This window comes from Anoplolepis gracilipes, chromosome 8 (genome assembly GCF_047496725.1).
Source record: "Anoplolepis gracilipes chromosome 8, ASM4749672v1, whole genome shotgun sequence".
Classification (NCBI taxonomy): Eukaryota; Metazoa; Arthropoda; class Insecta; order Hymenoptera; family Formicidae; genus Anoplolepis; species Anoplolepis gracilipes.
Genome location: NC_132977.1, coordinates 12,508,002 through 12,580,090, shown reverse-complemented (window position 1 = coordinate 12,580,090; position 72,089 = coordinate 12,508,002). Strand labels below are relative to the sequence as shown.

The 72,089-nt window shown below is 34.0% G+C and overlaps 2 protein-coding genes and 3 pseudogenes across 2 annotated transcripts in view; 4 read left to right on the top strand and 1 right to left on the bottom strand.

Annotated features, from left to right (window-relative positions):
- LOC140668850 (uncharacterized) overlaps window positions 1–177 on the top strand; it is a 498-nt gene extending 321 nt beyond the window's left edge. Inside the window, exon 1 of the mRNA XM_072898177.1 lies at window positions 1–177. This exon is cut by the window's left edge and continues 321 nt beyond it. Coding sequence (XP_072754278.1) covers window positions 1–177 — 177 coding nt within the window.
- A 19,653-nt stretch (window positions 178–19,830) lies between these two features.
- On the top strand, window positions 19,831–20,849 carry LOC140668849 (histone-lysine N-methyltransferase SETMAR-like; annotated as a pseudogene).
- Window positions 20,850–21,456: 607 nt separating this feature from the next.
- Window positions 21,457–33,303, bottom strand: LOC140668848 (uncharacterized). The gene is made up of 3 exons (XM_072898176.1): window positions 33,175–33,303; window positions 23,634–23,766; window positions 21,457–21,743 (listed from the first exon to the last, which is right to left on the bottom strand). Exons 1-3 carry the CDS (start codon window positions 33,301–33,303, stop codon window positions 21,457–21,459), a joined length of 549 nt encoding a protein of 182 aa, XP_072754277.1.
- A 5,063-nt stretch (window positions 33,304–38,366) lies between these two features.
- Window positions 38,367–39,048, top strand: LOC140668317 (uncharacterized; annotated as a pseudogene).
- Window positions 39,049–39,117: 69 nt separating this feature from the next.
- Window positions 39,118–56,839, top strand: LOC140668847 (uncharacterized; annotated as a pseudogene).
- Window positions 56,840–72,089: the final 15,250 nt, after the last annotated feature.

The window sequence follows — 72,089 nt, the reverse complement described above, 5'->3', positions numbered from 1 at the left end:
TCACACTTACAGGCACTAACACCAGGCCACTTTATTATTGGTGAAGCTCTTACTACCATTTCGGACAACGACATTGTTAATGTACTTGAAAACCGTCTAACACGTTATCAGCTATTAATGCAGATAAGGCAACACTTTTGGAACATATGGTTACAGAAGTATATGTCTCAATTATAGCAACGTTTCAAATGGCAATTTTGGAATGATTTAAATTTAAAAGAAAGTACCATGGTTCTTATTAAGAGTAGAAATACTCTGCCGATGACGTGGTCACTAGGTTAAGTTATAAACATTCACTTATTACCATATGTTTTGTTTATTTCTTTAATTGAAAGACTTACATCTTCCAAGGGGGTGAGAATGTTTAATGTTCATATTTTGCGTCATATGCACCAATCGCATACATATGATAGTGATAGCGTTATGCAAGAAACACAAAAAACTTAAATCAGAAGACTTAAAGCATAAGCGAATGGACCAATCACGATCGAGACCTTAAGCAGCCATTTTAAAACATCAGCAGCGCTGAAAATTTTGTATGGTTGAAATTGTTACGTCTTAAGTCTTACGGCCTAAATTTTTGCGTGTGTTTCCGGCCTTGTTATCACTGTTCGTCGCGGCCTCTTCTTATGGAAGTTAGGTTTTTAATGTTATTGTATGTAGACACATTGGAAGCTAAAAAGTAAATAAAGGATTTAATATTATAAACACAGATACACGCTAATTTCCTCATCCGTCCAATCGGTAAATACAGTCCACATTACCAGAATTGGTAAAAACTCTAACAGTCGAATGGTTACAATTGTATTATGACCTTCTATCATTAAATTATTAAGGTATTCTTGACATTCTGACCCAACAAAAATTTCATTTATATCCTTCTGAATTTCTTTTTGCGAAAAATCAATACTTGTTGCTATATCTTTTAGATATTTATTTTTAACGAAGTTTTGGCAGACTTGGAAGAGAAGATTAGCTGATTTTAACGGTTATAAATGAATTTTCTGTTGATATAAAAAATGCATTGAATACATTAAAGAAATTAAAAATATATTGAAGAAAAAGAAAATAAGCTTTTATTTCTAAATTATTCATCATAGACAAAAAATATTCTCCAGCTTTTGTTTTATCGCTCACAACCATTTCTTGCAAGAAACTTTTAATTGTATTCCATGATTCCAAAAGTCTTTCGACACATGTGTGATGAGACAGCCAACGCGTTTCACTTAATTTTAAAATTTTGTGATAACTTTCTTGAAAGCAATCGCAAAATTTGTGAAAAATTGCCGAACTTTTTGGATTGCTATTAATATAATGTGCTATTTTTTATAAACTCATCACAAAATGACGGTATTTTTGTACATGCGGCGTGCGCAGCTAACGCGGTGAATAGCACGGGTATGGAAATGTTAATGAATGTTTGCACATCTCTTCTAATTTAATTTTAAACGATAAATGTTTCCCTGTCATTACTGATGCATTGTCGCATGACAGGGTAACTATATTTCCAAAAGGAATCTCTAATTTCCACGTTTCAATTTTAAATGAATGGAATAACTTTTCAGCACTACTGTCCTTGCATCAATATTTATTAATTTGATTAATTATGAACGAATATCTAATGTCTTAGGATCAATGTATCTAATGAAAAATGTCATCCATTTTTCATTTTAGATATCTGACGTTTCGTCAATAAAAATAGAAAATTTTGTTGTAAATACTTAGTAACAACATTTTCTCTTTTAACGGGACACAAAATATAGGAAATTATATTTTTACATTTAGTTTGACCTATAGTAATTTTTTAAAATACATTAGTCTTGTTCTATATATTGAAAAAGGTTTAAAATTTCTTGTGTAGTTTTATAAGGTATATTTGTTTCTGCAATTAAAGCGGTATATTCTATTTCCATTGATTTCTTACGTTTATCAAATGGCAAAAGTGAGTCATCTATTATATTTAAATCTTTGTCTGTATTTTTTGTTTCTGTTTCAATTTTTTTAGACATTATTATATGTGATTCGGATTCTGCGTGACGATAAATGTGTGATAAATCACCAACCATAGATTTATTACAAAATGAGCAGAAAAGTGAACTTATGTAATATGACACTTCACGTAACCATGGTTTAAATAATTCAATTTCAGGCCATTGTGGTTGAAATTTATATTTGTTAGATATATTTTACGTGAACTTTTATTATCATTATTTAATAAAGGTGAACTGTTTTCTTTAATATTATTTTTGTGACACGCAGAATCCGCATGTCTTAAAACATGTGTGTTGCAGGAAATATTTTTGTTACATATAGCGGAATAATAAAAGCTATCATTAGAAGATATTTTACGTATCCAAGATTTAATTCTACCGTCATTAAAGGGATCCTAAACAGACGGTCAAACTCCGACGGGATAGCGCCATCATTTCATCGGAATTAAAAAAGTCAATAATTACCGACAATTTTAATTCCGCCATTACCGACATAGGCATGATTTTTATAGATGTCATACAGAACAACTTCTTATTGTGTTCAAAATGTTGAAATCAGACAACATCGCATATTTTTACTGATTTATCATTTCATACGCATATGTAAGCGTATGTAAGCATTGATAACAGTAAAATATAAATATGAGTCTGACTTTTTTACATAATTTGAACTGTTCACATTGACATATATATTTTTACACGTTTAGACACAAATAATATTTAGGGAGCTTTTCAGTAAGACACAGTGTAACACAGTGTGAGAGAGAACATTTCAGCGTGTCTTACTGGAAAGCTCCCTTAGTTATTTATGTATGTACATATGACTAAATTTATTTATGTATATATAAATATTATGTTATACACACGTGCATATATACATACATATATATTTTTGTCTCTCACTGTAACTATATTGTTATATATATACAATATATGTATATAGGATGTCTCATTTTAAAATGATGACCTGAAATATCTCTTGAAAAATACATTTTACAGAAAAATAATTTTAAACAAAAGTTATTTAGTTCGAAGGAGACCGTAGAATGCCATTGGTTTGACCTAGTCGTTTGAAGATCACTATCATAAATGGAACTCTCTAATATTCTATTGCAGCTTACTTCGAGAGCTTTTCAAAACTATGATAAAATAGTTTGTCAATAACTTTTTGAGTTATAAAGCTTGAGAGTTCTAGCATTTTAAAAATACAAAATATCTTTTAAAATATTCATTTTTCGATTATCTTGCCTTACTTTTATACACAGAATAATGAGACAAAATAATTGGTGTAACGAAAACACATAGTTGTCTTTAAAAAAATGTGTGAATTTGCAACAAGCAGTTACATATTTTTTTTAAAGACAACTATGTTTGCGTTTTACACTAATTGATGATTTGTCTCATTATTTTGTGCATAAAAATAAGATAATAAAAAATTGAATATATTTTACAAGATATTTTGCATTTTATGTCAAAATGTTAGAACTCTCAAGTCTTATAACTCAAAAAGTTTTAAACAAAATACTGTTTTGAAAAAGTGTCGATGTAAGCTGCAAGGATATATATTAAAATATATAGGGTTCCAAATGGTGGTGACCTACGACTATTCAAGGTCAAACCAATGACACCATTTTATAACTTTTTTGAACTAAATAACTTTTGTTTAACATTTTTCTGTAAAATGTATCTTTCAAGATATATTTGAGATCGTCATTTCAAATGAAACATCCTGTATATACAGTGATATGTGTGTGTGTGTTTATATATTTAAAAGATAGGAGCAGAATTTTTTTCAAAGGGGGAAGGAGGACATAAAATGACATAAAATGTTACATTCACATTTATTTAAAACTGCTTTCATAATTTTACACCTTTTAGTATAAAGCTTTCTCACCACGACAAGGTAGATGTAAATCGAGAAAGTTTTTTGGGTTTTCTTGTTACCCAGGGAGGAGGCAAGTGATTCCATTGTTTCTCCTCTCTACAAACCCTCAATATTTGCGATATTCATGGAACTATACAATATTTGTATATTGAAAATATCGACCAAAGACCTCTTTATCGCGCCCATTCCCGTGACAACGCAATTACAATATATTGTCACGTCCCTGTTTGGCGTTCCCGCGCCGCGCTGTATGGCCGCTCGTTATGGCAAAAGAAGATCGTCTCCGGGATATCGGGAAATTCGGTTGTCAAACGGTAGACATTTTGAGAGAGATCTTTGACAGCTGTCAAGCTGGACGGTCGCGTTTTACATTAATATTTGTGATATTGTTATTGGTGTTTCTGAAGTTTGTGTTCACTATTAAAGTTATACCTTTTAATTTAAAAGTGTATATTTATTTACGAGTGTGGTCCGTGAGTGTCAGTTGTGTCGCGTTCGATATATATATCGATCCCGCGGACGTAACAATATGTATTCTTTTCGTCTCCGACTAATTGTAAATGAGTCATTTGCATTGCGTATTTTTCCAAACATATTCATTGAAATTTTTACCATTTTGGAAAAAGAGACAGATCATTTTCTATTATAATGTTTAGAAAATGTTGCCTCATATATTCAACCCGATTAGAATATTTCTCATTACAAGGATTTCCTCCTAAAGGACAAAGGCCTCTATTTCCCTTTGTTATAGCCCCAGAAAAGGCTACAGATTTAATGAATATATATATACATATATATAATTATATTGATGCAGGAATGCATCGCGAGCGAAGCGATAATCGCGCGAACCGCTGACGCAGCGAGCCACGCGCGCCCGAGACCGAGCGCGAACACGAAACCGGAAAGGTGTCGCCGAATTGCTAAAAGTACAAGCGAGGAAATTCGACTTTGAACTTCCTCGCCTGCACTAAAACGCGAATTCAGCAACATAACCATATTTGGTCATGTTGCTAAGGGACCCCCTCCGAAAAACCATGCAGTTCGGAGGGAAGCTCAGCACCCGCCGCGATGAAGCGACGGACAGTCGTTGATCAGATCTTAAAGAGGAATAACCGTCACGGACAGTTATTAAATAGAACGAGATACACGAATAACTAAGAGATATACGCGCGCCTGAGATAAGCCGACGCGTATCAGACTACCTGTATGACAGAGTATATGAGAGATACCGCTCTCTCCCTTTAACCGACAATACACATGAGTGTAGATACGTACGCTGGGAGCAGAGATAAAATACCAAACCTGTGATTTCTTTTAAACCGCTATTTATTATAATAAAATGAAGAAAGTAATTAAAGGAAACAATTAAAAATAATATTAAAATAAAAGGTAACCCCTGCCCGTCGTATCCCCGGCCTTCCCTGAACGGATCCCGAAAAATCCTGTGCCCCCCTCCCGGAGGCACAACAATTTTGGTGGCAGCGGTGGGATCCAGGGAACACCCCCGGTGGATGTCACGGAGTTGGCACCTCGACTGTCGTGCAAGACCTGCAATAAAATAAAAAGTGCGTAAACAGGCAGGCACGTCAGAAAGTTAGCAAACACTGACGGACATCAAGAAGCCAAGAAAAAACTACATGCAGAGCAGACGACTACGGGCTACGAGATAAACAGAGTATCGCAGGATTGGAGCAAGGACGCGAGCCGCCAAGCCGCCCGACCTACGACAACTCCATCGACGACGCATCGCCGCCGGAACGCGACCGCCAGCCTTATCAGCCGCCGAGCGAAGGACGCAACGTCAGCGAGAACCGAGACAGCGAGCGAATATGCGAGCGATACTACTACTGTAAGTCCGAACCAAATTAATTTTAATTAAATTTGCGTGAATGTCGAAAGGAAGAAACGTACCGAAACTGATAGCAAATAAGTCGTGGTTGCTTAGCGAACGAGCAAATCGAGCTATAAAATATTGCGAATTAAGTCCCGCGAGTGTAGCCGTAGAAGCGCTCCGAGACATACGCGACAGTGTCCGACGGAACCTCGAAACTCGATACCCGAGTGATAGCGACACAGAGCTACCGAGCAATGTTATAACAGAACGCGAATTTCCATTTACGAGTTTCGACGCGAGTCTTGTTGAAAATAATCCGACTGACCCCACTGACGATTTACACGACTCAACCAGACGAACGAGACCGTATCTTAGTCGAACTCCAAGCCAGGTATCACTCCGGCGAGAATTTTCATTGACATCTTACGAGAGCGAGATTTTTGATCCCAAAGAAATCTACGCACGAACGCGCGAGATGGCAGAAGCTCAAAATCCCCGCGCGTCTACGTCCGCAAACGTGTCTAATGACGCGGTAGACGACGAGATCGCACGATTGCGACGAACAATTAATCAACCGATACAACCGCGAGAAGAATCGACAAACGACTCTACGTCCGCAATGTTAAGAGAAATGCGCTACGCAATACAATTCTTAACAGAGCAAGTAGCTCAACTACAGCAACGCGATCAAAATACAAACCGTCGAGAAGAACTTCCCGAAAGCATATATTACGGACGGACCGATCGCGACGTTAGAAACCGACGTAGTATGGCACCCAATTTCCTGACGTTAAAGGAAGCGAGACAAATGATTCCGAAATTTGACGGAATGTCGCGACACAAGTTGCAAGATTTCTCGAATTCATGCACATACGCAATACAAAATACAAATCTGGCAGACGAAGAATCTCTTATGCAGGCGATATTATATACAAAGTTACGCGGAAGAGCGCGACAAGATTTTGAAACGCGCGATATACGCACTTTCGATGAATTTCGGACGCAACTCGAAGCTTGTTATCAAACGAAACAAAGCACGACACACTTGCAAGTCGAATTTAATTCATTAAAGCAAAAAACAAGCGAAACCGCCTACGCGTTTGGACAGCGAGTCGATCTAGTAGCTATGAAATTATATGACTCTATGACCGAAGGAAAAGAGCATACTCTAAAACAAAAACGCACGATTCAGCAAACTATCAGAGACCAAGCGTTAATTAATTATCAAATCGGACTACGCGACAACTTGAAAGTACTCGTACGGTCACAACGCTTCTCGACATTGCAAGAGGCGATAAATAGCGCGAGCTCGGAAGAAAAACTTATCAAGCCGATGGGAGCGAGAACAGTTATCAAAATAAAAATAAACTCGACTCGAATTACTCGCGACCGCCTCAAGATATTAATGCAACATGTTTTAAATGCGGCAAGATAGGACATTATGGACGAGATTGTCGAATGAGCAGATACGCTCTGCCGAAACCCGAAAGACCACGCGTCAATGTGATAGAAAAATTTTGCAACTATTGTAGAAAGCGCGGACATAATCGCGACGAGTGTTGGTCTTTAAACGGCCGACCGCAAGGAAAACCACAGGATCGAAAAAACCCGAATAACGCGAATAAATCAAGCGATATTCAAAATAATTCAAAAGGAACGCGTTATAAGACGCGAGGAAAGAGTTCCGACTCCGAGCGTAGTAACGACGAAAAAGAAAGAAGCGATAGCAAGGCAAAGCGCGCGCTGGAATATCAGGTGACACACGTACGACAGACGCGAGATAAACAAGGACTCGACGTCGTAACGATGCCCATACGCGAAACGAAGACAGGGCGCATAAACATGCTATACGATTCCGGTGCGACCATATCACTAATAAAAGTAAAGCATTTAAAAGGCAAAACATTGATATACAATAAAAAATTAGCGTTAATAGGAATAACCGGACACAAAGTATATACAATAGGGAAGATGCATGCAACAATTAATCTAACCGGACAAGACATTAAACATGCAATTTACGTAGTAAAAGACGACTTCCCCATGGAATACGACGGGATACTAGGAATCGATTTCCTAAGGAAGCAAAAGGTATCCTGCGATTACAAAAACAAAGAGTTAAAAATCGGTACGGATGTACTCAAGATGCAACCATATAATAAAATTATCTTTGTTATCAAACGAAACAAAGCACGACACACTTGCAAGTCGAATTTAATTCATTAAAGCAAAAAACAAGCGAAACTCGTTTTGACAGCGAGTCGATCTAGTAGCTATGAAATTATATGACTCTATGACCGAAGGAAAAGAGCATACTCTAGAACAAAAACCACGCAGTGAAACCATTGTGCAAGCCGCGACTAATCGAAACGAAACGGGAATAGTACGCGCGAAAGAAACAGCCCCTGGAATATATATAGGAAGATGTCTGGTAGAACCGAAAAACTTTCTCTGCCCAATCAGCGTTATCAACACAACAGACGAGACTATTGAGACGTACACCTGTTATAACTATAGACGACATCGATAAAGATAACCCGCACGGTATCTATACAATAGCCGTGGGGACGGACGATAAAAATACCCCACGTAACGAGCGCATCTGACAATTGTTGCGAACACAGCATTTCAACTCTGAAGAACGACAGGCACTCTCAAAGATATGTGATGAATATAGCGACATATTTCACCTGAATGGAGAACCACTGTCGTGCACTACGACGGTAGCACACGAGATAAATACGCGCATAGACGCCTCAACGGTAAATGTAAGACCGTATCGCCTTCCGGAGAAACATAAGACGGAAGTAAATAAACAAGTGCAACAAATGTTGGAAGACGGAATAATTCGTACCTGCGCGAGTCAATGGAATGCTCCGCTATTAGTAGTACCAAAAAAGACCGACGTATCAGGTAAACCGAAACTTCGAATAGCTATAGACTTTCGAAAGCTCAACGACTTGACGATCGGCGATTCCTTCCCTCTGCCTATATTACAGATATACTGGACCAGCTGGGAAACGCAAAATACTTCACAACATTAGATCTAGCATCTGGATATCATCAAATACCAATGGTCGAAAAGGACAAGCCTAAAACCGCCTTTTCAACTCCGTATGGACATTACGAGTTCAACCGGATGCCCTTTGGATTGAAAAACGCACCGGCGACATTTCAGAGATTAATGAACTCTGTATTGACAGGAATACAAGGACTCAAATGCCTGGTCTATCTAGACGACATCGTCATTTACGGAGCAAGCCTCGAAGATCATAACAAGCGACTCAAGGAAGTGCTGCAACGACTTCGAACTAATAATTTAAAATTACAGCCGGATAAATGTGAATTCCTACGCAAAGAAGTAATGTACCTAGGCCATATAATATCAGAACATGGAATATCTCCTGACCCGTCTAAACTAACAGCGGTAAGAGATTTCCCGACGCCAAAAAAGGTGAAAGATATCCAATCATTTATAGGTCTAGCCGGTTACTATCGAAGATTCATAGAAGATTTCTCGAAAATAGCTAAACCATTAACGAAATTGACAAAGAAAACCGAAAAATTTGTGTGGACCGCAGAGCAACAAAATGCCTTCGAAGTACTTAAAATTAAATTAATAACGGCACCCGTATTAAAATATCCAGATTTCGCTGAACAATTTAATATAACTACAGACGCATCCGACTACGCGATCGGAGCGGTCTTATCGCAAGGAAAGATAGGCAGCGACCGACCGATAGCTTACGCCAGCCGAGTACTGAACCGCGCGGAACAGAACTATAGCACTACCGAAAAGGAACTATTAGCTATTGTATGGGCTGTAAAGCATTTCAGACCCTACGTATACGGAACACAATTTAAGGTCATTACAGATCACTAACCTCTAATATGATAATTTAACGTGAACGATCCAGGATCACGATTAATTCGATGGCGAATAAAATTAGAAGAGTACGATTATGAGATAATACATAAGGCCGCACGTGCGAACGCGAACGCCGATGCGCTAAGCCGCAACGTAACGCGAGACGACGACGAGCAAGAGAGAGAAAAGATTCTCACCGCCGAAGACGAAGAGATGGACGATATCAGCAGCGAAGAAAGAGATAAAGAAGAGGACGAGAAAGATAGCAACGATGCGACACGTGCCTATAGCGCAGATGAAAAGAAACAAATATTATATGAATATCATGATGCACCCACAGGAGGACACCAAGGTATCGAGAGGACGATAAACAGAATTCGCCTCACGCATAATTGGACCGGGTTAACGAAAGACGTCGAACGATACATTAAAAAATGTAACACTTGCCAAAAAAATAAATTATCGCGACGATTTAAAGCATCCCTCGTTATCACCGATACATCGAGTAAACCGTTCGAAAAATGTGCATTAGATATAGTATAGTCGGTCCATTAACGATAACTAATACTGGAAATAAATACTTACTAACTTTTCAAGATAGTTTGACAAAATTTAATAAAGCAATACCGATACCAAATCAAGAAGCGAACACCATGAGTAAAGAATTTACCACGAAAATAATTTTAGAATATGGAATACCGGAAAAAATTTTAACCAATCAAGGCACAAATTTTTTAAGCGAAATATTTAAAAATACGTGTAAATTATTAAAAATAAATAAAATTCAGAGGACCGCGTATCATCCTGAAAGTAACGGCGCGTTAGAACGATCGCACAGAACATTAACAGAATATCTACGACTGTATATTAATAATGATCAGACTGACTGGGACGAATGGATTCCGTTCGCGATGTTCACCTACAACACTACGCCACATACAGCTACAGGATACACGCCCTTCGAGCTAGTATACGGACACCAAGCCGAAATACCAACAGCATTAACGAAACCACCACAACCGACATACAACTATGACGATTACGCACAAGAGCTAAAAGAAAGACTACGCGCCACGAATCAAGTTGCAAAAGATAATCTCACAGAGAAAAAACTGAAATCGAAGGAACACTACGATCGAACCACAAAAGAAACAAAGTTCAAAATCGGCGATAAAGTACTCATTTATGATGAAACGCTACGACGCGGAAGATCGAAAAAACTCGAATCTCTATGGATCGGACCGTACATAATAATCGAAAAGCATTCGAATATCAACTACACGGTAAAGAAAGGAAGAAAAAGCACCCGCTTACACGTAAACAAGCTTAAGCCATATATAGAAAACTAGTATTCACCTTCTTCAAGGATCCGTGTCCTAGTCCTCCTCCTCCCCCCGGCGACATCTCAACTCGAAGAAGTCAAACTGGTCGTGGACCTTCATTAGCTCTACGCGGACGGGATGCATTGGGTCTAGGGCGGGCACCACTGCTCGCACAAACCTCACACCGGGTGTAGTAAATGTAACGCGGAGGGACAATGTGCCCCCCGCGACCCGGGAACTCCGGAGAACGGCGCTCCGCGCCCGCACTACGGGGTCCACCGGCGGCGGTAAACCCACCACCGGTAGGCGACCCCTAACACAATCGCGGCAGATATCGGGATGAATACCATCCCGATATCCATCACACTCGCGACACATTGGCAAGCTCCAGTGCAATAAAAAACGCTGCATCTTGCCTATATGACCGCGAGATCTACCTCAACCAAAAGTCGTTGAGAGACTAAACCAACATTATAATATTACCGGTGTATCACCCGCTGGATTAGCGCGAACCCCGCGAAGTCAGAGAAGGCGAGCGACACCCAAGAGATAAAATATAATAAAATGAAATATAATATGATATTACAGGACATTCGCCTGCTGGATCAGCAAAGGTCACACGAAAGATGACGAAACGAATCTCTCATACCAGATACAAGAATTTAAACATAATCCAGGGTTATTCTTCGAAAAAATCGGACAAATCCACTACGCAAAAGAAAACTGGAAACTAGTAATAAAATTAGACTTATCAAACTTAGACGAAAAATACGAGCAAATAAACGAATATTTAAAACAGACCGAAAGATTATGCGAAACTATGAAATTTCACACTCATTATCTTCGAGATACATGTGTGAACCTAGACATTCTAACAAAAAGAGAAGCAAAATATTTAAAAAATGTTATAATACAAATTAAAACAATATACAAAAAACAGACAAATAAACGACGAGGACTCATAGACGGAATAGGTTCCTTATCAAAGTCTTTATTTGGCACAATGGACGTTAACGACGAGAAACGAATTAACGAACAACTTAACATATTAGAAAACAGTCAAAAAACAATACAGCATGCCGTACAAAATCAAATTAAAATATTAAATACGACTATCGGGCATATTGATAAAATCGAAAATACAATACAACGTAACAAATACCTCTTACAGAAACGAGTAAATAAATATATAGAACGCAGCGAGATAAACGAACACTTTACCATAATTACCGCAGTAATAGCAGAATTAATACGCGACACGGATAACATTATAGAATATCTAGCATATACAAAAAACGGAGCAATGCATCCGAGATTAACACCGATAGATAGCATAATAACACATTTAAAGGAAGCAACACAGCAGTTGCCACAAGGACTGTACTTCCCTTTTCAAGTACACACCGAAGATTGGCTTACTATAGAAAAATACGCGAAAATAAGCGCATTCAGCGATAAAGCAATTATTTATACCATTCTAATCTTCCCATTAATTGCGCAACCGAGCTATACCATAATGAATGTAATTGCGTTACCTGTATTCAGTTATAACAATATATTCGCAGTAACAGAAATTAACAATAAAATAATTGCGGTAGACAAAGAAAAACTAACATACGTTATAGTAACAGAAAAAGATTTAAAAGATTGTATTAACATTAACTCACAATACACATGTGAGCATGCGATACCGACATATAGAGTAAATTTAAATGCACCATGCGAAATAAAAATTTATACACAGCAGCGTCAACGTAACTGTAAGACGAAATACATTATATCAATGCGTACCACATCGCATTACAACAGCCACAAACATGGCTCTACTCGACTGCTACAGAACAACAATTAATAATACAATACGACAAACGACAAGAATACAAAACAGTGATTAAAAACACTGGGAAAATTACGTTGAAGGGAAAATGCAAATTAATAACTCCAGACATGACTATACAGACGAAGCAGACAATCTATGAAACGGATATAGAAACGTACCTGCCTGAATATAACTTGACACTGGTACGAGAACGCAACACGATAACACACGATAATGACACGATACAAGACATAGGTCAACACCGAATGGAACTGACAAAATTAAAATTACAACTAGAAGAAATAGACAACAACAAAAAAGTAACGAACAAAATTTCTTCGCGAAAGAACAATTCGTATATCCAATGGCGACAAGCGGAACAATCACGATAACAATAATAATAATATTAATTGTACTTTACATAGTCATAAGAAACAAAAATAAAAGAAGAAAGCGACCATTAATTAGGATATACGACGAGGAGCGATCCGAACCGATCGATCGACTCCCGAAACCAATATTAAAACGTAGCCTAAGCACGCGATTTTAGATAAAAAAATGATTATATTTAAATATTGTAAACGCGAAAACAAACAAAATTGTAAACTAGAATAAGAAAATAATATAAAAGAAAACATATAGTATATATATATATATATATCGGGAAATTTAAAACTTAAGAAAAAGAGATAAATTCCTTAAAACAGAAAACGTTGTACCTCCGTTTTCTTTTCCAACGGGGGAGGGGTGTTATAGCCCCAGAAAAGGCTACAGATTTAATGAATATATATATATATATATATATATATATATATATATATACATATAATTATATTGATGCAGGAATGCATCGCGAGCGAAGCGATAATCGCGCGAGCCGCTGACGCAGCGAGCCACGCGCGCCCGAGACCGAGCGCGAACACGAAACCGGAAAGGTGTCACCGAATTGCTAAAAGTACAAGCGAGGAAATTCGACTTTGAACTTCTTCGCCTGCACTAAAACGCGAATTCAGCAACATAACCATATTTGGTCATGTTGCTAAGGGACCCCCTCCGAAAAACCATGCAGTTCGGAGGGAAGCTCAGCATCCGCCGCGATGAAGCGACGGGCAGTCGTTGATCAGATCTTAAAGAGGAATAATCGTCACGGACAGTTATTAAATAGAACGAGATACACGAATAACTAAGAGATATACGCGCGCCTGAGATAAGCCGACGCGTATCAGACTACCTGTATGACAGAGTATATGAGAGATACCGCTCTCTCCCTTTAACCGACAATACACACGAGTGTAGATACGTACGCTGGGAGCAGAGATAAAATACCAAACCTGTGATTTCTTTTAAACTGCTATTTATTATAATAAAATGAAGGAAGTAATTAAAGGAAACAATTAAAAATAATATTAAAATAAAAGGTAGCCCCTGCGCGTCGTATCCCCGGCCTTCCCTGAACGGATCCCGATAAATCCTGTGCCCCCCTCCTGGAGGCACAACACCTTCATGCCGTTCCGTTTTGTGCAGCCTGGACCCAATTGATTCCGGCTTGCCTCACCAGATTATCTTTTCCAGCGCAGTTGTGGTCTGCCGGAGCTTTTGGTAGTTATTCTTGGTCTTCAAGTTAGCAGCCTCTTGATCCACTTGTCGTCGGAGCTACTCGCCACATGTCCGGCCCACCGCCATTTTAGAGTTGCTGCTCGGTAAGTGATATCAGTGATTCCAGTACACTGTCGAATCTCATCGTTCCCCACACGGTCCCTTAAACTTATTCCCAACATTGCCCTCTTTATAGCTCTCTGGGTGACGCGTAGTTTTTCCAAACTTAGCTTTGTGAGTGTTAAGGTTTCAATTCCGTTGCTATTGGCAGGACACAAGCTTCATATACTTTTCTTTTCAGGTTGATGGGTATTTTCTTATTTTTTAAAGTGTGGCCGAGTTTATTGAAGGCCGCCCAGGTTAGACCAATTTTTCTCAGTTCAGCAGTTTGGTTTTCTCTGCCCAGTTTGATATTGTAACCTAGGTAGACATACTCAGAGACATTTTCAATACATTTACCCTCAACCACGATTGCCTGGTCGGTCTCCACCATCACTTTTGTTTTCGATAAATTCATGTTTAGACCCACCGCTTTGGAAGCAACATTTAAGTCGTTAAGCATTTCTGCAAGTTCGTTTGGGTCTTGACTAATACAATGTCGTCTGCATACCGTAGATGGTTCAGGTACGTGCCGTCAATACAGATACCTCTTCGCTCCCAGTTTAAACTCTTCATTGCATATTCGAGTACTGCAGTGCTAATTTTGGTGATATTGTATCTCCCTGCCTAACTCCTCGTTTGATCGGACGGGATCCGATAGCGCACAATGCTAATTGGCCAATAAACATTAGAACCTTCTGATTGGCTAACCATGCTGGTTACCCTAGGCATCGGTCAATATGTATGGTTGTGTGCTATCGGGATGTGTGCTAACGGGACCCTCCCGTTTGGTCGGGATGTTGTCTGTCGCCCAGTCGTTGTTCAGTTTCACTTGTAGAGTCGCACCCTCGTAAATATTTTTGATAAGTTTTGAATATCTTGAATCGATTCGTGCCTCGTCCATGGCTACTAAGACTGCCCAAGTCTCCACCGAATCAAAAGCTTTTTGATAATCTACGTAAGCCAGGCACAGGGGGATATTGTACTCGGTGCTTTTCTCTATGAGCGTGCGAAGGGTGTGAAGGTGATCGATGGTACTGCAACCTTTTTGGAACCCGGCCTGTTCGGATGGTTGGTACTGATCGAACTTGTTTGCGAGCGTTTTCCTATGATTTTGGTAAGAAGCTTGTAAAGGACACTAACAAGCGAACGGTCGGAAGTGTCCCTCACTGATTTTAATGAGCTTTGGATATGTTGTAGAACATAAAAAAATATTAGACCCATATTTTTTTAGCTGCGTATCTCAACGTTTAGGGGTTGAAACAACTCTTCGAAGAATAACGAATTTTTCATTTTTAGCGAATATACGTAAGTTTTAAAATTCGACATTTCATAAGTGGAGGGTTGTTTGGCATTTTAAACACGCTTGCCGCTGTGGGTTGATGAGTCGCAGTGTTCTGGTCGTATCGCTGGTCTCCAGCTTTGCTCAGTTCTCTTGTCATTCCGGCCGTACCGCTGATTTTCAGCTCCGCCCGACAAGACGACGATGAAGCTGCTGCCCCCCGTCCAAATGGGTTTTCGTGGCATTTCCTCCCACCACGGGACCATCACCCGCCCCCAAGAGTTCATCCGCTCGGAACCGTTAACTCTCGGGGGGTGCCCGATTACGCCGCCTGCACTCGGCGTTCAGTCGCTGGCTATACAGTCTACTCCCTTACTGTAGCGAGGTTACTCGGCCAGACGAAACAATAACCTAAAGGTATAGTTGTAGCAAAAGCTGCAGCATAAATTCCACAACATGTGCCATCAGGTTGTGTTTGAACCTTTTCAAATATTATATTACTTGCATTTATTTCTAGATAACCACGATGAATGTAATTTTTTTCTTTAGGTACTGTGGGCGTTTATTTTCGTGAATCTGGTGTGCGCAGAAGAGAGGTGTGACAGGTTGAGTAGTCAGCGTGATTCGTAATAAATCGTGTAATTTATTTACATACAGTGCTCTTTGTTGGCCCGTATGAGCCGTTAGGACTCGTGTGCGAGTCCTTAGGGATTCGCTCGCGCCAGGTGATTTGCGGCCTGGTCTTCGTGTACCGCCGTGGTCCCCAGCGGCTTATGCAGTTGTTGTTCTCGTCTTTCTGCTCCTTATGCGTTGTCGGAGCTGGTGTTTGAGTACTTACGGTGGCGTACGAGGTTTCCTAGTCGCTCGCGTACTGGGTACTGGTGGTTCTTCTCGTAGGCTGGTGCTGTATGGTACTCCTTTCTCCATGACGGTCACTCCGACCTGAATACCTCTGTTGTGTTGTCTGCGTAGCCTTATCTGCGTTCTGCGGCTTCCCTGGAGATAGTGGTAACGGTGACAACGCTGCGGATATTCTCCTGGTAGGACGGAGAAATATAACGCCTTATTCGGACGTCCCAAGGTTGCAGCAAGGTCCTCGGTGGTCTGGTCCTCGGCTTGTGTGGCAGCTCGATCTCTATGAGTCTCCATGACAGGAGGGTGAACCCTACTCTCCTCAGTGGCTGTGCTATCTGCTTGTCCGGTGTTCCCTGTTGTCTCCTCGGAGGTCCGGGTGATCGGGGTGTGAGGAGCTGACGTGGAATCCGGCTCGTTGTCAGCTCGTTGCTGGTTTCAGTGACGTAGAGGATCCTCGGCATGTGTACGCATTCGTAGCTCGGGGAGCTCTGCTTGCCAGTGCTCGGCGCGCGGCTTATATATTTCCGGGTGTGAACTTTGCGAGGATCGGGCTCCGTGCTTGCGCCGCATAGCGGCGCGCTTCGGAGTTGCACCGCGTGCGCGCGTGGGCCGTGTAATGCCGGTTGCGCGTCTTTAGGTGTGGTGACATTGTCGCCACTGGTACCAATTTATTGTATGTACTACCAGGTAGACTGTCGTACACTCGAAGCTTGGTACCGTCAAAAAATATACATCGCCAGTGATCACTGCAGTTTCTCCCAATAATTTGTAAGCTTTTGTCGCTACAACTTGCTTCAATTAAGTGAGGATATTCCAAATATAACATACTTTGTGTTTCAAAACAAGACTTATTTCTTAGGACGCGTAAAAATCGATCCAATGATTCGTCGTTTATTTTGCTATGTATACACTATCCTTCACTAAATTAAAAGGAGCACTTGCTTTGTCTAGAAATTCTTTTTGTTTTGACATATCGTCTACAGTTAGTTCTTCATTTTTCGAATAACTAACAACGACGCAATCGTCATCTTGCTCTTCAATCAGAGTAATAGCAACAATATCAGTTATTGTTGCTTCCAATGGCAAAACGTTAGGTTTCAATCTTCTGTTCTTTTTTGGGCCATTTTCGTTTTCGATTATATTTCGCCTACTTGTTCGACGAAATATTTTTTGTGCTGCTTCTTCTTTAGCTTCTATAATATATCTTGGATTTCTAATAGGCATATGCTTATTATGATGACTGTCCAAAATTTTTGGAAGCATGCATTCATTATAGAAGCGTTAAGAAAGGCAGCATTTGATGTCTCCAAAAGATATTATCTACATCAAGACGCAATATTTTCATACTTTCTGGAGTCCAAATAGCAAAAATACAATATTCTCGTCGTGTTATATTCAAACTGACTTTGAATTTGATAATAATATTGGTGATTTTGATTCATTTTATGTGGATCTTTTTTATTAAAAATAATTTTTAAAGAAGACAATGTTTCATAGCTTTTTCCGCTGTTAAATTTTTAGCTAACAGAGGATATTTGATTTCCACTAGACCATTTTCAGACCATTTTCAACGAAGTCCGCCAGGAGAAGCACGTAAAAATAAATTTTCAGTATCAATGAATAATCCGTAAGATTTCACTTCTTTGTTTAATTTTATGGCCAGTTCTTTCCTTGCTATTTTTTCATTGTCACGACCATAGTTTATAGCTGCATTATCACTGAATGAAGGAAATAAAATGGCTTTTATCGTTGATGCGCACGTTGTAGGTCTCATGCGACATACGATTCCAAAATTGGATGCCGTCAACTGGTAACTCTATGGTAACATTTCTCGTCTTAGTGATAACCATAATTCTGATTCACTTTGGTTTCTTGTTTCGAATTCGATTTGTTGCCAGTTTTTCGCATTTTCGAATAATTTTTCTAAATGGTTTTGCCAAAGTTGTTCGAATATATCGGATGGAAGATCCAGTTTTTGCGATTGCGGACTATAATGATGATCTGTTCCTGATTCTCTTTTGAATATTTTTTGCTTTCTTTGTTCTTTTCGAAATTCTCTGGTTTTTGCAACTTTTATTTGTCGTCGCCTTTCAAGATTCTCAATAGGTGGAACAACCTTACGCATGTTTTCATGCAATTGTGTAAGGACTTGTTGTGTATTATATTACACAACTGCTTCCGCAATTCTAGCATCATAAAATCCTCGTTTGCTGAAATTAATGCGCTTTCCATCAATTTCTTTGCAGATTATCGAATTGAATGATTCTGCAGGATTATTGGTGAAATGCAGCAACAAGCTGTCGGAATAATTACTTATATATGTGATATCACTTTCTATATTTTGATATAGACCGTATAATTTCAGAGATGGCACATAATTTTTTTTCGTTTCATCTCCATTCTCTTTACATATACGACCGCGTGCTTTGCATCGCTTATATTCGCCAAAAACATGGCTAGGAATGTTTAATATATCTTTTTGCAATTCGATAGCCTTATAATGTTGAGGTGTTCGTTCCTCTTTTCTTTGTAGCTCGGCTGTTTTTTTTATTTCTTTTCGAATATTTAAAATGTTATTTTTCACTACATTTTGCAAATGTACAAAGCCACGCTGTCTTTGCGTTTTTGGCTGAGTCGTCTCTGACACAGCTTTTAGCTTCTCGCACAAATTGCGAAGCAAATGATTTGTGCATTCTATTTTTTTACCGTCACCATTTACTCACGATATGGTCTGTTATCAAGAATGGTCTGATATACGCTACTGTCACCATAGGCAATAACGGTTTTATAAATTAGACCATGCATTTCGAGGCTACATTTAAAACCTTCCGCGATTGCATCGTTCTCCATCTTTGTGGAGCTTGTGTTACGATCAAAATTTTTATAACATTTGTGAGCTCTACGTTTGACACCTTTTCTGCTCTATGTTTGACACCTTTTTTGCTCTATGTTTGACACCGCTTCAAATCAAATTTTGGTAAAGGAAAAATTGTCTTAGAATTGTGTCAGAAATACCTCATTTTACGGACGGAAGGTTGTTTTGGGACACCCTGTATGTTGCTTTATTTCTAATCAAATATCTTGCCACATGTATTAGGTTTGCAAGGATGAAATTTGTAGTTAATAATATTGCCAACTTTAACAGCTTATTATTTGACATTGGCTTAATATTTTACCGTTGTTTTTTTGTTGGAAAGTTACACATCTCACCTGTTTAAAGAAATCATTGTAAGCTCTAAAAATATTAAAAACTTTTTTTAAAAATTAAATTTGTTGAAAATGTAACGGTCGGAAATTCGCACTATTATGAAGTATGAGTTCTTACGTGGAACTACGGCATCGCAGACCGCGTGAAACATTAATAGTGTATTTAGCTCTAGTGTTACTACGCAGCAGACAGTATCAAATTGGTTCGCCAAATTTCGTACAGGTAACTTTGACTTCACAAATGAGCCACGCGGTCGCCCAGAATCAAAAGTCAATAATGACGAACTAAAGGTCATCGTTGAGTCTGACCCATCTCAGAGTGCCTATGAATTATCGTTGAAGTTTGGTGTTAGCAAACAATATTAACTCATTTAGCTCAAATCAGTAAAGTGAAAAAGTTGGATAAGTGGGTTCCACATGAACTGAATGAAAAACAAAAACAAAAGCGTTTGGAAGCTTGCTTGATGTTGCTTTCTCGACACAAATCTGATCCATTTTTTAATCAAATTGTCACTTGTGATGAGAAATGGATCCAATATGACAATCTCAAACGTTCAGCACAGTGGTTGGACAAAGATGAATCACCAAAACACACTCCAAAGCGTAATATTCATCAAAAGAAGCTGATGGTGAGTGTTTGGTGGTCTAGCGCAGGTGTGATTCATTATGATTTCATGAAACCTGGCTCATCGATCACAGTAGAAATATACTGCAACCAACTAGACGGAATGATGCAAAAACTTAAAGAAAAACAGCCTAGATTGGTCAACAGATCGACTCCTATCTTATTGCATGATAACGCTAGACCACACACTGCACAAATGACTGTGACAAAACTACAGGAATTGGAGTTGGAACTTCTTCATCATCCTCCATACTCACCAGACCTAGCCCTCACTGACTATCACTTCTTCCGCAATTTGGACAACTTTTTAATAAGAAAACAATTTAATTCCGACAATGCTGTAAAACTGGCCTTCCAGGAATTCATTGACTCTCGTCCGCCAGGGTTTTATACCACCGGCCTCAACAACCTGCCGCTTAAATGGCAAAAGTGTATAGACAATATGGGTGCATACTTTGATGAATAAAATAATTCCTTATATTTGTAAGTTATCAACCAACTTTGCCTTTTTTTCTACAAATTTCATTCTTGACAACCTGATATATTAGTATAATATTAGTGTACATATTTGCCTATATCAACTTAATAATTGTGTTGCCAATGTAGTACGGTTCCATTTGTAATGAAATATGTTGCTAGATGCAAACGTATATTTTTGCAATAGTTGCCGCCTCTTCACGGCAAACTTCTAATAAGGAGTAGTGATGATGATTCTTAATCTTGTCTCCATGTGGCTTCGTATATTATTTGTCCACCTTCCTTAATATCAAAAGAGCCCGTTGGTGTATAATATTGTTGTAAACTTGGTCTTTTTCTCACAAAATTATGCAAGCTAATAGTTATAACAACTTTTTTTTGCCTTTTCCGGTTCAAGTAAAATTGGTTTTCTTAAAACGCGAAAAATGGAGCTTATAATTCTGAATACGGTTTCTACAACTCGACGCGCTCTTGAAAGTCGGTAGTTAAAAATTCTTTCAATAGGTCCTGCCTCTGGATTTCCTTCGAAGGGCCTCATAGTATATTCGTTTAACGCAAAAACCTTATCACCAACCATGAAATATGGAATTTCCAAACTATGGTATTTGAAGTATTGATGGAGGTTGAATATTCAATGACTTTTCTTCACGTTTTTTATATAAATTAATGGTCTTGAAAACTCTACTATCTGATATGCGTCCTTGGCAACCAATATCAACATATATAAAATTATAATTTGCATCCACTACAGCAAACAAGACAATGCTAAAAAAGTGCTTATAATTATAATATTCGGCCCTACTATTTATAGCTGTTTGTAACATTATATGTTTCCCATCGATTGCGCCAATAACATGCGGGAAATTCCATTTTTCCTCAAATTCTTATGCGATTGATAACCATTCTTGTTCAGTATTTGGAACCTGTAATTAATCATAATAAAGTACAATTCATTTTTTAATATTGTTTCAGACATCAAATAAAATGAAGATGAAGATTCTGGAGAAACACAAAATGAAGAAGAACTCGTCAAAGACACTTTAATAACTGTTTCTGATGAAGTGCCATTTACTCTACAAAAAAATTCATTTGTGCGTTTACGTAAAAGGTCTCGACCTAATCCAAAGTCTGATGATAATAATGATGCAAGATTGCAAGAGGCATTTTAAATACTTGAAGATAGTACAAATTCTCAAAATAAAGCTCTATGTTTTACGTTTGGATAGCACGTTAGCAATGAATTAAGAAAATATGACGCACTTTGGCATGTGTAAAGCAAGCAATTATGAATATTTTATTTGAAGCTAATATCGGACATTACAGTTCCGGTTTTGGCACTGAAAATTATAGTTGGTCTCTAAGACAAAACAATACCGCTACATCGTCAGCATCTTCTACATCAATTTCGGTGTCGCCATATTCTACTACAGTCCGACTCCACTTCCTGTTTATTCGCCAACTCAAAAAGAAAATGTAGAAAAATCGGTTTCTTCTTTTGTAGAATTTAATCAAATAATGAGTCCTCTAATGAAAATGCTGGTAATTCATTAATTTTCAACTTTAAAATGACAGTTTTTATCAATTGATATTTTCAAATTAAATTTTTCAGCTTTAAAATATTATTACTATTTCTCTATATGATTAACGTTTTTTATGATTATGATTTTTGTTCTTTCATTAAAACTACATTACTTTGATTTAGACTATTATGCCTCTATATAATTAATGTATTTTTATAATTATGATTTTTGTTTCCGTGAGGGATTGCTAGTCCCCCATCGGGCGCCTCCCTGGGTGGCGGATCGAGGAACGCTCATCAGCTTGCTGGAGAGTACCGAGGAAATAAAATACCCGGGGTGGACCAAAACTAGCGTCAAAACTGGATGATGGAAAGAACAACAACGGATACAATTACCCCAGGTGGTAGTACAGGCCTAGGCCTGGAAAATCCATCCTCCGAAGAGGCAGACCCCATGGATTCTGGGGGGGGGGGGGAAGTCATCGTTCAGTAAAAGTAATGAAACAAAAAAAGCATCTTAAATCGACCACAGGCACCAACTCTTGAAAGACAGCGTTCAGCGTCGTTTGGTGGCACTACGTCGCCCCATGAGAAACATAACAGGAAATGAAAGATGATAAGCAAAAAAGGCAGCGACTCAGCCCTGAAAACTAGTATAGGAACCTAAAACAGTCTACGCTTGGAACTTATTGGTTAAGCTCTCTAGTACAAACAATAACCAATAAACAGATATGCTACCCTTAATCTTGAGGAAGAAGATGAAATTAAAATTAGTAATAAAGCTCCAAAACCACCATCCATTTACGTCGATCGGGTGAGCAGTATAAAACTTCTCACTGAACTGTTGAATAATACTGTCCAAAATGAATATGAAATAAAGATTCTAAAAGCTGAAGAGGTTAAGATACAATCCAAAACTACTGAAGCTTACTACTCCACTATAGTTAAGGAATTCCAGAAAAAGGGTACGGAATTCCATACGTATAAATTAAAACAGGACAGGAGTTTCAGGGTTGTACTCAAGAATATTCATCCCACTGACACTTCTGAACATAAATCTACTATTGAGGATTATGGTCATCAAGTAGTCAGTGTATAGAATATAAATAGACTATCAAAAAGACCACTGTCAATGTTCTTCATAGACCTCAAACCAAATGCAAACAAGTCAATCTACAACATTAAACTCCTTCTAAACTGTCTGGTTGTGTTTGAAGCACCGAGACCTAAAAGACAGATTCCCGAGTGTGTAACCTGTCAAAGGTATGGTCATACTCGGAGTTTCTGCTTCCGTAGCGTCCAGATGCGTTAAGTGGACCATGCTACCGCAAACTGCCTCAGGAGAGACAGATCTGATTAAATTTAGTGTGTTCTCTGTGGAACCATCCTGCAAATTACAAAGGGAGTAATGTACGTAAGGAACTTAAGAAGTCTAGATTCCCTCCTCTAAGACTCAGGAAAATCTCAGTTTCGAAATCTCCAATTAAAATTGTCAAAATATATGCCGAAGTTACTGGCCCAAACTCAAATCTTAGAATTTTAAATCAAATCAAGTCATCCCTCCAGGACAAGGAGCAAAATACCACGCTACAAAACGACCTCCATGATCTAAAAGGTTATTTCAAAACATTATGCACGAATTGACGACTGTCACAAATATGATGACAGAACTAATAGCCAAACTTGGAAACTATCCGACTCCTTAAAATAGTCTTGTGGAAGGCCAATGGGCTGGCACGACATATAGAAGAACTCAAAGTTTTCCTCTATACCTTTAAAATAAATCTAATTTTCATATCTGAAACCCATTTTACCGAAAAAAGTTTTGCAAATATTCCAAATTATAAATCCTACTACACAAACCACCCTGACAGCTCATGGTGGCACGGCCATGTTTATAAAAAATAACATCAAATACCATTAGCTAAACTCTTACTATAAAGAGTTCATCCAAGCAACTAGTATCGTTATTGAACTGGATCAGTCACATCACGGTGTCAGCGGTCTACTGTCCTCTTACCTATCCTATATTCTATAAAGGATATGCATTTCAGGGAGTTCTTCTGCTCCCTGGGAAGACGTTTCATTGCTGGAGAGGATTTTAATGCCAAGCATATGCACTGGGGATCTCGTCAAACCCTCCGGCAATTGTTCAAGGTTTTGCAATCCTTGGGCCTAAATACTTTGTCTTCTAGCAAACCAACTTATTAGCTCACAGATAAGTCCAAAATTCCTGATCTTATTGATTTTGGAGTGACTAGAGGTATCTTCAAAAATTACTTTGAAGTCAAGTCTTGTTTGGAAATGTCCTCGGATTATACTCCTGTACAAATAACCTTAATGAGTGAAATTATATGCAAACCTCGAAATTGCATGCTCCATAACAACAAAACTGATTGGTCCTATTTTCATGACTTCTTGAAGAATACTTTGTCCTTAAATATAAGACTTAAGTCGGAAGGGGATATTGTATCGGCAGTAGAGCATTTTACGACTCCAGTGCAAAATGTTGCTTGGGAATCTACTCTGACTTTAAAAGCAAAGAAAATTAATTTATCTTTTTCTAAGTTAATACTGGATCTTGTAGCTGAAAAAAGACGCTTGAGGAAACAATGGCAACGATCCGGTTGCCCTCAGCTAAAAACTAGTTTAAACCGTATTACTAAAAAACGAAAGAGACTCTGGACTCAGAAAAAAACCTTGGAATAAAAAATTATTTACAGCATTTAGATGCCACTGCGGCTAGTGATTATTCGCTCTGGAAGGCCACCAAGAAATTGAAGCAACCTAAGATTGCCACTGCACCGTTACGTAAGGATGCGAACTGGCCCCGTGCACCCTGATCTCCCGTAGACCCCGTCCCACCGGGGTTCAGTGACGAAAGTAGCGAGGAAGAGGCGAGGAAGAGGAGGGAGCGAATGACGCTGAGGGGGGAGGGGAGTAATTCCCTTCCCATACCCCCTCTGGTGCGTCGTCCTCATTCCCTCTTCCCCTTTCCCCAGTAAGTCTTCTCTCCCGCCATAAAGGCTTAATTGTGAACTCGGGGTTACTTTTTGGTAACCCCGGCATTATCCCGCACCTCCCCTCGCCCCGAACATAAAGCCGCCAGGGAAGGGCCGGATGGGATGGGAGAGGTTTTTCCTCCCTGTTAATCTCTCCGGCTTTCTCCCCGGCGGCAAGTGAAGGAAAAGGGGAGTCGGGGAGGCGAGGTATCAATTGCCGCACAAACCTTCTTTCCCGACTCTTCTCCCAAGGGGGAGCAAGGGGACACGCGCAGGAAATCCGTGCTCCCTTCCAACGCTCTCCCACAATTAGCGAAGAAGTGCAACGGTGAGTGTCCCCGTTCCGTCGCAGGGGGGCAACACCATGTCTCCACAGTTGGCTATCACTGGCGGACTCAGCCCGCCAGTGGGAAGAGAGCCCTTCTAGGGCGCGGGCGAGGGGAGGTGCGGGATAATGCCGCTGGCGAAGCCCGCCCTCCCCTTAAATCGCCAGGTTAGGACATCCGTAGGGGTTTTAGTGGGTATGCCCGTTAAATAGGGAGAGTCCCACATACTCTGGAGGAGTTCCCGATCTTCCGGGGAATGCGTAACGCATTTCCTCTACATAGAAAAGAAAGATGGGAACTGGGCAAGAAGTGATATAGAAAAGACAGAAATCTTTGCTGATTACCTAAAAAAAGTTTTTACACCGTACCAATACGAGGGCACCGATGAGCACAAAAAAGCATCTTACTTGAGTTAAATTCTCTAGCCTTCTCAAATAAACCTATTAAAAGGTTCTCTAAAACTGAAGTTATAGAAACTATAAAGTTGAAACTTGAAAAAGCACCAGGTTATGACCTCATAACTGGTAGGGTATTTAGAGAGTTACCTGAGGAGGGTTTATCCTTTTTTATTCACTTGTTCAATGCAATCTTGGATATTGGATTTGTTCCTCCTCAGTGAAAGACAGCTCATATTAAAATGTTACTTAAGCCTGACAACAAACCTGATGATTCAAAATCTTATAGAACTATTAGTTTGCTTTCAATAATAGCAAAGGTCTTTGAGGTCTTGTTACTTTCAAGGATCCTACCTATTATCAAACAAACATATTTGATCCCTGTCCACGAATTTGGCTTTAAAAAGAAGCATAGGACAATTGAGTAGGTTCATAGACTTTCAAAAAAAATACATCAGTCTCTTGAAGAGAAAGAATATTGCGCTGCGATCTTCCTGGATCCCGTATGGGGTTGCTAGTCCCCCATCGGGCGCCTTCCCAGGTGGCGGATTGGGAAACGCTCTCCAGTTTGAAGGGTACCGGGGAAATAAAATACCCGGGATGGACCAAAAACTAACATTATAGCAATGGAAACACAGTCACGAAAAGTTGTATCCCAGGTGGCATCCCGAGCAATCTCGGAAAATCCACTCTCCTTGGAAGCAAACTCCACGGATTTTGGGGGGGGGGAGACAATCATTGCATAATAAGAAAGTGATTGACAATGCCACTCTAGTAGATGAGTCGCATATAAGTAAGAGAAACTGTCAATAAAAGGTGCACCAGGAATACCTGCACACTTAAACAGGCCACGTTCTCAATCTCTAAGCGAACCAGCCGTTAACACAAAGGGAGAGAATTGGACGGTTGCATCCAACAAAAAAAGACCGAGAAATTCGACGGCCTCAGTAATAACATTAACGAAGCAGAAGACTCACCAAAGCATGAATTGCCATCAAAACCTCCACCAATTTTTGTTGATAGGGTCAGTAACATACAGCCTTTTATTCAAATGCTTAACGATTTCGTCAAGATTGACTATGACCTAAAAATACTAAGGGACGAACAAGTAAAAATCCAACCTAAAACATCCATGGCGTACACTACCATAGTTAAGTAGCTAGAACTAAAAGAAACCGAGTTCCATATATACAAACCTAAAGAGAAAAGAAGCTTCAAAGTAATATTGAAAAATTTTTCAACTGATGTGGCTGAAATTAAAACTGAATTAGAAAAGTTGGGATATATAATTACAAATATTTGGAATATTAAACAAAAAATAACTAAGAAACCTTTATCAATATTTATAATTGAACTAAAACAATACAAACAATAAGGATATATACAATATCAGAAACCTACTTCAGTGCCGCATCATTTTTGACCCCCCGCACCCTAAAAGGATGGTCCCACAGTGCGCGAGATGCCAGAGGTACGGACACACCAAATCATATTGTTACCGTAAAGCTAGATGTATAAAATGTGCTGGTAACCACCTTTCAGCCGACTGTGCCAGGAAAGGGAAGACTGACGGAGTCACCTGTGTACTATGTGGCGGAAATCACCTAGCCAACTACAAGGGTTGCACAGTGTATAAGGAATTACAGTACAGTAAATATTCTAGTATGAGACCAAAGAAACAATCTACTTTAACAATAGATAAAAGGGTACTAGATACACGTAGTCAAGCAAATAAATCCTATTCTAACATACGACCAGGCGTATCATATGCGCAGACCAAATCACATAAAAATCCCACTATTAAAGAGGATCTCGTAACCCAACCAGACTCTATGCAGTTGCTAAACAGATAATTTACATAAGTTAATAAAAATGTACAATGAGATTATCGAACAAATAAATACAATGACAAAATTAATGGTAAGCTACGTTGGCAGATTGACAGCATCTTCAACGAAATAAAGTTAGTGCTATGGAATGCCAATGGGCTTTCCTAACATGCACTCGAGCTAAAAGTATTTATTGCAACTCATGAAATTGACATAATATTAATCTCTGAAACGCATTTTACACACAAAAATTACTTCTCTATGCCATACTATAAATTTTATCAGACAAATCACCCGGATGGCAAAGCACACGGCGGTACGGCTATTATTGTAAAGGGCAGCATTAGACACTTTGTGAGTAACTTTTTCAGTAATAATCACATTCAAGGCACTACTATCGTTATTGAAGGCCGTACCGGATAACTTACTATAGCAGCGGTTTACTGTCCCCTCAGATACTCCATAACGAAAGATGAATATGTCATTTTTTAATGCACTTGGACGACGGTTCATAGCCGAAGGAGATTACAGTGCCAAACACCCCTTGTAGGGATCAAGACTTACAACACCGAAAGGACGTCAACTTTCTCTCGCAATTAATATCTTGAGATTAGAGATTATCTCCACAGGCCAATCTACCTACTGGCCTTCAGATAGGAAAAAAGTACCAGATCTAATAGATTTCTGCATAACAAAAAACATCTAAAAACTACTTTCGATGTGGGATCGAGCTTTGAGTTGTCCTCTGACCACTCACCGATACTGGTCTCATTGCATTCCCAAGTTTGTACAAAAGTCGCAAAATGCAAGCTCCATAGCTGCAAAACAAATTGGAATAAATTTTGGGAGATTGTGGTTGACACTCTAGACACAAATATTGTTCTAAAAAGCGATGATGATATAACCATGCGGTACAGAATTTCAACGAATGTGTGCAGAGAGTAGCATGGGAATCTACACCTGCCAACCACCAGGTAAACCTTAAGCCAACTTGCTCTCCAACAGTCAAAAAACTATTGAATAATAAGAAGAAATCATATAAACTCTAGCAATTAACAAGACATCCAAAACATAAAAAACAGCTTAATTTCTTAACAAAAAAATTGAAGAATGTTCTGGTAAAAGAGAGGAATGCTGAAATCCAAGACTACTTAAGGAATTTGGATGTTACAGCTATATCTAACTACTTCTTATGGAGAGTTATGAAAAAAATAAATCAGCCTTAACCCTCCCTTGCCTCATTACGTAAGCAAGACGGAAGCTGGACAAGAAGTGACGAAGAGAAGGTATTAACGTTCGCAAACCATCTCAGTGAAGTTTTTACACTGTCTGTTGAGGGAGATTCTCAAATGGTGCTTGGGAATACCACTACTCAAAATGCAATAAATCAAACTCCAAAATTCAAGATAAAAGACGTTGGAAACATTATCCAAAAAATGGACCTTAAGAAAGCTCCCAGATATAATCTTATTATTACACCAAAACTCCTTAAGGAACTTCCTCCGGTTGGTGTTAAATTCCTGACGCTTATTTGTAGTGCCATCCTGCAGAACTTCTTTGTTCCTCCCCAATGGAAAGTGGCTGAAGTTATCTTAATCTTAAAAACTTGGTAAACCTAAGATATGAAATCGTATAGGCCTATCAGCTTATTGCCTATCTCGTCAAAAGTTATGGAAATATTAATTCTAAAAAATTTAAATCAAATTATTGAAGATAAAAAAATAATTCCTGAGCATCAGTTTGGTTTCAGAAGGAACTATAGTACAATAGAACAAATCCACAGAATTGTTATTAAAATAAATTTTTGCTTCCAAAATAGGAAGTACTGTTCGACAGTCTTATTAGATATATCCCAGGCGTTCGACAAGGTATGGCACGATGGCCTCCTGAGTAAAATTAGGAACATATTCCCCACGAACTATTTCCTATTTCTTCATTCATATCTAACGAATAGATACTTTCGGGTTAGGTACGATAATGCAACAACTAAGTTACATAAAATTAAAGCTGGAGTACCTCAAGGTAATGTGCTAGGTCCTACGTTATACCTTTTGTACGCTGCAGACCTACCAGTAACGGAGGGAACGTTAATTGGAACCTTTGTCGACGACACAGTCATTCTGACTACACGTGATGACCCGACTATTGCCTCTAATAATTTACAAAACAGCCTTAACGAAATCGACCGATGGTCTAAGAGGTGGAATATCAGAATTAATGAATCAAAATCAGTTTAAGTCACATACACAACCAGACATGGGACATGCCCTCCTGTCAAACTTAATGGAACAAATCACAAGAACACAATTTCCTCAAGCTGACGATGCGAAATATCTAGGTATGTATCTAGATAGGAAACTAAATTGGAGAACTAACATATTTACAAAGCGCAAACAACTAGAACTCAAATTAAGAAAGATGTACTGGCTCTTGGGACATAATTCACAAATAAACTTAAATAGTAAACTGCTATTATACAAGTGCATACTCAAACCTATTTGGACCTATGAGATTCAATTCTGAGGTACTGCTGCCAACTCCAACATAGAAATCCGACAGAGATTTCAAACCAAATTATTGAGAATAATAACGAACGCACCATGGTATGTTACTAATGAGACTCTACACAAAGATCTGGGCATCCTGACGGTTAAAGAGGAGATAAACAGAATGGCAATTATATGTACAGGGTGTCCCGGAACACTCTTAACAACGCTCGTGAGCAGGTAGGACACAGTAAATTGAGCAAAAAAGTCTTATACCATTTTGCGATTTTCGCAATAATTATTAAAATATTAATTAAAAACGCTTAGCGAACAATATTATACATATCTACAAGATATCCGGTAATAATCGCCCCAACTCTCTAGGGTAGATAGAGCAGGTCAAACTGAACATAAAAGTCCTGTATCATTTTGCAATTAGCGCAATAATTATTGAACTATTATTTAAAAACGCTCAGGGTATGCTGAGCGCTATATGCGGCGCGCGCTTATATGCTGAGCGTTTTGTGTAACTGCTAGTTGCAAATTCAGATTTTTTCTTAAAGATAACTGTAAACCCCTGCGTAACTAGCCTTACTAGATTATAGCCATTTTGTATTGCGTGCGCAGCAGTCGACTAATCTTTTAGTTCCTAAGCGTCACGAAAACGGCGCTGTCGTGGCATGACGGCGTAGAACCGTTATTCGAGTAGCGGCAGTTGAGAAACTGCTTTCAATCACGACCGACATAGTTACCGGCTCTCGTCAACGTTCGTCTCATATGAATACGTTTGTATATACACGCGTTGTACGGTGTTTTGTACGTTATTGTACGGTGTTTGTACAGCGTAACCACTGAGTGTGTAATAAACCTCGTCTGACAAAGTACAGATGATAAAATACAAATTGAAGCGACATATCTTTACATGAAATTGCCTTTCCTGAATTATCTCGCCTAACCGCAAACCCAATCCTTACAATAACTATATGTTTTCTTTACACCAATTAATTTGTTTCATTATTCTGTGCATAAAAGTATTAAAGTAAGATAATCGAAAAATGAATATTTTACGAGATATCTTGTATTTTATGTAAAAAATTTGCAACTTTGAAGCCTTATAACTCGAAAAGTACTTCACGAAAAAACATTTGATTATAGTGTTTTAGAAAGCTTTCGAGATAAGCTACAAGAATATGCAATAATATATAGGATATTCCATTTAAAAAAATTGACGTGACCTTCAAATGAAAATTCAACATCAAACCAATGGTACTATCTTATGGCCTCTTCGAAATCCTAAAACTTTTGTTTGAATTTTTTTTTCCGGCAACGCTTACTTTTCGAGATATTTCACTGGAGGAATTAAAATGGGACACCCTGTATAACGTATAGGGTGAATCACTGGATTCTCTCCTAGCACGCTATAGTTTATCATACAAACCTTTTGTTAAAAGTTCCATCGCAGTGACAGATTGCAATAATAGTAGGGGTTAAAAAAAATCTTCCTAGATGTTTTGCAGGCCTTTGACCGAGCATGAAGGCCTATTATATAAAATCAAAAGAGACTTTCCGGAGAACTATTTCGTCTTGTTAAAATCCTATCTCTCTAAAAGGCACTTTCTAATTGGTTATGAAGATGCACAATCTGGTCTCTATCAAATCCAGGCTGGCGTGCTTCAGAGGAGCGTTCTAGGCCCTATATTATATCTACTTTACACGGCGGATCCTCCTTCTGATCAGACTGTCATCATTGGAACCTGCTGACAATACGGCAGTTTTGGCATCACATTCGGACCATAGAGTAGCATCTACCATTCTCCAATCTTGCCTAAATAAGATAATAAAATGGACAAAAGATTGGAATATTATATTAAACGAGTTCAAATCTGTTCAAGTTACGTTTGCGACAAGAATTGAGACATGCCCTCCAATTAAAATAAATGACATAGAAGTACCTCAAGCTGAAAAAATTAAATATCCTGAAATTCACTTGAATAAGAAGTTATTATGGAAAACACACATTCTCACAAAAAGAAAACAGCTAGGAATTCAATTACAGAAAATGTACTGGCTGTTGAGCAGATCACAATTAAACCTTGGAAGTAAATTATTTCTATACAAAGCCATACTAAAACCTGTTTGGACGTATGGGTTAATATTGTGAGGAACAGCCTCTCATTCAAATATTGAAATTATTCAAAGGTTCTAATCAAAAATGCTCAGAATTATCACAAACGTACCATGGTATATTACAAATGATGCACTACATAGAGACTTGAATATACCTACAGTGCGTGAAGAGATTACTTCAAAAATCAAATCCTATAGTGATAAGACACTACATCATCCAAACCCCCTTATTAACCATCTCATGATTCGAGATAACTCGGTAAGAAGACCTAAAAGGAAAACCCTTCCTGATTTATTAACATGCTAATAGCATTTTAATTTTCTAAATGTGCCACTGGGCACATTTCTCTCAAGTCTATTCCCTCAAACAAATTGCTTAATATCCTCTTAGGACAGATTGTAAAATATTTAGGAATTAGAAAAAAATTAATTTTATTCTTCGAATAAGACTGTATTGCTAGTCCTACTGCACTTATACTGTATAAATTAATAAAATTAAAATAATTATTTTGCAATTACTATGTATTTTATTTAACATTACGTTTTTTTTACTTTAATATATTTTTGTAGAGCCTTCATTAGTGCTTCGCAAATTTCTAGGATTATTTTCGACATTGATTGTTTTGATACTCGAAAAAGATATTGCAAACTTGTATACGAGTCTCCAGTGGCTAAAAATCTCAATGTTATAGCCAATCTTTTCTTTACTGTAATTGCTTCTCGAAAGGAGATATCCACTTTTTTCACATTTTTTGACATTCGGGTAAAGTTTATTATTGTCTCCTCTATCAATTCAAATGTTATATCTTTTAGAAGTTGACCATCATATTGTAATTGTTTCCTATATAACTCTTTTATCCATGTTTTTGTTTTTGTTTCTTTTTTTATTCATAATTGAATCAATTAAAATAAATGCAGCGCACAGCAGCACAACGTGTACTTTCCATATTATTTCGCGAACATTAGTGATTTGTTGGAGCACTTGCCGCGTACGACTGCCGTGTTTTATGTAAAAAAAATAAAAAGGAGTTTTGACGATATATTCGATCACGGCAAACTGCCGCGCTCGAACATGTCGCGCATAGTGGATACGCGGTTTATCTATAATATAATTAAACAGATAATTATATTATCTGTTGAATATTTAATTAAACAGATAATCGTAATTATGACTATTGATTAATTAAAAATTATCCGATTTATATCGTGTTTGGTGTCATTTTAATCAGAAAAATCTTATTAATTTATTAAAATTATTTTTAAACCGATAAAATGCGAAATTAAAGTTTCAATTTTTGTTTTATAAGATGTTTATATATTATAGATAAGATAAGATCTTCGCGAAATTGGTTAGTCGTCGAAAGAGAGAGAGAGGGAGGGAGTTAGGGAGGGCGGGAGGAAGGAGGGGGAAAGAGGGAGAGGGGGAAGGAGAGAGAAAGGGAGGGAGGGAGGGAGGGAGGGAAGGAGAGAGAAAAAGAGAGGGGGTGGAGGGGGTGGAAGGAGGGGGTTGGGAGAGAGGGAGGGAAAGAGAGAGATTGATTTGATTGATTGATTGATCTTTATTAGCTTTCTCAGCTATTTGTAGTACATAAAATTACATATTTAAATTACATTATTATATATATATTCTTTTAACCTACGCTTAAATGATTCAATTTTTCACTACTTTTTGTTTCGGCTGGTAACGCGTTATACATTTTCACTCCTTCGTAGAACATACTCTTTTGCGCGTTTCTTGTTCTACGAAGTTGTATTGCAATGTCCCCGGCTTGTCGTGTTTGTCTTTCACTCTCATTTCCTATTATTTCTATTCTATTTCTTAATTGATTTGGTAACATATTCTTCAAAATCTTAAAAATAAATATGTACACGTTATAATATAGCCTTTGTCTTACGGACATGAACTGCAACGTTTGCAGCATATGTTCCACTTTGGTATATCTATCATATTGCAATATAACTCTCATGACTCGAATTTGCGCTATCTGTAATTTATCCAGCTGTGTTTCCCCCATATCTATTAACAACGTTGCACAGTATTCAAAGTGAGGCACTATAATTGATTTATATACAATGCACCTGGTATACATTGATATAAATTTACCTATTCTATTTAAAAAACTTGTTTTTTTCCTATTTTTTTTAACATATAATCACAGTGGTCTTTAAATCGGAGTCTATCATCAATAATTATACCCAAGTATTTAATTGTTTCTACTCGTTCTATCTCAGTTCCATCCGAACATTTCAACGCAATATTTCCTTTCAATTCTTTCCTTATATTCCTGACTATCATGTATTTAGTTTTTCCTGCGTTTATTTTCAATTTATTTACATTCATTTATTTTTCTACTATTCTAAATACCATATTCATTTTATTCTCTAATTCCGCACTGCTTACTCCACTTACATATATTAATGTATCATCTGCAAACATTTTTATACTACATTTTTCCGGGCAGACTTTAACTATATCATTTATATATACAATAAATAATAAAGGCCCTAAAACTGACCCTTGTGGCACGCCATATTCTGTGTCAATCAGTTTCGACCATTTATTATTGAAACGGACCTGTTGTGTCCTATTATTTAAATACGATTTTAACCATTTTAGTACCATTCCTCTAATTCCGTATTGATATATTTTCTCTATTAATCTTTCTCTATCTATTGTTTCGAACGCTCGTTTAAGATCCATAAAAATTACCCCTACCATTTTTCCCTCACTAACTATCAATTTCCATTCGTCGATAACAGTTTGAATCGCCGTTTCACACGAATACTGTCTTCTAAAGCCCGATTGATGTTCCGTTATAACATCATTAGATTCAAGGTACATTTCAATTTGTTTTTTTACTACTAATTCTAATACTTTTTCGAAATTTGGTAGCATATTAATAGGCCTACATTCACTTGCTTTTTTAGCTTTTTCTATTTTTGGTATCGGTATTATTGTCGATGTTTTCCAACTCTCTGGAAAACAACCATCTCTCAAAGAAGAGAGAGGGAGAGGGAGGGAGAGGGAGGGAGAGGGAGAGATGAACGACATCAAAGAGTTCCGAAGTCACGTTCGCGAGGATTTTTTATCTATTGTTTTTCATAGAAAATAAAACTTTTTTATTTCGTATTTTATCGATTTGAAAATAATTTTAATGGATTAATGAGATTTTTGCGATTAAAATGACACCAAATACGATATAAGTCGGATAATTTTTAATTAATCAATAGTCATAATTACGATTATCCTTCTAATAAATATTATCCGATTTATGTCATGTTTGGTATCGTTTTAATTGTAAAAATTTCTGCAAATTATTTGCAATCCGATAAAATATGAAATAAAAAATTTTATTTTCAATAGTAAGATGACATATAATACGAAAATTGTATTATCGACAATTTTAGTTCCGCTTAGATGAGGCACTAACCCGTCGAAGTTTAACTGTCCTTTTAAGATCCCCTTAAGAAGTTTAATTCTTGTTCTTCATTTTCATTATATATATATTAGTTTTTCAAGTGAAATAAAAAAGAAATGAAAATGAAGAACAAGAATTTAACTTTTTAATGATACAAATATATTTATAAATTTTTTAAACATGAATGTTTCAAACTCAAAGAAAATTTATTATTCATTGATTACAGATCTTTTTTTATTGTTGTACTGGCTAGATTGTATTAGTTGAGTTTTTCTTTCTTCTTTCAACATGAAGAAAAATAGATAGCCTATAAACTAGTCCAGCCTATACAAGTGCACTCATTGTCAGTGCAGCAATAAAAAACAGAGCTTATGTCAAAACTAATGCGGGCTAGTGTAGCTCATATAGCAATAACTAACAAGGAAAGAGTTGAAAGTGTCCCCCTCCGATTTTAATGAGCTTTGAATATGTTGTAGTCTAAGTCAAAATAAGGGACACGTATTTCTTTTATGTGCTCTTACGGCCGTTAAGCGGGTGAAACGCTTTCTTGAAAGAAATCGGTTTTTATATTTGTGAGCGAATACCGTCAAAACAATAAGAGATATAAAAAAAAGTTTCCAATAAAAGTTTTATGGTTTTTAATGTACTTTAAAACTGTACAATCAGATTTTTTTTAAATGTCATATTTTTCAAAATCCCTCGCCTCTTTCAATTTTAAAAAATTTTAAAATTTATCTTATAACAAAACTTATAGCTCATTTAACGACAAATTCAACCATATATGATAAAGTTGTATTCCGAAGTCGCATTTTTCAGAAATAAACTAAAAATATCTCTATATACCACTATACGCGTGCTTTATCTGCTTCATGACACTCGCTATTCACAGCGACGGTTTCTTCTTCGTAAACTCACAGAAGCAACCATAAATTATCAATAAATAATTTATGAGAATATTTATAAATTATAGCAAAATTATATTTATATAATTTATAATTATATAATATATATATGTATATATACAGGGTGGACCATTTTAATCCATCTAGTCGAATATCTCGAAAACCAACCCCGGGAGAGAAAAATGTTTCAGACAAAAGTTGTTTGGTTTCGAGGGGGCCATAAGTTAATACCATTGGTTTAACCTTGAAGAATTATTTGAAGGTCACATAAAGGTCACCTTAATTTTTCTAAATGGCATCCCCTATTTTTTATTACATATTCTTGTAGCTGAGCTCGAGAGCTTTCTAAAACCCTGTAATCAAATGTTTCTTCATTGAGTACTTTTCGAGTTATAAAGCTCCAAAGTTGCAGTTTGAAAAAATTCAAAATATCTCGTAAAATATTCACTTTCCGATAGTCTTATCTTACATGATTCAACTAGTCAAGGCAAGATTTGGATCTAACCGGTCAAGGCAAGACCGGAACATGATCCAGCCAGTGAAGGCAAGATCTGAGCATGATGTAGCCAGTGAAGGTAAGATTCAAACATGCTCCATACCCTACACACACATTTTACATACACTTGCACACACCCTACACACACTCACACATAGGTTATGTGACATAACCTACACACATGTACACACACTTTACATGCTTTTACACACACCACACGAACACTCCACACACATACACACACACATTCCGCATACATTCACACATAACTTATATACACATACACATACCTCACACACACTTATACATACACATCCCACATTTACACACACAGATAATCGGCTCATGTAGACGATTGCTACAAATCCTGTTTGCAGAAGTACAAACCTGATTGATCCCTTGATTGTTCTTGATGTTCTACTCATCTCAAATAGTCTATTTTTGAAATAATATACCCTTTATTGTTTCCAAAGAAAATATCGACCAGAAAATTTATTTGTCACTATTTAGGAATCAATTGATTACGAAAATATCTTCCACTGTTGATCGGAGTATCAAACTTTATTACTCACAATCAGAAACTTACGTCTGCCGACAAACCCATGGCTGATTATCGTCCCTCAGAGATTGTTGATATTCTCCTTGTTCTCGGAGAATGTCAACTAAATTATCATGAAGCTTCGCGAGTTTACCGGAATCGTTAGGTTAGGTTACCCCGAAAGAGAACAACATCCGAATCATACTACAATCCGGGACCTCGAACTAAGAGCTCGCCAAGGCCGTTTAGAACGTCAAAGAGCACATCATAAGTATGATGAAGATGATGTGCGTGTGCACGTTATCTTGGCATTCATTCATCTTAATCCTCATGTAGTCGTATTATGGCTAGAAAAATTGATATAAAATTGGTATAAAATCCCGAGAACAACGATCTTAAGAATTTTGAAGAAAATGAAGTACCATCCTTACCATATCACGTTAACACAAGCTCTTACTCAAGCAAATATGCCGTTGCGTGTACAATTTTGTCAATGGGTACAACAGATAATCCGAGCTGATTCGAATTTCTTTTATTATGTTATGTTCTCTGATGAATCGACGTTCAAAAATAATGGTGAATTGAATAGACATAATTGTCATTATTGGTCGGATGTTAACCCACATTGGCATAGACAAGAAGATAATCAACATCGCTGGAGTGTGAATGTTTGGTGTGGTATTATAAATGGTTTCTTGATTGGTCCTTATTTCTTTGAAGGAAATGTTAATAGTGTAAATTTTTTGGAACTTCTCAGGGATCATTTAGCACAATTGCTTGAAGACGTTGATTTTCATGCACGTCAAAGAATGTGGATACAAATAGACGGGGCGCCACCTCATTATGCGGCAATAGTGAGAGCTTATCTAGATCGAGAATACAATGGCAGATGAATTGGGCGACGAGGGGCCATCGCATGGCCTCCACGATCACCCTATATAACTTCACTTGATTTTTATTTATGAGGATATCAAAATGTGGCTTATGAGCATGCGCCTACAATTAGAGAAGATATGATAGACAGAATAAGAGTAGCTTGCACAAATAAATATACCGCGAGCTGTCTTACTCAAAACGGTCAGGCACTTCGAAAATAGGGTTGAATTATGTATTCAAGCCAATGGAGATAATTTTGAACAGTTCCTTTGATAAAGATTTTACCTTGACTGGTTAGGTTAGGTTGGATCATACTCGGATCATATCTTTACTGGTTGGATCATGCCTAGATCTTGCCTTGACTGGCTGGATCATGTAAGATAAGACTATCGGAAAGTGAATATTTTACGAGATATTTAGAATTTTTTCAAACTGCAACTTTGGAGCTTTATAACTCGAAAAGTACTCAATGAAGAAACATTTGATTACAGGGTTTCAGAAAGCTCTCGAGCTCAGCTACAAGAATATGTAATAAAAAATAGGGGATGTCATTTAGAAAAATTGAGGTGACCTTTATGTGACCTTCAAATAATTCTTCAAGGTCAAACCAATGGTATTACCTTATGGCCCCCTCGAAACCAAACAACTTTTGTCTGAAACATTTTTCTCTCCCGGGCTTGGTTTTCGAGATATTCGACTGGATGGATTAAAATGGTCCACCTTGTATATATACAGGGTGTCCCAGAACAACCTTTCGTCCGTAAAATGACGTACTTCTGACACAATTCTAAGACAATTTTTCCTTTAGCAAAATTTGATTTAAAGCGTAGTTTTTGAGTTATAAGCGAAAATAGTTAGCAAATCACGCGTCGAGTATAGAAGGCAGCCAGGAGCGGCGCGGCGCACCGCGGGCGCGGGCGCAGCTAACCGTCCGACGAGTGATTACCGCCGCATAAGTCAAAATCGCTATCTATTTTATCTTATAACATAAAATTATGCTTTAAATAAAATTTTGGTAAAGAAGAAAATGTCGTATAATTACGTCAGGAATAAGTGTTCCTTAAAATAACGTCGGACGCTGTGATCAGCTGATTGCTACACGCGATGTGTCTGTCAGCTGAGCTGGAAAATCAATATATCGATCGGTCTGAAGTCGTCGACGACAATGTCGATGACAATCGAAGAAGCGTCGCCGTCGCGGAGACGGTTATTTCTCTCTCTCTCTCTCTCTCTCTCTCTCTCTCTCTCTCTCTCACTCACTCACTCACCCTGTCCCTTTCTTTTACACACACACTCAGCCATACACACATCGCGTGTAGCAATCAGCTGATCGCAGCATCCGACCTTATTTTAAGGAACACTTATTCCTGACATAATATACGACATTTTCTTCTTTACCAAAATTTTATTTAAAGCATAACATTTGTGTTATAAGATAAAATAGTAAGCGATTTTGACTCATGCGGCGGTAATCACTCGTTGGACGGTCAGCTGCGCCCGCGCTCGCGGTGCGCCGCGCCACTCCTGGCTGCCTTCTATACTCGACGCGTGATTTGCTAACTATTTTTGCTTATAACTTAAAAACTACGCTTTAAATCAAATTTTGGTAAAGAAAAAATTGTCTTAGAATTGTGTCAGGAGTACGTCATTTTACGGACGGAAGGTTGTTCTGGGACACCCTGTATATATATATATATATATATATATATATATATATATATGTACATGAAAGGGTAGTTTTCGAATCATTTTTACTAATGAAAGGGCAGTTTTCAGGACTTATGGTAGTTTTCAAGTCGGTCCTGAAAATTTTGTCGTCGAAAAGGCAGTTTTCAAGGCCGGTCCTGAATAACACCTATCAGTCCGTTTTACATACAAGATTCTGGAAACAATCTTTATATTGAACAAATTTATGTATAATTTGTATAAATACTGTAACTTAATAATAAACGTATACATAAGCATAAAACTTGTATAGATACATTCAAAAATATTTGTTTTATGTATATATCTATATATAGCACTTATGTATACAATATTATAATATATATAAAATGAGACCTCAAAACTGTCCTTTTGTAGTTCTACAAATATTCTATTTTCTAAAATTAATTTTCGTCATAATCAATCAAATAAAATATCTAGGGTGTCCCGAAAATGCCGGTAAATATTTTAATGGCAGGTTCTTTAGAACATTTTAAGACGAAAAATTTAATTCAAAAATGTCGAGGCTACAATAGTTTTCAAACTGGAAGCAATTATATTTCACGAATGATAGGGCTGAGATTTCGCGCTCTCAGGTACGGCAAAATAAATATAAAAAAGAAAGATATTTTTATACTGGATTCTAATATTTATAAACCAAAATTACTTTGTGTATGAAACTTTATTATATATTGTTATTTATTAAAATTACCAGTTTTATTTCAAATTAAAAAATGCTGACAGTGTTGTGTCCGTGCCGTGAGGATAGGGTCTTTCGGGATATTCGCCCAAAGAGTTGGAACTCTGGCAGCAAATGAACGCACTCCGTACTTGTATAGTAAAAGAATATATTTCTGTTGTACAGTTACACTTATCTCACACTACTATTAACTCACGTATTTGGTCGTCGTGTAGACGAACCGTGTCGATAGGTAGATAACTTATTTACGCGCGGCTCTCTTACTAGCGACTTTCTTACGAGCGATCGTGGTGGGATCGGTTTATATATCGCTTTAATATCGAGGGTGGAAGGATGAGGTTTTCCGGGTCAGAGTGCGGGACATGCTTCGTGCTCGGGTGTCGTAATGCTTATTCAGCTTGACCGTGACTTGCTTTCTTGTTGGTCACGGTCTTATTTTTCTTTCTTAATCTTTCTATTTAATTCTTATTTAATTTTCTTATTTAATTCTTTTTAATGCTTTGCTTTGCTTGCTTTGCTTAATTTTAGTTTTTTATTTCTTTATTTTATATATTTACTTTTCTCTTTCCAGGTAAGTGTATCGGATTACGGCAACAGCAACAGCCTGTATATCGACAATAATTTAGAGAGCCAGACTGTCATCATCGGAAGAGTATCCACTAATAAAACACGGAAGATTCTTTTAAGCAAGAGTTTATTATTAATATCTCTGCTATTAGAATCCTGTGAAATATTATGGAAGCATCAACGTTTATCCATTTATCCATTTGTCTTTTGGATATTAATATAATGTATTTAATGTAACGACTTAATATAATGTTCTAGTTTATATAAAATAATTATTTTAACAAAATTTATATATGTTTCTTCTTAATTAAATAATGTTCAAGATATATTATTTTAATATGCATACGTATATACTTATGTATACTTTAGTACTGTAGAACATATGAAAAATTTGCAAATTATTTTAAGATGTTCCCTATCTTGATTTAAGAAACTTTCAGAAAAAACTACTTAATAGATTATATTCACATTTCGCCATTTTAAAGAGTTTTAAAACTTCTTAAGACAATTTTAAGTTTAAAATAATTTTAAGATGTTTCAAATTGTATGGACAGCCTGTTGACCATAATAATGTTCCTACACAAAATTTTTATTTTATTTTAATATTACGAGAAGGTTTGATGTATTCAATATTACATAGCATAAGATCTCCACAGAATATGTGTTCTAATTTGATTGAAATGATCTCATTTTGACCTTAAATCTAGATTAAAAAATTATCTATATATAATATTACTTTTACGCGTCTTCCTTCCTTTCTAATATACAAAAATTTCGACAATGTGTATATTATTTAGTATCTACAAGAAATATTAAAAGCTACAGTACATATATATATATATACATATATTATATATGTATATTGTTTGTAAATTTTTCATATATTTCTTATTATGTATATACATTTTAGATCATATTTTGCATATTATATGATTATAAAAATACATATATACAAGTGTCGTCAAAATAATCGTTTTATATAAAATGACAATGTCGCCATAGTATACAATTTACATATATTATTGTACATAACTGTATACTGTCGTCAAAATAATCCATCTATAATTAATTGTTGATATATATTTATTAACATGTAAAATCTAAAATATAATGGTAATGTATACGTCAAACAGTCAATGTACTTTAATGTATTTTTAAGATTTTTAATTCTTTTAGATTTAATGTTATATATTTAATATTAAATTATAAAGTATCAATATAATGTATTACATTAATATTACTGGCAATTTATATATTGAAGTTAACACAATTGTATGAAGTTATTCTCTCATTTTCTTGAAAAACTATTATATTAATTTTAAAAATGAATAATTTATGATTAATAATTATTTATTGTTCATTTTAATACGAAATATATATTAGATTTTAATATGTATTATGTTATAAATAATTTTGAGTCTAATTTCAATATATGGATTTAAATATATTGACAAGTCTGTTTTTATAATGCAAGTGGTGTCTCAAGTGTATTTAATTTGTGTCCTCTACATTTGTTTCAAAAATTTGGAAGTATCAGTTAAGCTCTGGTGTTAAAAATCATATCGGATCCATGTCTGTGGATGGATGTTAAACGGAGGCGCCGGACGCGACAGAAGTAAAATAAATGGAAAATTCTTATTTAGTATTTAAAATAATATATTTAGTAAATATTTCATTCACAGTATCATATTCATAAAGATTACTAAGTTTCATATTTATAAAAATTTAAATACAAATTTTTATAAATATGAAACTTAGTAATCTTTATGAATATGATACTGTGAATGAAATATTTACTAAATATATTATTTTAAATACTAAATAAGAATTTTTTATATTTTAAATGAGAGAGGGAACAAATAGTTTCTTAAAGATTGAATTACTTAATTATTTTAAAATAAATCTAATTGATAATTATGGAATAAAAATTAATTCTTGATTAATATATATTAATATTTATGTCAATATTTTACAATATTTTATATGTATGTACATAATATCTCGCAATTAGTGCAAAATCTGCTAATAGCAGTCTTAAGATTATTAGAGATAATATTTCCTCAATGAAAATATCGAGATATATTTAACGTCTGATTTATAAGCGATTAAAAAAAAGAACACTTTTCACAAACTAAACTTTTTAGATTAAAGCAACTATATTTTTCAATTAATTAATATTATACAGTTTGCTCTAATAAAATTTTAATTAAAAATATCTTAGTTATAAAGATATATAATCTTAGTTACAAAGATGTATCAAATGTATATAATGACCAAAAGGGGAAATTTGTCAAATAATTCATATACGTTCTACGACATTTTCATTGAAGAAAAATCGTCTCTAAATGATTTTAAGAATCTGCATTAGCCGGTTTGTCATTAATTGTGGAACACTTTATGTGACATAATAGTCATGAAAAAAAGGTAAGGATAATTCTTTGCATTAATTACATCTTTATTAGAAACACAAATACACATGACAATGATATATATGCTAAGAAAATATTTAAATGGTACTTGATTAGGAAAGTACTCTAAGAAAATACTCTATTATTTAATATTCAAAAACAATTTTATACACAACATATTCTGATCTTATTTATTTGTTATGTTTTAAAACAAAAAAAAAATAAAATATACATATATGTATAAGGATATCAATATTTCTATTTATTTTCATTCAAAAAGGCTTCCGGATGGATGCCGCGTGCTGAGACAGCATTATGCCGACGTTTCGCAAACGTTACAGTTTGCATCTTCAGGGCTAGGAGCTCTGATACTGAGTTCTCTTGGATTGTGGTCGTCCTTATATACCTTTCTTTTCCGAGTGGGGAGAAGAGAGAGGGGATGAGCCAGCCAATCAGAGTGTTTTAATTGATGAGCTGGTCAATTAAAAAACCGGGAAGTTGGTTGACATCCTGGAAGGCAATTATCCGGAAGTCCTTTTGAATGAAAATATTAACGGCTGCGAAAGCCTTAAAACTAAAATCTCTATTTATTATATTTTTAGATTTTTTGTTTATTTTTAGATTATTTTGATCTGATAAATTTTTATTAAAAATGTAGATACATCATACACGATAATATATATTTGTTAAGAAAATACTAGGATATTTTTTTAAAATTTATTTCCTAAGTGCCAATTATTACATTTGATTGATATTAAGGGGTTAGACCACCTTGACACTTTCAAAAAATCGAATTTTTTTTGTTTAAAATATTCCTTATAGTCTTAAAAATGATATATATTAAACCCGACTTTGAAATCGCAAAGGAAAATGATATTTCGAGTGAGTATAGTGAAGCGCGTCACCGTGTTGCGCTACGTCGTGTAAGCGGCTTATTGAAAGAGTCTGTTACCTGCAAAGGGACACTTATTCTTATGAATTTTTTTTGTACCTGTACATGACTCTGCCAAAATTTTGACCGTTATTTTATACACGAGGTCAATTATAGAACGAACAGACGCCAAACGACGCTCAGCGTCAAAAATTGTTACGAAAAACTTTAAACGCGTTTTTCTCGAAACAGCATTTTTCAAAACAGCGGGCAGCACAACTTCGCCAATTTTTATCCGATCGACTTGAATTTTTACCTAAATCTTTATTTCAACATTATCTAGGATTGTACGTAGGATTTTTGTGATATCTTAAAAATTCTCACCGCTATCGCTTTGTTTCATTCAAATTTTTGAAGCCAAAAATGACTTTTTTTTTTCAAATCGTTGCCATTTTAACAAAAATGCATATTTCTCAAAACGGCTACGTACATCCCTAGTTTTGAATATGTAGAAAATAAATATTTCTGTTTTTTTGTTCTACGACTAACTAGTGTTGAGTAATCGTGCCCGCCGTTTTGCATGTCGATCAAAACCACGTACAAAAAGATAGCCATCACGCGCTTAATTTTTATATTAAATACTATAAAAAATATTTTTTATATTCTTTAATATACTCATAATAAACACCAAAAAAGAATTTTTCCTTGTACAGTATAGTTTTCTTTAAAAAAATTCTTAAAAATGCTTTAAAATTTGAGGCTCCAAGGTGGTTTAACCCCTTAAACAACCAAAAGCAAGCAGCTGAGTTAAATGTTATTAATATCTCAAATTAACTCTAATTAGACTATTTTCTACAATTCTACAATTGAGTGTCGGGAGTCGTTGTCGGAAGAGTTGATACCTTTAATTAAAATTTTTTTAGAGCAAACTGTATCAAAAATTAATTGAAAAATATAGTTGCTTTAATCTAAAAAGTTTAGTTTGTGAAAAGCATTCTTTTTTTCAATCGCTTATAAATCAGACGTTAAATATGTCTCGATATTTTCATTGAGGAAATGTTATCTCTAATAATCTTAAGACTGCTATTAGCAGATTTTGTACTAATCACAGTTTAATTTAGAGAAGAATAAATCGATTATTCTTCTTTAATAAATAAATTAAACTGTGATTGATCAATTTTTCCGACGACACCCGACATTATGACATATATACATATTAGAAATGCAGATATATTACAAGGCAATGATATATTTGCTAAGAAAACATTTGTATATCTTTTTGGATAATTATTTTCTAAGTGCCAATTATTACATTTGATTGCCGTTAAATAATTAATAAATGGTTGAATCTGCTAAACGCGCTCATTAACGTATATTCAAATGTATTATGCTCTTACGGACAGTAGAGCCGGAGAATGTATCAACCCGCATTCAAAATTTCCGCGACAAAAGTCGACCAATCTTTCACTTATATGGAAAAGTTATAAATTAATTGGCTGTTCCGATGTCTTTTACGACGCGGCAAGCGTTGCCGATACTGTCTACTGTTCACAAAAACTATTACCACGTTACGCGTGCCTTCTTGAAATCTGAATTTCTTTCTTTTCTCGAATTCCGTTTTACATCAAATTGTCTCTAGACAAAATCTATCCAAAATCTATTTTGCATGGTAAGGTACTTTTTTTATGAAAACGTACAATTTTTGTTAATGATATGAATATTTTCATATGCCTTTCTTATAATTTGCAACGAGAAGGATATTTCACGTGAAGAGGTTATGAAACATCGCGATGATAACTATTTCTCCCTCTGCAGTGTAAAAATCCTGATTTTTTATCTAATATTATGCCTCTCTCTCTTTCCCTCTTTCTCTTTCCTATTATTTAATAAGATAAATAAGATAAATCACTTTATTTTATGTTTGTACATACATATGCAGATTACAAATATACATAAATACATACGTATGTATATTTATGTCATTTATTTATGTATATTTGTAATATTTAAAGAAGGAAAACTATGATATAATAATTTTTTATGTTAATTACCTTTATGATACATTTTTATTAGAAATGCAGATATATCACAAGTCAATGATATATTTTTAAAAATACTTGAATAATATTTGATTAAAAATATTTTTTAAGATTACTGAGAGACAATAATATTTGTGTATAAGATATTTAGATAAATTTTTATTATAGACAGATACGTTACATGACAATAATGTCAATAATTATTTAAAAAATACTTGGTTAATAAATATACTTTTCTGGATTATTATTTCTTTAAACAATCAAATCTTAACATAAATGCATTGTAAATGATATATAATAGTAAAGATATATTGTTTTTTATCTGTCGAGAAGGATTTTATAATTTATATTGTCACAATGAATGTTAGAAATGTATACAATATTACAATAATGTTTCTACATTCTTGTTTTACATATAAAATATTTATTACACTTGTTATCACAAGAAATTTATTTGTATTTATGTCAAGTTTTTCTCAAGAAATTATAAAAGAGTAAAAATTGCTGTAAAATCTTGCAAATTACTTAGTTAGATGATCAATGCACAATTGTTTAATAGTTATTAAAAATGTTTTTTTACTTATTTTTAAAGATTAATTTTTAATATAGAGTTGTGTGACTGCGTAACAGGAACTTTAGTTTGTTGAGTATTATATATATTTTTTAAATTCCATTTGCCTATTTTTGTATACAATTTGTATTTTTTCACATTTACATTTTGAGTATACTTTGTGATAGTATTTTTCAAGTTATAAGACTGGAAAATTATTTTGACATAAAATATCTTGTAATTTAGTTTTTGATAATTTTACTTGCTTTAATACTTTTCTGTACAGAATAATAAGACGAATTAATGGTAAAAAGAACACATATAGTTGTCTTAAAAAAATCTTAAAATTTTATTTGGTGCAATATTTCTTCTTCATCCATCCGATTCACAGGCATTCGAGTTTCAGATGACATAATACATGTTAAATTGATCTTTTAAATTAAACATATATTATTACAGAGACTCGTGTGGATTTTAAATAGTTACGAAACAATAACAACGAAACTAAGTATAACGATAATTTATTTCAACATGTATGGTCTATATAAACATAAAAAAAATTATTCTGTTGAACTTCGAAATGCACGAATACAGAGAAAATTAATTGTATTGAATAGTAAGTATTCTACTATTAAATAATGTTATGTAGTAAAATATCTTAAATGATTCTCTTTATATTTGCATGCAAATTTTTATTTTTATCAATTAATAAATAAAAATAATTCTACATATTTATCATGGAATTATATGTACTTTTTTTTAATAGTATGTGGTGATCAAGAAATGTAAACTATCTTATTTTTTATTATGAGATATATATATGTATTAAGAGAGAGAATAATTTCTTTGATTTAATCAAAATATTTAGAATTTTTACTTAAAATAGTCGATCAAAGCTGTTTATATAAGAAAACAAGTAAGTTTATTTGATTTTTCAAATAGCATGTATTATACATATAATATTGTTTAATTCAACAAGTCAATATTTTATTAATTAATAATGTTTAATATAACATAATGTTTGAACAAAGTAAATCTAACCTCAAACGACGTATTATCAGAGTCCAATATACATGTTCCAATCGTACAAAATGCTAGTACGGAGCTAGAAAATGAATCTGCCTCAAATGACATGCTGTCAGAGTGCTATTTAAATGTCAGCCATACGAAATGTTAGTACGGAGCTAGAAAATGAATCTGCTTCAAACGACATGCTATTAGAATGTAATCTACGTCAGAATATATTTAATCAATCAGAAACATCTATTGATAATTTTACATTAAATACTAATTTTGATCAAATAGTAACGATTTTATTTGAAGAATTTCATAATTTAGGGATATCTCCAAATAATATTTTAAATTATTCTAATGAAGATGAAAATAATGTATCTAAGAATCTTAATCGATCCTGCAATATTAATATGGATAATTCTATGGAAATTGAAAATAGCAGAAATGAAGCAAATAATAATAAAAAAGTGATGAATAATATTGATGTGGCAAAATTAATAAAAGAATCTAATAACAATTTAAAACAGGTTTATGACACATCGAACTTAAATAATTCTGATTGTAGTAGTGATTGCTACAGTGACAAAGATCCTGATTATTGTTACAATAATGATTCAGAAAATTCTAAGGTAGAAGATGATACTCAACATTGTTCAATACAACTTAATAATACTACAAAAAGTAGTTTAGAAACATCATTAAATGCTTCTGGACAACAAATTTGTAATGATACTAATTTACGTGTTGAATGTTCAAAACCTAGAGGTAAAGAAAAACAAAATTTCTGTTATTATTGCAAGAAAATGCAATTGAAAATAAGTAGACATTTAGAGCGAGTCCATAAAAATGAAGAGGATGTCAAAAAGTTTACTGCACTACCAAAAGGTATAGAAATATTTCAATATTATTAAATATGTTATTGAAATATAATTTTATTAATTTTTTAATAATATATATTATACATATATTTACATAGTATATACATATTTTTCAATTATTTTTCGCTTTCTAATATTTTAAATAAATGCAATATTAACATAAAAATGTCTATATATGAAATTAATGTTTCTAATAAAATAATACAATGAATAATGTGTAATTAATAGCTGATAGTAGCAAACAGAAACTTATGGAAGAATAAAAATGATAATAAGATTATCGAAAGAGTTTCGAATTAATAAATATAAATAAGTAAGTAAGAAAGAGGCAATAGGAGCGAGGAGATGTGAATGCAAAATTATAAGTTTTTTATATAGGTGATGTGTCGCAAGTATATTGACATTAAGTACATTAGTAACATTCTATAGAATGACGGAAATTATAATAAAAATGTGAACGTTTCGATTCATGTTTTGAATCCTCTTCAGCATAATATATAAATTAAATAAATGAATTATAAATAGATAAAAACGAAATTAATGAGAAAACATCGCATAATAAAGGCGTAAGACATGTGTGAACTAAAAATCGTGATCGTATTCGCATGATTAAATGGATCAATGCCCTAGAACCGCTGTACATATTTATCGCATGTTAGTTGTATAAATTACACATATATAAAACGATCCAACTTGTTCGGCTCTTTTATTGTACGGCTTGCATAATAATCCCGCGAGGCAATTCTCCGAGGTTTCCAGACCGAGGGAGGTATGCAGTTAGATTGAGGGGTTAGGTCTGTATTAGTAAAATGAGTATAATAAATACCTGTTTGTAATAAAGTAATTTACCGCTAGTTTGTGTATAATGGTGGTGACTCAGAAAAAGCTTACAGGATATGCATTCCGTTTGTGTGTTGTTGAATCTATGGTATATATATCGCGCAACTGATGTTTAACGTGTGGTTATGCCGATGGTACAGATGGTAATGAGCTCAAGGGCGAAAAATACATTTAAGATGGAAAGAGTTAGATAGGTGACATTAGATCTTAGGCAGTTTGTTTATTATATCATCGTAAATAGCTGGCAAACATTCTATATCTGTTTGTAGATTTATGCTATTTATTTGTCGTTTAATGTATAACATTTCAGATATCAGTCTTTTTGTGTAATAGGGTTCATTGTCTAGTATTTGTGCATTGTCCCAGTCAAAGTCATGATTGTATGTTAGGCGGTGGTCAGTGATCACTGATTTGTTGTTATTGGGCTTCATTATGTTGGTCTTATGTTCTTTTATCCTAGTATTCAGCTTTCTGCCCGTTTGACCAACATAAGAAGCGTCGCAATTTAGACAATTAATTTTGTATACCACGTTTGTTTTCATGGGAATAGGGATAGAATCTTTGTGTGTCTTAATAAATTTGTTGTTTTTGTTTTGTTATACTGTAGTAGGCTAATCTGATGTCGACATCTTTTAGAGCATTCTTTATTTTATCAGTTACTGTATGCAAATATGGAATTGTGAAATATGAGTTATTATTGGGTGTTTGTAATTTTCTGTCGGATGATTTATTGTTAATTAAAAACTTTATACGGTTGTTAATTGTTTTGAATATAAAATTGGTTGGATAGGAGTTGTCCAGTAAAATCTTTATTATAAATTGGATATTCTTTTCATGGAACATGGGATGTGATAATAAGAATACTCTATCATTTAAGCCTATTACAGTGCCTCTTTTTTGGTTGTTAGGATGTTGGGAATGGAAATTGAGATAACTACCTGAGAATGTGTTCTTATGGTAGCAGTCAAATATTAGATGGTTATTAATTAAAATGAGTGTTAGGTCTAAAAAGTTAATCTTGTTGTGGTCATTTTTTTTCACAGTGAACTGTACTCTGTTATGGAAAGAATTAAAAATTGTCAATGTCTCGTCAATAAATTTTGGAGGTACCGATATTAATATGTCGTCCACGTATCTGAAGTAAATGGGAGGGGTAAAATTCAATAACGTCAATGTTTTCTCCTCTATGTCTTGTAGGACTATGTCGGCGATGATCGGAGAGAGTGGGGAGCGCATTGGTGTGCCAAAAGTTTGTTGATAAAATTTGTTATTGAAGACAAAGTATGTAGAGTTTAAGACTAGGTTTATTGCTGTTAAAAATTCTGGTTCTGGGATGTTGCAATTATTTGTGATATATTGCCATCTCTTTGATATGCTTTCTACTGCTAAATTGATCGGGATGTTAGTGAACAGTGAGATTACATCTAGCGAAAACAACTCATAATCATTATCAATATGTAAATTAGATAATTTGTTGACTAGATCGAAACTATTTGCAATGTGACTATTCGGTTTCGGGAAGCTGTCGTACATGATTTTATGTAACCAACTGGCTAAGTTGTATAATGGTCTATTGATAGATGATACAATCAATCTGTAAGGGATGTTAATCTTATGGATTTTTGGTAACTCATATGCTCGCGGTAAATTACCTTCACTGAAGGACATTTTACGATATTCAATAGTCGAGATGTATTCTTGTTTTTTCCACCGTTTCAGTATATCATTGAGGCTTGAGATTAGTTTATTAATAGGGTTTTTATTTAATAAAATATAAGTCTCTTTATCTGACAATAAATTTCCATTATTTGGGTGTATTTGTCTTTATCCAAAGCAACAGTAACATTACCTTTATCCGCTCTGGTAAGGATAAGATTCGAGTTTTCTTTTAAGAAGTTGTTAGTAGTTGATTGTAAGTTAATTAGTTTTTTAGTGGTTTCATTTTGTGGAAAGGATGATGTGGAAAGTGATTTAATAATGGTTTGTGTTCGACTTCTCAACAAATCCTTTTTTCGGCAGGAACTTTTTTTAGACTGTTTTCGAAATTTTTGATAAAATCGGTAGCTATCTTAAGATCTAGAGGTGGAAGGTACGCTGAAATTATCGCCTAATTGTAGAAAGCCTTGTATCTCTTTAGGAAAGTGTGTAGAGGATAAATTTATAAACCAATTGTCTTTGAGGTCAAATATGTTGTTCTGATGTAGATTGTCAAATTTTGGTACGATTTCAATTTTTGTGTCGATTTTATCGTCAAAAAATGGAAGTTATTTTAAAGAGTAAAAAGAATTTTATTCCTCCCATTTACTTCAGATACGTGGACGATATATTAATATCGGTACCTCCAAAATTTATTGACGAGACATTGACAATTTTTAATTCTTTCCATAACAGAGTACAGTTCACTGTGGAAAAAAATGACCACAACAAGATTAACTTTTTAGACCTAACACTCATTTTAATTAATAACAATCTAATATTTGACTGCTACCATAAGAACACATTCTCGGGTAGATATCTCAATTTCCATTCCCAACATCCTAACAACCAAAAAAGAGGCACTGTAATAGGCTTAATTGATAGAGTATTCTTATTATCACATCCCATGTTCCATGAAAAGAATATCCAATTTATAATAAAGATTTTACTGGACAACTCCTATCCAACCGATTTTATATTCAAAACAATTAACAACCGTATAAAGTTTTTAATTAACAATAGATCATTCGACAGAAAATTACAAACACCCAATAATAACTCATATTTCACAATTCCATATTTGCATACAGTAACTGATAAAATAAAGAATGCTCTAAAAGATGTCGACATCAGATTAGCCTACTACAGTATAACAAAACAAAAACAACAAATTTATTAAGACACACAAAGATTCTATCCCTATTCCCATGAAAACAAACGTGGTATACAAAATTAATTGTCTAAATTGCGACGCTTCTTATGTTGGTCAAACGGGCAGAAAGCTGAATACTAGGATAAAAGAACATAAGACCAACATAATGAAGCCCAATAACAACAAATCAGTGATCACTGACCACCGCCTAACATACAATCATGACTTTGACTGGGACAATGCACAAATACTAGACAATGAACCCTATTACACAAAAAGACTGATATCTGAAATGTTATACATTAAACGACAAATAAATAGCATAAATCTACAAACAGATATAGAATGTTTGCCAGCTATTTACGATGATATAATAAACAAACTGCCTAAGATCTAATGTCACCTATCTAACTCTTTCCATCTTAAATGTATTTTTCGCCCTTGAGCTCATTACCATCTGTACCATCGGCATAACCACACGTTAAACATCAGTTGCGCGATATATATACCATAGATTCAACAACACACAAACGGAATGCATATCCTGTAAGCTTTTTCTGAGTCACCACCATTATACACAAACTAGCGGTAAATTACTTTATTACAAACAGGTATTTATTATACTCATTTTACTAATACAGACCTAACCCCTCAATCTAACTGCATACCTCCCTCGGTCTGGAAACCTCGGAGAATTGCCTCGCGGGATTATTATGCAAGCCGTACAATAAAAGAGCCGAACAAGTTGGATCGTTTTATATATGTGTAATTTATACAACTAACATGCGATAAATATGTACAGCGGTTCTAGGGCATTGATCCATTTAATCATGCGAATACGATCACGATTTTTAGTTCATACATGTCTTATGCCTTTATTATGCGATGTTTTCTCATTAATTTCGTTTTTATCTATTTATAATTCATTTATTTAATTTATATATTATGCTGAAGAGGATTCAAAACATGAATCGAAACGTTCACATTTTTATTATAATTTCCGTCATTCTATAGAATGTTACTAATGTACTTAATGTCAATATACTTGCGACACATCACCTATATAAAAAACTTATAATTTTGTATTCACATCTCGCTCCTATTGCCTCTTTCTTACTTACTTAAAAATGATAATATTGAATATCTTTTATTCGATATTTTTATTATATTATTATTTTTTAACTAAATTTCTTTATTTATATTTTGTAATCTCTCTGTTATGTTTTATATTAGGTAATAAAGAAAGACAAAAGATTATCGGACTTTTAAGGCGAAGAGGCAATTATTTATACAACACAAATCTCACATATAATAAGGGAGAACTTATAGTTTGTAGAAGACCAAAAGAATCAAGAAAAAAAACTGCACATGATTTTATATGTTGTGCTGGATGTAAAGGTTTTTTTACTAAGAATAATACGTCATCATTTTAAAGAGTGTACAAAGATAACTGTTGGCAGATCTGTCAAAATACTTGGAAGAAAAGTTCAAGGCCGAATCAATGTGCGAACTCTATTTTAAGAAACGTTGTATTTCCGGTATTAAGAGAGGATGATATTATCAGATTAATAAGATACGATGAATTGTTGATCACTTATGGTAATAAATTGTGTATAAAGTATAAACATCAACACTAGCAAGATATGATTAGAGCTCGCTTAAGATTATTAGGGTGATTTTTACAAGCCATCAAAAAGATCAATAAAAATGTCACAGATTTTTATAGTATTTATCATCCATCAATATATGATGACTGTATTACAGCTGTAAATCAAATAGCAGATTTTAATACAAGCACAAAAGTTTATGCAGCTCCTTCTGTTGCATCAAATTTAGCACACTTATTAAACAAATAGGAAATCTTGCTATTGCTGAATGCATAAAAAGGAATAAATTTCAAGAAAAAGTAGACATAGAAAACTTTTTGAAGTTGCTACAAGAAGATTTTGGCGTATCTGTTAATAAAACTGTTGAAGAAACTATATTACAAGCTAAGCGCTATCAATTACAAGAATTACCTCCATTAGAAGATATAAAATTATTGCACAATTTTCTATAAACTAATAGGCGCTTGGTCTTTTAACGTCTCAGTAACACATTTACTTATGATAACTGGCGGCAACTGGCACAATTTACTTTAATTTCTGTTCAAGTATTCAATAGACGAAGAGCCGGAGAAATTGAACGTATATTTATCGATGATTATAAGCACCAAGAAGGTATAAATGAGCAAACAAATCCAGATTTATATGAATCTTTATCACCTGAAGCTCAAAAAGTAAGTTTGCAATATTTCCATGTGTAATCATTTAATGTGTATATGTATAACATAAAAAACTATAAAAATTTTAAAAATCATATATAGATATTAATTACAAGAATTACACCCGTATTAGAAAATATTGTTAAGTTTAATTTTTAAAAGTTAAATTATAATTAAGTTATAATTTTTAAAAGTTTAAATTATATTTTTGTATATTTATTTAATCTCTATTATGTATCTATATTTTTTCTAACTTATATGCTCTATTAATTATATTTTGTAGTTTCTTTATTCTAATTTTTATGAATGAATAATGAACATATATGTGCATAGAAAGATCTAATATTTTAATAATATTAATTAAATCTAAATGGTTTAAATGTATTAATATAAATGTTAACTAAAATTTTGCAGTTATAAATAATTATATATATATATATATATATATATATACATTTATATAAAAAAGTAAAAAAGAAGAAACTAAATATTTACACTATTGAAACTATTCGATATTATACTTAATTTTACATCTACTTTTTAAAATAAATATGTAATTGTTTATTTCAGATAGCTATGAAATATGTAAGATTTCTTATTAGAGGAAAATTAGGAAGATCTGTACCTGTTTTTTTGGATTCCAAAATGAAAAATTGTATAGATTTGCTTTTACATTACCGTAAAGAAGCAAAAATACCTGACGGAAACCCATACATTTTCGCTTTACCAGGTTATGATAAAAAGAGATTTAGATATATAAGAGCTTGCGATTTATTACGCACATATTCTATAGAGTGTGGAGCAAGTATGCCTCTTAAATTAAGAGGTACAAAGCTTCGTAAGCATATCGCAACAAGATGCATTACATTAAATCTATCAGATCCTGATGTGACCGAATTAGCAAATTATCTAGGCCATAACAAAAACATCTACATGCAACATTATCGTCAATCTCTTCCACAATTTGAAATAGTTAAAATGTCTCGGTTACTTAAAATAGCACAGAGTGAAGATGATGATTTTCAACAAAATGATAAAGAAAATAACTCGCAAATTAACAATGAAAATTTTACAACAAATGAAATACCTCAAGTTGATAATAATGAAAATAGTGATATAGACAATGATGATTCAGACACATATTCGACTTGTGAGGCTAATAGAAAAAAAAGACGTAGAAGTAAGTATAAAATAATTTATTTTAATATTTCTAAAATGTAGCATTCTTATAATATAATACTATATGTTTTTAATTTCATGCAGCATCACCATATGGTACAACAAAACGCGTACGATGGACACAAACAAAATGTAATACAATAATTAAGCATTTAAACAAGAAATGTCAGAACGACGTTTACCTTCAGGAAAACAAATGGTAGAGGTTAAAATGAAGAATAAATGTTTAAGCCGTCGTTCCGTTCCTCAAATTAGAAGCTGGATTCACAATCAAATTTCAAGAAAATCTAAATCACGTGCTAATGGTAATATATATTTCAAGGTGTTTTTATTTAATAATCTTTAATAATTTAAATTTGCATATAAAATGATTAATAAATAAATAGAAAAATTTGAGAGATTGTTTGAAAGATTATGCTAAGTGAAAAATGTCATAGAAATATAGTTATGTGAAAAATGTCGGTACAGATTCATGAAAATAAAACATAGATTAATTTTTAATAATTATGGCGTAGTTATATAAAAGTTACAAAATTTTGCTACTATTGTATATAATCAAATTATATGTTTTAATAAAAAGTCAAAATATATATATATTTAGTTTTGCTATGATTTTTCAAGCTTATTTTCCTTGAAGATAAATATAATATTGTCTCTTGTATATTGTTTTTTATATTTTATATTTTATATTTTCTTTTATATTTTAAACGTATATTTAACGTATATTTTGAATATTTAGAATATCTCGTAAAACGTATATTTAGAATATCTCCGCAATAACAGAAAATTCTCGTAATTCCGCGCGCAACATCGACATTGAATTTAATTGGGTGGCTACGAGGATTTTCTGTCATTGCGGAGATATTCTAATACCGAAATTTATTAACCGCACATGAAGGAGATAAATTTATAAAATTATTTTAATAACAATAAATTACTACACAACAATAACTTAACAATAAATTAAATACATAATTTATCAATATTTTAATGTAGATAATTAAATTTAGTGCGGTGGCACTTTTAATATGCGACGTGCCTGAGCGCGTGAAGTTTTGTCATGTTAATTGGTCAACTTTAAACTCTTACCATTTGAAAACTAAATAGTTAATTAATAAGTTTATTTTTACTATTGTGCATTTCCAAAACTGTACAAATTTTTGCACTGAAATAAAGAGAAAAACCAAATTTATTGCTTTAAAGAGTTTTTTCTCTTTCTTATTCTTTTTCTCAGAAAAAAAAGATTCTTACTCTCTTTCTCGAAAAATAAAATAAAATTTTTCTCTCATCAGCAACTTATCCAAAATCTCTTATTCTGGTATATGTAAAACCATCACAAACGTTTCCATTATTAATCATTTCATGTTAATGAATATTGTCTCATTAACATGAAATGGTTTTACATATATCTGTACATAGGTACATATGTTTATACTGGATATAATTTGTACTTTAATTTGTAAGAAAACGTTATAAAAACATTTTTTCTCTATTTAATACATATTTAAAAATAAACTATTAAAAAAAGTAATTGCACAGTAAACTGTAAGAAAATAAACTTATAATTATGATATAAACTTTATTAAAGAAAACTAATTTCTAAATATGGAGTATTTTCTGTCTTAAGTCTATTTCTCTGTTTTTTCTTCGCTTTTACTCGCTCTTTTCTCTCTTTCTCATTTTTTCTTAACTGTTAATTATATTATTTGTACTATAATTACACTATTTGTACTACAATTTGTGATAAGTTGCTACAAAAGTTATTTTTATTATTCACAATCAAATTTCAAGAAAATCTAAATTGCTAATGATAATATATTTTTTAAGGCGTTTTCATAAATACAGTAAATTTTTAAAATCATATACAAAAATATTTGCATTGTAAGAAAAACTAAAGTTTATTTTTCTCAAATTAAACATTTTTTTTCTTTCTTTTTTCTTTTTTAGAAAAAAAGAAAAAACGAAAAAAGAACAAAATCTCTTCCTCTTTTATATCATATATATCACCTTAACCAAAATCTGTTCTTTCAATATACAATAAGTATCACAGACATCTGTAACATTAACCATTTTATGATAAAAGGACTAACTCATTAACATAAGATCAAATATATATATATATATATGTATATTTACGTGAATAGTTTTTCTAGGTCACAGAAGTCTTATGAATAATTCTGCTGTCTGTTTTTTTCTATATTCTGCATTCCCCCCAGGTCACTTTAAATGAAAAAAAAAATTACCAACATAAGAATTTAAAATCCTCTCGCGGCGTGTTGCTTTCGGCTACAAGTAAGAGATTTTCATATTATATTTAACATTTATATTTTACAACTGTTCAGATCCTAGTAAAAGGAATGAAATTTATATTACAATATATATTTCAATTAGTATGTTCTGATAAATAAACTAAAGGGAAAATTATACATAAGGGTATTGTGACCTGAAAACTGCCTCTTTGTTGACATATTTATATAAATGGCAGTTTTCAGGTCATAATATTTTTATGTATAGTTCTTTTTTTAGATTATTTATCGGTACGTAGTAATATGAAATTAAATTGTAAATTTTATTTTTTTTTTATTTAGTTCTGAAACAATGTAAATGTTATAATTTAATATTTCATACATAAAATTTTTTTTACTTTAAATCTATGATTTGTAATAGTATCTTGATGATGCTTATGTTACGTCCAGACTCGAAAAAAAAGAAAAGAAAGAGATAATGAAAGGACAGAACTTACCCTTGTCGAAACACGTAAAACCTTAACGCTCTCGACTCGAACAAATTGTACAAGGCCGGACCTGGTCAAAGACCTCGAGGGTCTTTTTTACTAGGTCAGTAGGCCGTTCGTTCGGTGGTCCCTTTTTGGTAAAGGAAGTTAATCCCTGTTACGCGGGACGGGACCTTGTGCGATCTGGAAGTCAGGGAATGTGTTAGAAAGGATTAATAAATTTGATTAGAATTTTTAATATTTTAAATTTTTAGTCATTTATTAAGTAAAAATCATATATATATATATATATATGTATAAGATTCAAAAAATTTGCATTTTAATTAAATTAATTAATCTTATTAATTACTTAAGTGTGTGTGTGTGTGTGTTTGTGTTCGCGGGTGTTACATTAGTTCGGAGGGACGTCAGTCAGGTAAATTGGAAATGGAAAAATAAAAGGACTTGTTACCTGACTGGTATTTATACAATAGTATTTAAATTCTAAGGGAAGGGGCAGGAAAAGAATTATGTTTCCTCGAAGGTAATCGTGGAAGGAGGGAATTTCTTCCAGAGAGCCTCTATCGGAACGGCGAGGGGATATCTAAGACCGGGGAGGAACCATGGGATAACGGATCCCGACGGGTTGGTTGCAAGGATGGAGTGCAATGTTGTCAATTCAACAGGACCAGGCCCGATTATATACGACCCTTTTGGGAGGGGATGTCGGATCCTTGGGAGATTATTTATTAAATATTGGATAGGATCTTGAAGCGGAGGACGAGGAGGTTGTTGATGTTTAGAATTTTCAGCGTGACTCGCGTTTTCTTTCTCGAGGTCTACGACGACCTCGGCAATGTCACGAAGGGCCTCCCAAATTTCATCCGATTCCTCTTGAGAATCAGATGAATTGCGGGGGGAAGATGGGGGTGAATCTCCCAGGACGATGGTAGAGGCTGGTGAGGGTGGACGCGGAGGGGGTTCGGAAGTAGAGCGAGTTTTGTTAGAAGGCCCCGGTAAATCGAGAGACGATGGGGAGGGTTGCTCGTGCGAGGATGATATTACTGGATGTGAAAGGGAAGGGGGGTCGATGGAGGTGCGAGGAGAAGGGTCAGGTGAGAGGAGTGGTTTCAGCTCTCTTGAATGAGAAAGGGGGGGAGGTGGGACTCTGCGTGTGTGTGTGATGATTGTTCGCGGAAAATTTGACCCTTTAATTCTATCTTAAGATTAGAAATATTGTTCTTAAAATTATAATTTGCTGTCGCCTGAGCCAAAACTCTTCGGGCGCGTCGGTTCTTACGGTTGCGGAGACGTTTAGCTTTAGCCTTTAGGCTGAACGGGCTCCACTATGAACCCACGCAAATGTTTCAGAAAACTTATCGTTTATTTTCGGCGAGACAGTTCTAATTAGTACAATTTATAATGTTCTTAATATAATTTAAGTCAGGAAATTATATTATTTAAAATGCATAATATAGAGAGGAGAGAGGAGGGAGAAGGAAAAAGAAGTGGAGAGAAAAGAAGGAAAGAAAGGAAATAAATAAAAAATTAAAAAAGGAATAGCACAAAAAGAAAGAGGTAATGAATAAATTGTAATAAATAATTAAAGGACCAGAGGAAAAATGAAATTCAGGTTAGGTTAGGTTCTGCCTAATTATATTTTGTACCAGTACACTAGATACCAATTCAGGAGAAATTTGCTTCCGTAGAGAAAATTGAAGGAATTTGCAGGTTCTGCCTAATTATATTTTGTACCAGTACACTAGATATCGGTTCCGCAAAATACATAGATACCCGCAGAGAAATAGAAAAACCTTGCAAGTTCAACCTAGTTATATTTTGTACCAGTATACGAGATACCGGTTCCGCAAAATACACAGGTACTTGCAGAGAAAATAAAAGGAATTTGCAAGTTCGACCTAGTTATATTCCGTACCAGTACACGAGATACCGATTCCGCGAAATACACAGGTACTTGCAGAGAAAATAAAAGGAATTTGCAAGTTCGATCTAGTTATATTCCGTACCAGTACACGAGATACCGGTTCCGCGAAATACACAGGTACTTGCAGAGAAAATAAAAGGAATTTGCAAGTTCGACCTAGTTATATTCCGTACCAGTACACGAGATACCGGTTTCGCGAAATACATAGGTTCTTGCAGAGAAAATTGAAAGGCTACGTGAAAATGAAGAGGATGGGAAATAAACATAAACAACGAAAAGGGGAGTTAATTATAATGACAAAGGTAAAATGAAAAGTATCTGGTCAAACAGTAATAATAAAATGAAGAACAACAAAAATAAAGAACTGTCTCACTATAATTACTATAACCGAATTTTAAATGGGGGAGGTGAAATTAACAGAATAGGTTATTTGGTCGATACTCACTACCTATTGCGTACGCTGTTGGTTTTAAAAGGATCTCAGTAGTGGATTTAGCGGCGTCGGGTTGAATTTCTCAGGTGCCCCTGGTTAGCGATAGAATTTTTCGTGTTGAATGGCACAATCACTTACAATGTTCAACACTCTTTATTGTTTTAAACTTTTAATTCGCACGCAACCACTTACAATGTTTGACGTCTTTTATTGTTTAAATTTTTAATTCGCACTACACAGAGAGTCTGTGTTAAATATTAGGCAAACCACTCGTCGCGGAATCGGAAGTATTAATATTCGAACTTGTTAACATCCGAAGGGTTAAACGTTGAGATCGAGGATCGATTCCGCGTCTCGAAGCCGAGGTAGAAGAAAATAGTTTATACCGTACGAGTAATAGTGATGGAGATGATGATGAATATACTGATACTGATTCTGATACCGAAAAGAACTGAAAAAACTGATATCGCGGCGCATTGCTTCCACATTATATACTAGAATTCGTACCTCCTCTCCATTGGACAATTGGACGAATTAGAATTTTAATTAACGCCCCCTTATGCTTAGGGGGTGTGTCTTTCTACTTCGAGTCTCAAAAATTTCTTCTCTGTTGGTTCAAGAGATTTTTCCATTTGGCCAATGAGGAGTTTGGTACCGTCAGAGTCGCTTATCGCTATTTAGAAATTTATAACAAACAGCTGTCACTTTAGGTGGTCCGTCAGGCGAGCTCTCTTATCAAATGCTTCTTAAGTTTTCGTCGCCGTTTCAAATTTATGATTGCAGTTCTAAACAACTGCCTCGAGTTACGGCGACTCTGTTTTATTTAAAATTCTTTTGAAATTTAGAGAGCCGTTCAAATGTTTATTCTTTATTTGATTTCTAAGACTTCTTGGGTTATCTTATTTATAGTTGGTCTCGCCTTACGGAGGTTTGTTAAAATTTTTATTATCCACGTAACGTAATATTCGTGGAGTGCGACTAAAGTGACAGCTCTTACGGTTTGATATTTCCCGTAGAGAGTTCTTAGAATCATTATCTCTGATTGTTTATACATTCCTCTCGAAAAGAAAGAATCGTGAAGTCTACCGGACGTAACACTTATGTTAATTATATTTTATGATTATTAAAATGAGAAAATAAATAAGTTTAAAATATTAAATTATGTCGGTTATCGTTTTCATTTCTAAATAAAAAAAATTTTATAATGCAATTTTATATTATTATGCTAATAAATAAATAAAGCCTTATTTTGACCCGCACAAATATAATTTTGTTTAAAGTAGTGAATTATAGTTCTTACAATTTTTTAGATTTAAATAGAAAAAATATATTACGCATTAATTAAGAGACTAATCTAAAGTATAAAGTTATATTATATTTTACAATTCATATCTAAGAAATGTAATTTATAATTTGATTTTATACATTATTATATATTATTACGTATTAATAAATAAATTAATAAAAGAATTACACATTATAATATTGTGATCTAAAAACTGCCTATCTGGGGGGGGGGGGATATAAATGTTTGTCTAAACGGCAGTTTTCGGGTCACAACATTTTTATTTATAAATCGACTTTTTGTATATTTATTAATATGTAATGATATAAAATCACATTGTATACTTCATTTTTCTTTATTTAGATTAAAAACTTATAAAATATGCTATAATTTAATGTTTTAAACGTAAAATTTTAAGTGGGTTGAAAAATACTTTTCTGCAGATATATTAATCCACTGAAAGGTTGTTTTCAGGCCCTGCAATAAATTTATCTAATTCTTTTAAATTCCAACTTGAAAAGGCATAAATATAGTGATTTATTACTTATATGTGTTATATCTAAAAAAAACAGTTGTTAAAAAGTAACTATCTTTTTATATTTGTGGGAAAATATAATGGTCCTTGAAACTGCTTTACGCTCTATCATTCTTCATATCTAAGAAAGTATTCATTATTTTTACATTTTTGATATTGCATTAACTTTTACTCAAGGTTTACTCAATATCTATATAACAAAATTGGAGGGTTTTTTCTAGTCCTGAAAACTGCCCTTTCATATACATATATATATATATATATATATTGGAGGGTTCTTTCTAGTCCTGAAAACTGCCCTTTCATATACATATATATATATATATATATATATATATATTATTGCTCTCGGATATTAGATTTCACAAAGAGAATATAAATATTGTTCGCAAAATGTTGCGTAGTAATTGTTTCCCCAAACAATTTATTGAGCGACACATTCAAAAAAAGATTAATATTCTTAAAAAACCGTAAAACCAACAATGATCATGAATCCACGAAAAAATTGCATCCGAACACCTTTTTTATGTTATTACCTTACGTTAAAGATTTTAGTTTTTATTTGCGTCGTTCAATACTCGATACTGGTTTAAACGTTGCTTTGATTGTAACTAATAAACTTAATACATTGAAAAAGCGCGGCAAAATAGAGTACACACTGACAATAAAACTAATGTCGTTTATAAAATACATTGTAAAGATTGTAATGCGCTTTATATAGACCAAACTAAAAGACATTTACGCATACAACTTAAAGAACATTTTAAAAATATAAAATTGCATCCATCATGTCAATCTGTAATTAGTAAACACAGATCAGAATTTGGACATGAATTTGAACGGAACAGTCCAGGCATTTTACATAACGAAAAATTTGTCAAAAAGAGAGAAATAGAGGAAATGTTTTTTATAAAGAAATTTAACACCACAATTAACCTGCAAAGAGACACTGAAAATCTAAATAATATTTATGACAAGATAATAAAGGTAGTTTGAAATGTTTTTAAAATTGTCAGTTTAGTTTTAAGATTTGGTTTGACAAGACATGTTTCTTTATTGCGTTGGTTTTATCTTATTAATATCTCACATCAACGAGCGAAATGTTTAATTGTTTTCACGTTTACAACACAGTATTTTACATCCTTTATTTTATTTGAATATACGTATTAATTAATTTGTCTTTGATCGATTTTATTACATTTTATTGCCTGCACTTAATTGGTTATTAATTTTATATTCATTGTAACTATTGTTTTTTTAGGGAAAGAACCACAATCAGATGGTCGAAACGTCGTGTTATTAAATAAAGAATTTTTTGGCTAGTTTGGTCGTTTGTAATTATACTGTTGTCTTATAATTATAAATATATTACATAATATAGTATATATAAGCTAAAGTATAAATAAGTATAGTATATATAAGTATAGTATATATATGTATTATTTATAGCAATTATATATTTCCATTAAATTGACGGAAACATATGACTAAATATTTTGTGACAATAATTTTCAACAAATTGGGGCAACTTTTATAAGAATAAATATGCTACAACATTTATTTATTTGCGAAGGCAACTGTTGTCCATGTAATGCCCTTAGATTGGTCAAAACAAAATGATTATTGTTTTAGTGATAGCAACATTATGACAATTAAAGGAAAATGTGTGTTAAGCAATCATTTTCTTTATTATGCCAAGGAACGTTTTGTTTCTGGGTTATTGTTCAAAAAATAATTTCCATATTATAAAAATACAAATTTTTAAATTAGTAAAAACTTTGTTTAGTATTTTATTTTTCTTTCGTGTGATATTATAATTTAATTTAATTAATCTATTTTTCCTATAATTATAGTGCAGGAATTATTGTGTATATATAACAAAACACCAACAATTGTATACCAACAGTTTTTCTGAATCAGTTTGAAGCATTGCTAATATCAGATAATATAAGCTATTGCGTAACTGATAATTTATGTAAATTTCAATATAAAACTTTAAATTTTAATTACTAAATCACGTGTATTATTCGATTTTCTATCTGAAATTTAATGAGACACGCAGACGTTCAAAACACGCGAAGATTGAAGGGCTTTCAGGAAGAGGTGTTACCGGTAGAGAAGCAGACTACCACGCCCCATAAAATTTCATCCCTAACTGAAAATCTAATGTAGGGATACTCCTACCCTAATATAGTTTATTAAATTGTTGCGATGTATTCTTGCTCAACTATTGCAATGTACTCTCTCAAAGGTGTTATTTCTGTCTTCATCTTCACTATTTACATTCGCTTTTTCTTCTTTTAATTAGACTTTTTCATATTTTTATTATGCCATTTTTTATTTTTTCTTCTTTGGAATATTTCTTTTGACTTTAATTAACATTCCTTTTCTTAAATTATTTGTTAAGGTTTTAAAAAATATATAGAAATTAATAAGTTAAATAAACAATAAATTGTGTAATGCTTTTAAAAATATAGAAACTGCCGACATGGAACATGACATGTCTATTGGACGTATACAATCTTGTAAGAAATTCTCTGTTCACGAGGATGAATAAATTCTAGTATTTAGATAATAAAAGAGCATATATTAAAAAAAAACAGTTTTACAGAATGTATCACAAAAAAAATCAATCGCGGTACTTGTCACAAATTTTCTCCTGACGTTCAGTCTGCAAATAAAGAATTTATTTAAAGAGGTCGGGAACAACGAGATGGTCCTTCGTTCGCACCCACCGAGATAGACGACCCTTCGCTATACTCGCACTTTTTACTCGTTAGGCAGTCCTTCGCTAACTAACTCTGATTTAAAATTTTGGGACTATCGACTTGCGCGGAACCAATAGATGGGGGATCGATTGTGATCGCACCGATAATGTCGTTTGCGCTTACAGTTTCGGTCATTCTGACCTTTTCGTTCGTCCTCGAACGATGGTATCTTATATTACATAATCAGGTAGCTATTACTATATCATTATTATTATTTTTTTTTATAGACTAAATATTTCTAATTCCCAATTAATTCAAACTAATATAAACAAAATAAAAAAAAGAAAATAAAATATAAACAAGTACATATGCTATTGAAATTATTTGTAATAATGCTCTCTTTTCTTAATATTTAACTTATCTTAATTAAGAAATTAGGATAAGTTAAGTATTAAGAAAAGAGAGATAAAAGAACTACGTACTATTATAATTTTACATCTAATCTAAATTATTCTTTTTCGCTGTCTTGCTTCTCCGATATTCGAATCCATGGTTTTATTTTATCCGATGATAATATAGTATTGAAGGGCTTTTGAGTCAAATTATATTCCGGTACATCGGTAATGACAAATCTATTTTTTTTTAGTACAGTCTTAATTCTGTAAGGACCTTTGTATTTCGGTAACAACTTCTGATTTGTACTCGATTTGTACTGTAATATTTTAACAAAAACTAAATCTCCCTTGTATTTGATAGGCTTTTTATGTCTCTTATCGTATTAGATTTTATTATATTCTTGCATAGCGCGATTCGTTATTTCAGCTGAGTCTCTAATTTCAGTTCGCATTTTTTCTATGTTGCTATCTATTTGCATTAGATTATCGATTAACGACGCCAATTCTATATCGTAATTTTGACACTGATCATATCCTAGCAACATTTTACTCGGACTTGTGTTTATCGCTTTATGTAACGTATTGTTAATTACAAATTGTGTTTTGCCTAACGCCTTTTTCCAATTTGCCGGATTGTCTATGATCTTTGACAAGGTTGACTTAAGAAATCGATTGACTTGTTCGATTTGTCCGTTCGCCTATGTGATGCTACCGCGGTCATTAAATGTTCACATTTCTATCATTTAAAAATTGTGCAAATATTTTGGAAGTAAACGCGGTTCCTCGGTCAGTAATTATACGCTTAGGAAATTCCAATAAATCAAATTAGTTTGTTAAGTTTAATGTTACTTCCTCTGTGGTAGTGGATTTAGTCGCGAAAAGCCAAGTAAATTTTGTAAACGCGTCCATGATAGCTAATATATATTTATAACCGTCTCGGATAACCTCGAGAGGTCCGAAATGATCTGTGTGTAAAGTATGAAATGGCACGGCAACCTTGTCGAAGATTTCCATTTCACCTTCCGACTTTTTTCCTACTAAACCATAACTTAAATACTTTACATAGTTTTCTATATGTTGCTTAACGCGCAATTTTAAACAAAAGAATTAATTAAGAATGTCAATGACGTCTAAACCGAACACATGTTTTTGGATAGAACGTGGTATATTTCTTCAATAATTACATATAAATGTGGTACGTTTCGGCACTACTGGTGCCTCTTCAGCCACTTACATTAAAAATCAGGCCTGTTTGCCCATTTCGGCCGATTTTGTTCACTGGCATCCCTACTTCTTTTATTTCATAGCAACTAGATTACTCGCGGAAACGTAAGACACTCGAGCTCAGGAACGATATTAACTGTAAATTATATGGGTGCGTATTGTCTTGTGTACTTCTGTTTATAGACTTATATTCTTACATTAAAGTTAAAAGAGACACTGAAATGAACACGTGTATGATATATATATGTATATATATATATATATATATATATATATATATATACACACATACACACACACGTGTGCGTGCGTGTGTGTGTGCGTGTGTGTGGGTGGGTGGGTTGTGGGTGTGGGTGTGTATTACATATATTTAAATTTAATGTCAATAGATTTCCACGACTGAAGTACTATTCTTGATGCTTTTTTGAAGAGATTTCCCCATATTCTACTTTTCTACTAAAACAAACTCTATTTACATTTTTTTAATAACGAAATACAATATCAATTCTTGATGTATTTATTCGTATCAGTGAGGATAAAGATATATCGCTTAAAAATGTCGTATATTCAATTTAGTATGTTTTATTTTAGAAAATGAGAACATATAAATTATAAATACATAGAACCAAACATAAATACATAAAATCAAACATTGAAAAATTTTTAGTTTCAAAATTTTTTAATTGTTGGATATTTGACTTTATTTAAGATTTTAAAAAACTCGATCTGTTTCTGATAATGATTTTAATCATTTTGTAAGTCACACGATTCTAATTAAAGGTTAACGGACTATTCAACTATTGGAACAATCTGAGGATTTTCGTACAGAATAAGATCTTTTCTTAATATTTCAAAATCGCGAAATCGTTGATCAAATTGTGTAATTAATGCATTAATAAGATTTACATATTTTTAAAATCGCATTTTGTTTCATATTCTTTAATTCGTTACAGAAAGAGAAGATTTAGCGTCTTCAAAGAATGAGCTAATTGTGTCCAGTTTTGTGTTGTATATTTCTTGTGTAAAGGTATATTTCTTACCTAACAACAAAATATTTTTTGTAGGAGTTTTTCTAGCACTTGCCTATTGTTGTGCCTCCAGGAGGGAGGCACAGGATTTTTCGGGATCCGTTCAGGGAAGGCCGGGGATACGGCGGGCAGTGGCCTCTTTTTATTTTAATATTTTTAATTGCTTACTTTCTTTGTTTTATTATAATAAATAACAGTTTAAAAGAAATCAATGGTTTGGTATTTTGTCACTGCTCCCAGCGTACGTATTTACACTCGTGTGTATTATCGGTTAAAGGGAGAGAGCGGTATCTCTCGTATACTCTGTCGTACAGGTAGTCTGATACGCGTCGGCTTATCTCAGGCGCGCGTATATCTCTTAGTTATTCGTGTATCTCGTTCTATTTAATAACTGTCCGTGACGATTATTCCTCGTTAGGATCTAATCAACGACTGCCCGTCGCTTCATCGCGGCGGGTGCTGAGCTTCCCTCCGAACTGCATGGTTTTTCGGAGGGGGTCCTTTAGCAACATGACCAAATATGGTTATGTTGCTGAATTCGCGTTTTAGTGCAGGCGAGGAAGTTCAAAGTCGAATTTCCTCGCTTGTACTTTTAGCAATTCGGCGACACCTTTCCGATTTCGTGTTTGCGCTCGGTCTCGGGCGCGCGTGGCTCGCTGCGTCAGCGGCTCGCGCGATTATCGCTTCGCTCGCGATGCATTCCTGCATCAATATAATTATATGTATATATATATATATATATATATATATATATATATATATATATATATTCATTAAATCTGTAGCCTTTTCTGGGGCTATAACACTATTATAAGGACCTTAAATAAGGAAACACATCTTTGTATGCCGCATCGTACTCTTCAAGGAAACTTTAAAATTTTTTATAAAGCAAAAACTTGTTGCCACCTTTAATCATAGCAATAACGATTTGCATAACGATAAATATATCTTATTTTTCCCGTATAATTCTTCTTAATATTAAAGTAAAAATTAAATTTATTAGCTATTTTAGTTTTTTTTTTTTTTTTTTTTTTTTTTGAGAACTGACTATCATAATAATTATTGATCTCACTGTATTACGACAAAGTGGAATATTATTAATGTCTCAAGTGTATTTCTAATATTTCCAAGTGTCTTCTCATATTTTATCAAAATACTGTTTATAATTCTTTTTAGTATTTTTCTCAGAATTGTCGCAACATAATATGCATAATTGCACTATTTGTTGATTGTAAAGAAATCTTACTTTCTAAATAATTCCCAGTTTAGAAATATAATAATTCCAATTTAAAAAAGTTAATTTGTAAAGTGACTCATGTCTTCGAAAATTGTAATTTATAATGACTTTATAACACTTTGAGAACATTTTTATAACAAAATATAATTAATTTATATGCGTTATCAAATTGTACAATCAACAAATTGTGCAATTGTGCATATCGTGTTGCGGCAATTTTGAAAAAATGGTAACTAAACAGAATTATAAACAGCAGTTTGATAAAGCATGAAGACAGTTTCTTCACGTGTATTGCAAATCGGACAGTGTGTCTTTTATGTGGTTTTGAACCAGGTAGTGTAAAAAAATATGCAATTCATAGACATTATGAACATAAGCATTCCAAGGAATATTCAATGTATGTGGGACACGAAAAATTTGTTTTGATTGCAGCATTACAATTAGTATATCAGCAACGTTTTGGTGTAATAATTCGGACGTTTGTAATAATGAAGATGAAGACATTCAAGATAAAACGATTCGCACATTGTATGCCATTTCATATCTCATTGCGAAACCATTCAAAACCATTTACCGATGGTGTTTTCATAAAAGATTGCATTCTTGCAGCAGTGAAAGAATTTGGAAATATAACACCTGAAAACGTCAATAATATTCCACTTTGTCGTAACACAGTAAAATCAAGAATTATTATGATAGCCAGCTGTATCGAAGAGAAATTGAGATCATTGTTAGCAACATGTACTTATTTCTCATTGTGTCTCGACGAGAGCACGGTTGTTCGACATATAAGTCAACTAAGCATTTTCGCGAATCGTACAAAATGATTTTTCGTGTGTTGAAGAAATGTTAGATTTAGTGCCATTACATGATACAACAACCGGCAGTGATATTTACAGAGCGCTTGAAATTACTCTTCAAAAAAATGGTTGCGATTTGTCGAAATGTTCGTGTATAGTGACAGATGGTGCAAAATCTATGGTAGGATCTAAAATTGGACTTTTCGGACAAGTAAAAAAAAAAAATTTTAATTTCCTTTACTTCATTGTATAATACATCAAGAAACTTTATGTGGAAAAAATGTAAAATTATCCAACGCTATGCAGAATGTTACGGCAATAGTAAATGCAATTAAAGGTGGCCACAAATTTTTGCTTCATCGAAAATTTCAAAGTTTCTTTCAAGAATACGATGCAGCCTATAAAGACATCCCTCTTTATTGTGAAGTGCGATGGATAAGTGCCTGAAAAACTTTGCAAAAATTTTTTGCTATTAGAAAAGAAATATATCTTTTCATACAAGAAACGTGCGACGCAAAATTAAATATATTTAGAACATTCTTCGAGGACGTTGAATCACTTTGTGAATTAGCATTCATTACAGACTTGACTTGCTATTTAAATACTTTGAACTTGAAGCTTTAGCAGAGTAATCAGACTATATCCGAATTAATGAGCCACATCGATTCATTCCGTGCAAGATTAAAAATATTTTTAAACCATTTGGAAAGAAATAGTTTATGCTTCTTTCCTTTCTGTAGCGTACTTGTTGAAGAGCATGGAACAAAATGCGATTTTAGTACATATCATTAATGAATTAATTACACAATTTGACAAACGATTTCGCGATTTCGAAATGTTGAGGAAAGATCTTATCCTGTACGAAAATCCTCGGACTGTTCCAATAGTTGAACAGTTTGTTGACCTTCAATTGGAATTGTGTGATTTACAAACTGACATTTCACTGAACTCACGGCCAGAAACAGGTGTTGAATTTTTCAAAATTTTAAATGAAACCAAATATCCACAATTAAGAAATTTTGGTTTAAAAATATTTTCAATGTTTGGTTCTACATATTTGTGTGAAACTTCATTTTCAAAAATGAAATATATAAAATCAGATACACACTCATGTTTAAACAATACATCTTTATCTTCTTTGATGCGAATA

Bases quoted from the DNA above. Each gene is read 5' to 3' on its own strand.
- LOC140668848 (XM_072898176.1), bottom strand. From the start codon at position 33,303: ATGTCAAAAAATGTGAAAAAAGTGGATATCTCCTTTCGAGAAGCAATT. The intron at 23,767-33,174 runs GTATCAAAACAA...TGTAATTTGCAG, and splicing joins GTTTGCAATATCTTTTTCGA to GATGGTTCCACAGAGAACAC. The intron at 21,744-23,633 runs GTTACACACTCG...CAATCGCATAAG, and splicing joins TATGACCATACCTTTGACAG to AATTTGAGGAAAAATGGAAT.